Source organism: Pleurodeles waltl, chromosome 6, assembly GCF_031143425.1.
Source record: "Pleurodeles waltl isolate 20211129_DDA chromosome 6, aPleWal1.hap1.20221129, whole genome shotgun sequence".
NCBI classification, from domain to species: Eukaryota; Metazoa; Chordata; class Amphibia; order Caudata; family Salamandridae; genus Pleurodeles; species Pleurodeles waltl.
Genome location: NC_090445.1, coordinates 772,895,989 through 772,968,077, shown reverse-complemented (window position 1 = coordinate 772,968,077; position 72,089 = coordinate 772,895,989).

Here is a 72,089-nt window from a genome sequence, read left to right as displayed (position 1 = left end):
ATCCTGGGAAGTGCAAAGCCACAGTCTCACAAGTCTTTCCAGTGGGTGGTTTGCCCACTGCTGCATCCTGGGGAGTGCAAAGCCACAGTCTCACAAGTCCTTCCAGTGGGTGGTTTGCCCACTGCTGCATCCTGGGGAGTGCAAAGCCACAGTCTCACAAGTGGATAACAGCCTCCACTGGTTCTGGAGGGGTTTTGTGCCCAGTGTGCTTCATCCTGCCAAGGACTGAGGTAGTGGATGCCTTTCTCCACTGGTTCTGGAGGGGGCTTTGTGCCCAGAGTGCTTCATCCTGCCAAGGACTGGGGTAGTGGATTTATCTCTCCACTGGTTCTGGAGGGGGCTTTGTGCCCAGAGTGCTTCATCCTGCCAAGGACTAAAGTAGTGGATGTCTTTCTCCACTGACGGTGGGCCTACATATAAGCTGTCCAGCCCCCTGAAACTGACCACCAGCTTCGTACGACTGACCACTGGGGATGGCAGCCATGTCTGCAGTGGTGCCACTGGCACATGATGTGGCGTGGCCGCTAGCGGTGCTTGTGGCGCCTCAGAAGCGGCGGTGCTTGCGGCGCTCATTGGCCTGCGATGCTGGTGGGTGGCTCAGTGAGCGTGCTGGTGGCGGCGGTGTCCTGGGAAGCGGTGCTGGTGGCGGGGGTGTCCTTGGCAGCAGTGCTGGTGGTGGCGGTGTCCTTGGCAGCGGTGCTGGTGGCGGCCGTGTCCTAGGAAGCTTGGCAGCGGTGCTGGTGGCGGCGGTGTCCTGGGAAGCGGTGCTGGTGGCGGCGGTGTCCTGGGAAGCGGTGCTGGTGGCGGCGGTGTCCTTGGCAGCGGTGCTGGTGGCGGTCTTGTCCGTCATGCAGGTTGGCTGCGACTTCCCTTTCTTTCTCTGCCCCTTCCCCACCTTGGATGGTGGTGCAGCTGTCTTGCCACTCCCAACTGTAGTCCTGGGAGAGCCCTTGGTGGCAGGTGTTTTGCCCTTCTCCCTCTGGACTGTGGCCAACTTCTTATGTTTCTGAGGTGGGGGACTGTCCGTGGTCTGGGTCCTTGGCACACTGGCTGCCCTGCTGCTTGGTGCACTCCAGAAGCCGGTTACTGCTGGCATCACTGTTCCCGGTGATGTGGTGGCTGAGGTGCTGGGTTGGGACCTGGAAAGGCGGGCCCTAGGGGAAGGAAGGGGTGGGGGAGGTGTAGGGAAGAGGTCAACATTTAAGAGGAAAAGTTTTTTAGACACACTGGGATGGGTAGATGGAGGGGGTTTGGAAGTGGAGGAAGAGGTAGTGTTTGTAGGAGGTGTACGTTTGCTGACTTTGGGTGAATGTGCATGGGCTGGAGGCTGTTGTGAGGTGGATGGCTGTTGGGTGGGTGTGTGACTGAGTTTGTGTACTTTGGGAGTTGGGCTCACAGACACACTGCGAGAGGACACAGGGGATGTGCGAATGGTAGTGGGGGTGGTGAGTGCACGTGATCGGTGTATGGTGATGGGCGTGCTGGTGATGGATGTAGTGGCTGAAGATGTAGTGCATGCAGGTGTGAGTGGAGACGTGACAGGGAGGGAGGAGGGATACGAGGAGGAGGGGGACAAAGTGGAGGCAGTGGATGTTGGTATGTGTGCATGGGTATGATGCTTGTGTGAGTACCTGTAGGACGTGTGGTGCTTATGTTTGCCAGCGCTACCCTTGTGTGTTGAGGTGTGTGCATGCTGGTCTGATGGTGTGCTTGGGATAGGCTGAGGTACAGGGGATTGGGGCTGGGTGGAAGAAGTTGGAGAGGGGAGGCTGGACACAGGGACAATGGCTACCATCAGTGCTGAGGCCAGAGTCTGAAAAGCTCGCTGTTGGGCTGCCTGACCAGAATGAATGCCCTCCAGGTATGCATTTGTCTGGTGCAACTGCCTCTCTACACCCTGGATGGCATTCAGAATGGTAGACTGCCCAACAGTGAGGGATCTGAGGAGGTCAATGGTCTCCCCACTGAGGGCAGCAGGGCTGACAAGGGCAGGGGCTGAGGTGCCTGGGGCGAAGGAGATGCCCACCCTCCTGGGTTAGTGGCCACGGGGCACACGCTGAGGGGCTGCTGGGAGGGCGGTGCTGGTAGGGGGTGTGGCGGCTGTACCTGTAGATGCGGGGGTGCAGAGTGGCCTGCCACCGCAAGGGAGGTCGCATCAGAGGAGGAGTCCGTATCGCTGGTCTCAGCTCCTGTCCCCGCCATGGAGCTCCCCTCGCCCTCCGTCCCACTGGTGAATTCGGAGTCCGTAGTCTCGTCCTCCAGGGCCATGTGGGATGCAGCTCCCTCCTGCTCTGGTGCCACTGCTCCTCCACCTGATGATGCTATTGCACACAAGAACAGGGAGACCACATAAAGGGGGGGGGGAGACAGAAGAAAGACATGTTCAGTGCATGCAATACCGCTACCGTTGGCGAACACTACAGACACAGCAGCCCTCTGCACTACACCATGCACTTAGAGTTCCCTAATTAATCACAGGGACATGGGGTACAAGGCCTATGCCCGATTGCTGCACACATGGAAGTCACAGGAGCCTGACTAGGTGTAGTTGGCTCTTAACACGGGTGGGGTGCCACATGGCCTGCCTTACAAAGGGACCTTGCCTACAAAACTCCCCCTGGCCTAGGGGTACGCACAGCCCACCTACCCACCCAGACGCATCCAATGCGCGCTGATTCAGCTGAATGAGAGTGTACTCACCCCTTTTTGGCTGCTTTGATGCTCTCAATCCAATCTCATCCAACTCCGGGTACGCCACAGCCAGGATCCGGAACATCAGGGGCGTCATGGTGCGATGGGCACCCCTCCCACGTTGGAAGGCCATCCCCAGCTGGGCCTCCGCCGTCTTGCTCCAGCGGCGAATGTCCTCCCATCTTTTCCGGCAGTGGGTGCTTCATCTGTGGTGGATCCCCAGGGTCCGGACTTCGTTGGCGATGGCACGCCAAATATCCTTCTTCTGGTGGGCGCTGACCTACAGGAATAGTATAGGGGAAAAGGGGAAGATATAACCGTCCAGACCATCACAGTCATTGGCCCGCATTCCTACCCTTGCCATGACGCACATACACTCACCGTCATTTCATGCACGCCTCATTCTCCCCCGTATCTTACATCCACACCACTCCACACAGGCATTGCCCATACAGCATGCTCACAGTGTACTTACCTGTTTGTCTGAAGGACCGTAGAGTAGCGTGTACTGGGGGAGGACCCCATCCGCTAGTTTCTCCAACTCCTCCGTGGTGAAGGCAGGGGCCCTTTCCCCAGAAACATGAGCCATTGTCACTTCTAGACTGAGGTCATAGCAGCACTTGCAGTGTAGGTCCTCTCCTGTCGAAGATCAGGTATCAAGTGAGTGAACAGATAGAAAATGGAGGTCACGTCTGCAGCGGTGCGTACCGTCACCGCCGGCGTACATCGTCATTGGCTCCTGGGACCCATAGGGCCCAATGTTAACCAATGCAGGATTGCGCTGCGGTCTTCGACCGCCTACCGCGACGATGTCCAACCCCAACGCAGTTACCTCATATCCCATTGTCCCACCTTACAGGTCATCATCCGTCATTTCAGGGGGCCACATGGCATTATTTTTAAATGTGTCACACATATCTAGGCCTTGCATACATACTAAGACAGGCCAATAGCGGATTGAAAAATGTGTGCAATAAAGTTGTGTTTTCGTACCTCAGTGTTGGCTGACCCTCTGCTCGCTGTTCTCCTCCATAGAGCACGCCCGCTGGGGCAGGTGAGGAGATGGGGGCGTCCTCCGGTGGACAGACCGCTGGTGGACCTGTCAACAATGGAAGAGCGACATGAAATTGTCACCTACAGACTGGACCGTACCACAATCCATGAACTGTGTGCCCAGTTGGAGCCGGACCTGATGTCAGCTATCCGCCATCCCACAGAAATACGCCCTCTAGTGCAGGTGCTGTCAGTACTCCATTTCCTGGCAAGTGGGTCTTTTCAGACGACAGTGGCCATAGCATCAGGGATGTCCCAGCCTATGTTCTCCAACGTGTTGTCCAGAGTGTTGTCTGCCCTGCTGAAACCCATGCGCAGCTACATCGTGTTCCCTCAGGTGGAGGATTTGCCTACATTGAAAGGTGACTTTTATGCTTTGGGACATATCCCCAACATCATAGCTGCCATTGATGGGACACATGCGGCCTTGGTCCCCCCCGCAGGAGTGAACAGGTGTACAGAAACCGGAAGAGTTACCATTCTATGAATGTGTAGATGGTGTGTTTGGCTGACCAGTACATCTCCCATGTGAATGCCAAATTTCCTGGTTCAGTGCATGACTCTTACATTCTGAGGAATAGAAGCATCTCTTATGTGATGGGGCAACTCCAGAGGCACCTTGTGTGGCTATTAGGTGAGGGCATGGACCCTATACAGTGTGAATACTTGTCTGGGTCTGGGGTTGTCTCTAAGGGTTAGTGTGAGTCTAACAGTTGTCCCTCGACATTTGCAGATGACTCTGGCTACCCCACCCTGTCATGGCTACTGACCCCAGTGAGGAATCCCAGGACAAGTGCAGAGGAACGCTACAATGAGGCACATGGACGAACTAGGAGGGTTATAGAGAGGACCTTTGGCCTCGTGAAGGCCAGGTTCAGGTGCCTCCATATGACGGGTGTTTCTCTATTCTACTCACCAAAGAAGTTGTGCCAGATCATCATGGCCTGCTGTATGCTGCACAACTTTGCTTTGCAACGACAGGTACCTTTTCTGCAGGAGGATGGTCCTGAAGGAGGTGTTGTGGCCGCTGTGGAGCCTGTGGACAGTGAAGAAGAGGAATCAGAAGAAGAGGATATCGACAACAGAAACACCGTGATTCAACAATACTTCCAGTGAGACACAGGTAAGAAGACATCACTGCCTGCTACATCTGATACACTTGTTCTACCTCTCATCTGTCTGTCACATTCACCCAGTGTATGGACCCTGATTTGTCACTTTCCCTTTCGATTTCACAGATGTGGGTCACACTGTGTGACCACTGCTATGTTTCCTCATGGACTAGAGCTGTGTGACATAGGTATGTTGACAATACAATGGATATTGCTATTTTCCTCAGTTATTGTAAATACACATTTGTGAAAGCACAGACTGACTCCAGATAGTTTTGTGATTTAAGGGTGTTTATTTAAGTGCTAAATAGTGGAGGGGGTTGTAAAATGGGCAGGGGTGATGGTGGAGGAATGTCCATGGCAGAGTCCAGTCTATTTGTTTCACAGGTGCATTGTCCAAAGGGGCATAGGAAGTGGAGCTGGGGCAGTTGATGGATGGACAGGGTGACAAAGTGGGACAGAAGGATGACAATCAGGGTGGTCTCATTTCTTGGCGGGGGTCTTGGCATTGTTCTCTGTCTTTGTCCTGGATCTCAGGGACCGCTTGTGGGGTGGTTCTCCATCTGCAGGGGGTGGGGTGCTGGTGTCGTGGTCCTGTGGCGGTGCCTCCTGTCCACTAGCGCCGGCAGAGGTGGTGGGCAGTTCATCGTCCAGGCTAGTGTCAGGGGCCCCTTGTTGTGCCACAGTGTCCCCCCTGGTGTTCAAGAGTTCCTTCAGCACCCCTACAATGGTGCCCAGGGTGGTATTGATGGATTTGAGTTCCTCCCTGAACACCAAATACTGTTCCTCCTGCAGCCGCTGGGTCTCCTGAAAGTTGGCCAGTACCGTTGCCATTGTCTCCTGGGAATGGTGGTAGGTTCTTATGATGTTGGAGAGGGCCTCGTGGAGAGTGGGTTCCCTGGGCCTGTCCTCCCCCTGTCGCACAGCAGCCCTCCCAGTTCCCCTGTGTTCCTGGGCCTCTGTCCCCTGAACGGTGTGCCCACTGCCACTGCCCCCAGGTCCCTGGTGTTGTTGGGGTGGTGGGTTAGCCTGGGTTCCCTGTAGTGGTGGACACACTGCTGCTTGACGTGTCCTGGGGACAGAGGTATGGGCCCGCTGGGTGGGTGCTGTGCTGTGTTTCCAGAGGGGGGAGGCTCTGTTGTGGCTTGTGCCAGTGTGAGGGGAACTGACTGTCCCGAGGTCCCAGATGGGCCGGGCTGGTCATCTAGATCCAGGTGAATAGAGCTGCTGTCATCACTGTGGGCCTCTTCTGTGGGGGGAGTGGACATGTCTGGAACCTCCTGTCCGGTGACGTTGGGTAGGGGTGCTGCAGGGGTGTAAAGGCATAGTTTTAGTATCTGTGTGTGCCATGGTGTGCAATGGGTGGGTGACCCTGTACCCCAGTGCTTGCATTCCTGTGTAGGACCTTGTGTGCTAATTGTTTAGGGATCTGTGTGGGTATGTGCAGTGGACATGCATTGGTGATGGGTGTCTATGCCTTGTTGTTGCATGCAGGGCTTGGTGTTGGGATGTGGGGTTTGTGATAGTGGGATATATGTGAGGAGTTGGAGTGATGGGGGTGAGGGTGAGGGTGGGGTTATGTGTTAGCATGCAGGTAGGGTGGGGGATGTAATAGTTAAGATTTGACTTAACAGAGTCCATTCCTCCAGCTACTCCTGCGAGGCCCTCAGGATGCAGTATAGCCAAGATCTGCTCCTCCCATGTTGTTATTTGTGGGGGAGGAGGTGGGGGTCCGCCGCCAGTCCTCTGAACTGCAATCTGGTGTGTTGAGACCACGGAATGCACCTTCCCCCGTAGGTCGTTCCACCTCTCCCTGATGTCATCCCGTGTTCTTGGGTGCTGTCCCACTGCATTGACCCTGTCCACAATTCTGCGCCATAGCTCCATCTTCCTAGCTATGGTGGTGTGCTGCACCTGTGATCGGAATAGCTGTGGCTCTACCTGGATGATTTCCTCCACCATGATCCTGAACTCCTCCTCAGAAAACCTGGGGTGTCTTTGCGGTGCCATGGGGTGGTGTGAGTGATGTGTGAGGTGGTGTGTGTTGTGATGTGTGGGGTGATGTTTAGGGGTGTGTGGTGTTTTGTGCGTGGATGTGTATGAGTGATGGTGTTGTGTGCCTCTGTATGCTAGTGTTGTCTTTGCTGTGCTGTCTCTCTGGCCTTCGTCAATATTTTAGGTAGTAAGGGTTTGCGGGTGATGTGGGCGGGTATTTTATAGCGGTGTGGGTGTGTGGGAGTGGTGTGTGTATGTGTATCAGGTGTGTGTATTTGGAATTGTCCAATGTGGTTGTGTTTTGTAAGAGTGTGTGTATTTTGAGTGCAGCGGTGTGTACCGCCAATGGTTTACCGCGGTTGAAAGACCACCGCGTGGATTCGTGGGTCGTGATAGTGTGGGCGTATTCCTGTTGGCGTGACGGTGGAGGTTTAGTTTTCGCCAGCTTATCACTGACCTTTGGTGTGGCAGACTTGTGTGGGTGTCTAAAGTTTGGCGGACGTAATAGCTGTGGCGGAATTCTGCGGCTGCGGCGGTGTGTTGGTGGTCTTCTGCACAGCGGTAAGGGGCATTTACCACCAATGTTTAATGAGGGACAATATCTTTTCAGGCAGCTTTCTTTAGAAGCTGCTACAGTCAGGCACCACTTCTGAACATAGTGCAGATGCAGTTGGGTGCTGCTTGGACTTATGCAGAGGTAGCGGCACACATTCATTATTTAGGAGATTCTTTTGCTATGCAGAGCCCGCATTTAGGTAAAAGGGTGCTGTTACCCAAAGGTTATAAGCACAGTATGGACTTACCATATCCTGCTTAAACGTTGTTCCCAGGATAGCCCTTTCTGGATGGACTTACAGAATCACAGAGATTACACATTTTAAAGGTAAAGTTAAGGCTCCCATCTCTGTGCCTTATATCACAATCTTAAGGATTAGTCAATACAGTTGGGCGACAGAAGAGGTCGTAGAAAGATAATATATTCAGTCCTTCGGTGGGAGAAAAAGATGGCTCTTTCCTTCAACTTGCAAATCCTGCCCAACCATCTCCTGGAACCAGGCACAGTATGGATTGCTGGTTCTTGACATTTCCACTTTGATCCTTCTCCCTAGGATATTGCTGAAAAGGCTTGGACTGCTTATGGCTGTTGCCTCGATGGCTAACAAACATAACTGTAGCTTCTAACATATTAAGAATTTCTAGATGGACTCCCCACTTTAGAATGATGTCTTATAAAAGAATAGGAATGCCTTCTTCCCTTGAAAACCCTATAAAGTTTCACCTCCACAGATGAAGCAAACAATCTTTCACCCTCAAATAGCATCCTTAATACTATGGCATTTTGAGCCACATCTATATTCCAACCTTTCAGACACAAACTAGACGAGCCACTACTGAAGTCCCACAGGTTAGGGTAGATATTCCAACAGTATCAAAAGAAATGTCCGACAAATGTTTAAAAGTTAAAAATTGCTTTAAAATCCAACAATAATGATTGGGATGCATATCTATATACCACTGCTCTCAAAGCCAAATGAGCTCCTGAATGAACTTTTTTGAGAGCCCCATCATCTTTCTCCTTGGCTGGATGCTTTAGAATATTTTTCTCAGATATAGAAGATCTCCCCACCAGGTAGACCACCATAGAGTCAATATGAATAAAGTCTGGAAGAACCTCCTCCTTTTTGTAAAGTTTTGCCATGAACCTTGGCAAATTACTTTTGTCAGGATTCTTTCATTCACACAAAATTAGCTCTGTATCATAATCGTGTATTGACATGCCTACACAGGGAAGCTTCTCAAATTGCATCAAAACAGTATCTTTAGAAGAGACTCTTCTATAACACAAGCCATGTTTTCCTTAACATGATTTAAAATATCAGGAAATATATCCCTAGAAATGTATTTGCCTTTGAAATCAGGAGCTGAGGTAGAAAAGACATCCAAATCATCAGACACAGAAACATGAAAGTAAATGCCTTCGTCCAAAGAGGCTTTGATGTCACTCTTTTTAGCATCTTTATCCTTTCATCCTCCAAATCAAGTTTCCTAGATCTATTAGGGAATGAAGGACTTGCTCTTTTAGATGATTCAAGTGCAGAAGGGGAGGAAGAAGAAACATATCTCCTTTTCTCACAGTGCCTTTTGATTCTCATAAGCCAGCAGACACCAACACCACAACAGGAACTAATGTCCCTGAAAAGAATGTGCCTTAACTATAGAGCTCCTAAGAGTAAAAAAACAAAAAAAACAACACATATGTGCTGAAACGTGCTTGTGCATGCACTATTGGTAAATAAGCACAAGAGTGGGACCTCAATCAAAAGCAGTCCTGATCTACATAAGCAAACAATTATTTTCTCTTGATCACAACAAGAAATAGAGAGAGAACTCATGAATGTTTGGAGCACCTCTCATGCATGCTCAATTGCTAAACACAAAACCAGAGTGGGACCGTTAAAAAAAGCAGTCCCACTCCATGCATGTGTCATAGATGTGCAAAATCCCTCTCTCTCACCTAGGCAACAAAGAGAGAGAGAAAGAGAGCGACAGAGCTTATTTATGTATGAAGCTCAGCTCATGCATACCCAGAAATAATCCAAAAAACAGAGCTGGACCACGAAACAAGCAGACCAACTGAAAGCACACACCAAAATACATGTGACTGGAAGAACCTTGATCCTCAGAAGCAGTCCCGCTCAACATCCTCAAGTCATGCATCAAAAATCACCTGGACTGCTGTGGATTGGTAAGTCAATGCAGCAAAAGGGAAATTCATTCCTCCACTTCCCCCATTGACCTTTATGTAACTAGCCAGGTGTTCCTAAAGCCACACGAAGGAGAATCCTAATCCGCCATTAGAGGAGTCAACCCCACTAACCCTCATTCACTTGTTTCCATTTTTGACAAGAAAGAAAAACAGGGAGTCTTAGGTTTTTGCTAGAACTTTTATGACTTCCAGCCGGTGGGGAGAGGGAGTGTGGTTGAAGACTAGCATTTCTTGTTTCCTGTCCTGAGTAAAAGAGACCTCATTTGGTAATAACTGAGATGAGGAATGGGGGACGTAGAGGTAATATCTTCTCAGGGAGCCTTCTATAGAGGCTGCTGCAGTCAGGCACCACTTCTGTACGTAGTGCCTCCTTGGTCATATGGCACTGAATTCTTTGGTTTAAGCGGTTTCAGTTGGGTGTTGCTTGGACTTATGCAGAGGTAGCAGCCTGCATTCATTATTTGGGAGATTTGCTGTGCACAGCCTGCTTTTAGGTAAAAGGGTGTTGTCACCCAAAGGTTATAAGCACAACGGGGACTTACCACATCCAGTTACAATGTAGTTCCCAGGATAGCCCTTTTTTATTGGGTCTTACAGAATCACAGGGAGTACACATTTTAAAGGTAAAGTTAGGGCTCCTCTCTCTGTGCCTTATATAACATGTATAAGGATTGGTCACTGCAGATGGGGGACAGAAGAGGTGGTAGAAAGATGATATGTTCAGTCCTTCTGCTGTAGAAACTGAAGGATGTTTTCCTCAACATGCCAATCCTGCTCAACCATCTCCTGGAACCAGGTATAGTTAGAATTGCTGGTCCTTGATGTTCCCACTTTGATCATGCTTCCTAGGATATTTCTGAAAGGCTTGGATTGCTTATGGCTGTTGCTTTGGTGGCTGGCGAAAGGAATTTTTGCCTCTAACAAATTAATAATTTCCAGATGGACCACTCACATTAGAATGCTGTCTTCTAAAAGAATAGGAATGCTTTCTGTCCTTGAACAACCTATGTAGTTTCACCTCCAAACAATCTTTTACCTCAAACGGCATCTTTAATGCTGTGTCTTTTTGAGCTATGTCCATTTTCCAACCTTTCGGAAACAAATTACCATGAAGCCCCTCAAGCTACGGCAGATGCTCCAACAGTATCAAAAGAAGTGTCCAGCAAAAAATCAAGAGTTAAAAATCACTTTAAAATCCAAAAATAATGATTGGGATGCACATGCACTATATACTACTGCTCTCAACACCAAACAAGCTCCTGAATAAACCTTTTTGAGAGCCCCGTCAACTTTCTGCTCAGCTGGATGCTTTAAAATGTGTTTCTCAGACATAGAAGATCTCCCCACCAGATTGGTCTCCATAAAGTAAATATGAATATAGTCTTGAAGAACCTCCTCCATTTAGTCGTCAGAAAAAAGTCTTGCCATGAACCTTGGCAAATTATTTTTGTGAGGATCCTTCCTTTCTTACAAATCTAGCTCCATATCATAATCGTGAATTGACATGCCTACTTGGGGAAGCTTCTTGAGTTAACTCAAAACAATGGCCCTCAATACAACATTAATGGTAAATCCCGCTTACTGCTGTGCAGAAGACTGCCAAGACACTGCGGCTGCGGCGAAATTCCGCTACAGCTATTACGACCCACAGCCCAGATTCTGCCAAAATCCAGACACCCACCCGAGTCCACCACATCAAAGGTCAGTGATAAACTGGCGATAACAAAACCTACACTGTCACGCCAACAGGAATACGCCCACACTATCACGACCCACGAATTAACGCAGCGGGTTTTCAACCGCGGTATTCCATTGGCGGTACACACCGCTGTGCTCAAAATACACACACGTTTAAAAAATACAACCACACTGGATAATTCATAATACACACACCTGATACACATACACACACCACTCCCACACACCCAATACAATATAAAACACACACCCACATCACCCACAAACCCTTATGACCAAAATTGAGTAAGAAGCCCAGAGAGAGACACCACCAGAGACAACACTAGCATCCACAGGCACACAACACCATCACTCACACAACATCCACGCACCTCAGACAACACACACAAACACATCCCCTCACACATCACAACACACACCACCGCACACATCACCCAAACCACATCATGGCACCTCAATGACATCCCAGGTTCTCTGAGGAGGGGCTCAGGGTCATGGTGGAGGAAATCGTCCGGGTAGAGCTACAGCTATTCGGATCACAGGTGCAGCACACCTCCATAGCTAGGAAGATGGAGCTATGGCGCAGAATCGTAGACAGGGTCAACGCAGTGGGACAGCATCAAAGAACACAGGATGACATCAGGAAGAGGTGTAACGACCTACGGGGGAAGGGCGTTCCGTGGTCTCAAGACACCAGATTGCGGTACAGAGGACTGGCGGCAGACCCCCACCTCCTCCTCCACAACTAACAACATGGGAGGAGCAAGTCTTGGCAATACTGCATCCTGAGGGCCTCGCAGGAGTAGCAGGAGGAATGGAGTCTGGTAAGTCAAATCTTAACTACCTGCATGCATGCTGCATGCTGCATACCTATCCTACCTGCATGCTATCACATACCCCACCCTCACCCTCACCCCCATCACTCCAACACCTCACAAATGTCCTACTATCACAACCCACCCATCCCAACACCAAGCCCTGCATGCAACACCAAAGCATGGACACCCAGCACCAAAGCATGTCCACTACAGATACCCACACAGACCCCAAATCAAGTACCATACAAGGTCCTAGACAAGAATGCAAGCACTGGAATACAGGGTCACCCACCCATTGCACACGATGGCACACACAGATGCATTAATCATGCCTTTACACCCCTGCAGGACCTCTACCCAATGTCACCGGACAGGAGGTTCCAGACATGTCCACTCCCCCCACAGAAGAGGCCCACAGTGATGACAGCAGCTCTGTCCAACTGGTTCAAGATGACCAGCCTTGCCCATCCGGGACCTCAGGACAGTTGGTTCCCCTGACACTGGCACAGGTCACCACAGAGCCTCCCCCCTTAGGAAACACCAGCACAGCATCCACCCAGCGGGCCCATCCCTCTGTCCCCAGGAGACGTCAAGCAGCAGTGTGTCCACCACTACAGGGAACCCAGGCAAACCCACCACCCCAAGAAAATCAGGGACCTGGGGGCAGTGGCAGTGGGCACATGGTTCAGGGGACAGAGGAACTGGAAAACAGGGGAACTGGGAGGACTGCTGTGCGACAGGGGGAGGACAGGCCCAGGGAACCCACTCTCCACGAGGAACTCTCCAACATCATGGGAGCGTACCATCATTCCCAGGAGACGATGGCAACGGTACTGTACAAGTTTCAGGAGACCCAGGAGGAACAGTATCTGGGGATCAGGGAGGAACTCAAGTCCATCAACACCACCCTGGTCACCATTGTAGGGGTGCTGATGGACCTTGTTGACACCAGGAGGGACACTGTGTCACAACCAGGGGCCCCTGACACTAGCCTGGATGATGAACAGCCCACCACCTCCACCGGTGCTAGTGGACAGGAGGTGCCGCCACAGGACCACAACACCAGCACCCCACCCCCTGCAGATGGAGAACCACCCCGCAAACGGTCCCTGCGATCAAGGACAAAGACAGAGAACAATGCCAAGACCCTGCCAGGAAAAGAGACCCCCCCTTGAATGTCATCCTTCTGTCCCACTTCGTCACCCTGTCCATCCATCAACTGCCCTAGCTGCACTTCCCATGCCCCTTTGGACAATGCACCTGTGAAACAAAAAGACTGGACTCTGCCATGGACAATCCTCCACCATCACCCCTGCCCATTTTACAAACCCCTCCACTAATTTGCACTGAAATAAACACCGTTGAATCACAAAACAATCTGGAGTCAGTCTGTGCTTCCACAAATGTGTATTAGCAATAACTATGGAAAATAGCAATGTAGATTGTAATGTCAACATACCGATGTAACACAGCTCTAGTCCATGAGGAAATATAGCAGAGGTCACACAGTGGGACCCACATCTGTTTAAAAGGAAAGGCAAAATGACAAGTCAGGGTCCATATACTGGGTGAAAGTGACAGACATATGACAGGTCTAACAATTGTATGAGATGTGTGAGGCAGTAACATCTTCTTACCTGTGTCTCACTAGAAGTATTGCTGGATAACGTTGTTTCTGTTGTCGATATCCTCTTCTTCTGCCTCCTCTTCTTCACTGTCCACAGGCTCCACAGCTGCCACAAGACATCCTTCTGGACCATCCTCCTGCAGAAAAGGCACCTGTCGTCGCAAAGCCAGGTTGTGCAGCATACAGCAGGCCACGATGATCTGGCACACCTTCTTTGGTGAGTAGTAGAGAGAACCACCTGTCATATGGAGGCACCGGAACCTGGCCTTCAGGAGGTCCGAAGGTCCTTTCAATAACTCTCCTAGTTCACCCATGTGCCTCATTATAGCGTTCCTCTGCCCTTGTCCTGGGATTTCTCACTGGGGTCAGTAGCCATGACAGGTTGGGGTACCCAGAGTCACCTGCAAATGTCGAGGGACAACTGTTAGACACACACTAACCCTTAGGGACAACCCCAGACCCAGACAACTATTCACAGGGCATAGGGTCCTTGTCCTCACCTATTACCCACACATGGTGCCTCTGGATTTGCCCATAAGGGATGCTGCTGTTCCTCAGAATGTAAGCGTCATGCACTGAGCCAGGAAACTTGGCATTCACATGGGAGATGTACTGGTCCGCCAAGCACACCATCTGCACATTCATAGAATGGTAGCTCTTCCTGTTTCTGTACACGTGTTTACTCCTGCGGCGGGTACCAAGGCCACATGTGTCCCATCAATGGCACCTATGATGTTGGGGATATGTCCCAGGGCATAGAAGTCACCTTTCACTGTAGGCAAGTCCTCCACCTGAGGGATAACGATGTAGCTGCGCATGTGTTTCAGCAGGGCAGACAACACTCTGGACAACACGTTTGAGAATATAGGCTGGGACATCCCTGATGCAATGGCCATTGTAGTTTGAAAAGACCCACATGCCAGGAAATGGAGTACTGATAGGACCTGCACTAGAGGGGGGATTCCTGTGGGATGGCGGATTGCTGATATCAGGTCTGCCTCCAACTGGGCACACAGTTCATGGATTGTTGCACGATCCAGTCTGTAGGTGACTATAACGTGTCTCTCTTCCATTGTCGACAGGTCCACCAGCGGTCTGTACACTAGAGGATGCCGCCTTCTCCTCCCCTGCCCCAGCGGACGTGCCCTATGGACGAGAACAGCGAGCAGAGAGTCAGCCAACACTGAGGTATTGCAAAATGTTATTAGCAAACATTTGTAAATCCGCAATGTGCCTGTTACTGTGTGTATGCAAGGCCTCGATAGGTGTGACGCAGTTATTATTAATGCCATGTGGCCCCCTGAAGTGGCGACTGCCTGACCTGTAAGGTGGGACAAGGGGATATGAGGTAACTGCGCTGGCATTCTACACCATTGCGGTAGGCGGTCGGAGACCACAGCGCAATCCTGCATTGGTTAAAATTGGACCCTCTGGGTCCCGGGAGCCAATGACGATGTACGCCGGTGGTGACGGTACGCACCGCCGCAGACGTGACCGCCATTTTCTGTCTGTTCACTCACTTGATACCTGACCTTCAACAGGAGAGGACCTACACTGCAAGTGCTGCTGTGACCTCAGTCTGGAAGCGACGATGGCTCATGTGTCTGGGGAAAGAGCCCCTGCCTTCACTTCGGAGGAGTTGGAGAAGTTAGTGGATTGGGTCCTCCCCCAGTACACACTACTCTACGGACCTCCAGACAAACATGTGAGCACACTGTGAACATGCTGCATGGGCAATGCCTATTTGGAGTGGCGTGGATGGATGATACATTGGGGGGACTGAGCCCTGCATGAGCGGATGTTTAGTGTATGTGCGTCAGGGCAATGGTGGGAATGGGAGCCAATGACTGTGATGATCCAGACGGTTAAAGTTTTACCCATTCCCCCGTACTATTCCTGTAGGTCAGCGCCCACCAGAAGAAGGATATTTGGCGTGCCATCTCCAAGGACATCTGGACCCTGGGGGTCCACCACAGACGGAACACCCACTGCCGGAAAAGATGGGAGGACATTCGCCGCTGGAGCACCATGACCCCCCTGATGTTCCGGATCCTGGCAGTGGCGTATCCGGAGTTGGGTGAGGGCTTGAGGTCATCACAGAAGCCACAAGGTGGTGAGTACCGTCACATCTATCTGACTCTGCGCGCATTACGAGGTGTCTGGGTGGGGGAGGTGGGTTACCCTAGGCCAGGGCGAGCTTTGTAGGCAAGGACCCTTTGTGAGGCAGGCTATGTGGCACCCCAAACCCACCAATGGTAAGAGCCATCTACACCTAGTCAGGCTCCTGTGACTTCCATGTGTGCAGGAATTGGGCATAGGCCTTGTACCCCATGGGCATGTGATTAATCTAGGAACTATAAGTGTATGGCTTAGTGCAGAGGACTGCTGTGTCTGTAGTGTCCGTCAACGGTAGTGGTATTGCATGCACTGAACATGTCTTTCTTCTGTCTTCCCCCCCATTTTTGTGGTCTCCCTGTTCTTGTGTGCAATAGCATCAACAGGCGGAGGAGCTGTAGCACCGGAGAAGGAGGGAGCTGCATCCCACTTGGCCCTGGAGGGCGAGACAACGGAGTCTGAAGCCACAAGTGGGACGGAGGGCAAGGGGAGCTCCACGGCGGGGACAGGAGGTGACATCAGCGACAGTGACAGCGACACCTCCTCTGATGGGAGCTCCCTTGCAGTGGCGGGCCCCTCTGTGCCCCCGCATCAACAGGTACAGCCGCCACCCCCCCACCAGCACCGCCCTCCCAGCAGCCCCTCAGCGTGTGTCCCATGCCCGCTCACCCAGGAGGGTGGGCATCTCCTTCACCCCAGGCACCTCAGGCCCTGCCCCAGTCAGCCCTTCTGCCCTCATTGAGGAGGCTATTGACCTCCTGAGATCCCTCTCTGTTGGGCAATCTACCATTATGAATGCCATCCAGGGTGTCGAGAGGCATTTGCAACAAACAAATGCATTCCTGGAGGGCATTCATTCTGGCCAGGCAGCCAAACAGTGAGCATTTCAGGCTCTGGCCTCAGCACTGATGGCAGCCATTGTCCCTGTGTCCAGCCTCCCCCCTCCAACTTCCTCCACCCAGACCCAATCCCCTGTACTTCAGCCTATCCCAAGCACACCATCAGACCAGCATGCACACACCTCAACACACAAGGGTGGCTCTGGCAAATATAAGCACCACACATCACACAGGCACTCACACAAGCATCATACCCATGCACACATACCAACATCCACTGCCTCCACTGTGTCCCCCTCCTCCACGTCTCCCTCCTCCCTCCCTGTCTCATCTCTACTCACACCTGCATGCACTACATCTTCAGCCACTACCTCCATCACCAGCACGCCCATCACCACTAACGTGCACTCACCACCCCCATTACCATTCACACATCCCCTGTGTCCTCTACAGGTGTGTCTGTGAGCCCACTTCCCAAAGTACACAAACGCAGCCACACACCGATCCAACAGCCATCCACCTCACAACAGCCTCCAGCCCATGCACCTTCACCCAAATTCAGCAAACGTACACCTCCTACATCCACTACCTCTTCCTCCACTCCCAAACCTACTCCATCTACCCGTCCCAGTGTGTCGAAAAAACTTTTCCTAGCTAATATTGACCACTTCCCTACACCTCCCCCCCCCGTCCGTCCCCTAGGGCCAGGCTTTCAAGGTCCCAACCCAGCACCTCAGCCACCACATCACCGGGCACAGTGGTGCCAGGAACTGCGGGCTTTTGGAGTGCGCCAAGCATCAGGGCTGCCAGTGTGCCAAGGAGCGAGGGCAAGGACTTTCCGCTACCTGCAAAAGAAAAAAGTTGCCCACATCCCGGAGGGAGAAGGCGAAAACACCTCCCACCAAGGGCTCAGGCAAAACAAAAGGGGATATTGGCAAGACAGCTGCGCCACCATCCAAGGTGGGGAAGGGCCAGAAAATCAAGGGCAGGTCCACGTCGACGCCAACCTGTACGGCGGACAAGACCGCCACCAGAACCGCTACCTGCACCGCCACATGCACCGCCACCAGCACCGCAGTCACTGAGCCCGCCACCAGCACCGCTGTCACTGTGCCCGCCACCATCACCGCTGTCACTGTGCCCGCCACCACAGAGCCCGCCACAAGCATTGCCGCCACAGAGCCCGCCACAAGCACTGATGCCACAGAGTCCGCCACCAGCACCGATGCCACAGAGACCGCCGCAAGCACCGCTGCCACAGAGTCTGTCACCAGCACCGATGCCAAAGAGCCGCCGCAAGCACCGCTGCCACGGAGTCTGCCGCCAGCACCGATGCCACAGAGCCGCCGCAAGCACCGCTGCCACAGAGTCCGCCACCAGCACCAATGCCACAGAGCCCACCACAAGCACCGCTGCCACAGAGTCCGTCCGCCAGCACCGCTGCCACAGAGCCCGCAGCAAGCACCGTTGCCACAGAGTCCGCCGCAAGCACCGCTGCCACAGAGTCCGTCCGCCAGCACCGCTGCCACAGAGCCCACCGCAAGCACCACTGCCACAGAGTCCCCCGCCAGCACCGATGCCACAGAGCCCGCCGCAACTACGGCTGCCACAGAGTCTGCCGCCAGCACCGATGCCACAGAGCCCGCAGCAAGCACCGCCGCTACTGACACTGCCGCAAGCACCAGTGGAGTATCACATCCACTACCTCAGTCCTTGGCAGGATGAAGCACTCTGGGCACAAAGCCCCCTCCAGAACCAGTGGAGAAAGACATCCACTACGTCAGTCCTTGGCAGGATGAAGCACTCTGGGCACAAAGCCCCCTCCAGAACCAGTGGAGAAAGGCATCCTCTTGAGAGACTGTGGCTTTGCACTCCCCAGGATAGAGCAGTAGGCAAACCACCCACTGGAAAGACTTGTGAGATTGTGGCTTTGCACTCCCCAGGATAGAGCAGTGGGCAAACCACCCACTGGAAAGACTTGTGAGACTGTGGCTTTGCACTCCCCAGGATAGAGCAGTGGGCCAACTACCCACTGGAAAGACTTGAGAGACTGTGATTTTGCACTCCCCAGGATACAGCAGTGGGCAAACCACCCACTTGTGAGACTTGAGAGACTGTGGCTTTGCACTCCCCAGGATAAAGCAGTGGGCATGGAGCCCCCTCGTGGAGCAGTGGCATTGTGCACTCATCCGGCTGAGGTGCCCCCCTCTTCCCTTCCCCCTGAGGTGCCTGTTTCATTTCGATCTGATGCCCCTGCAGTGTTCTCTCCGTTTGAAGTCTGGTATCGAGTGTGGGCCTCGCCCATGCATTTTGGGCCCAGTGGTCCACGGACAATAATTTGTGCACTATCCGGACTTGTATAGTTGGTGTACACAATTGTATATACTGTATTTCGAGTTTTGACTACTGATTTTATCATGATTACAATCGTTCGACTCATTTCCTTTTGTCCTTGCATTCTTCCAAGGGGGTGGCAGGGGTGTAAATGTAATGTTGCTGCATGTATTTGTGTGTATGGTGTTGTGGGTGAGGGTGGGGGTGGGGGTATTGCGTGTTGCATGTGTGTGTCACTCTCTTTTCCCTCCCCCCTCCCCTGTGTTGTAGGTGCAGTACTCACCGTGGTCGTCGTCGCCGTCTTTGGTGCTCCTGATAGAGGAGCAGGAATACCATTGCAGGGAGTATTTGGAGTTCTGGCTCCATGGCGTCCTGGTTCCTCCTGGGGTGCAGAGTGGTGAGTGTTTTCCCTTCCAAGTCCTGTTTCCGCCATATTTTTGTTCGTGTTGGTTCCGCCCCGGAAAAGGTGGCGGATTGGCCTCTCATAATACTGTGGACGGTACATTGTCTTCCGCCTGTCTGTTTGTTCCGCCGTGGCGTTCGGAGTGTTAAAGTGACTGTCTATGTTGGCGGTTGCCGCCACGGTCGTAATCCCATTTTTTGTCTGCCGGCCTGTTGGCGGTATTACCGCAGCTTTAACACCCACTGCCAGGGTTGTAATGAGGGCCAATATCTTTAGAAGAGGCTCTTCTACAACACAACCCATGTTTTCCTTAACATGATTTAAAATGTCAGTTAATATCTCCCTAGAAATGTATTTGCCTTTCCAAAAGGGGAGCTGAAGTAGAAAAGACAGCCAAATCAACCGACACAGAAAACATTAAAGTAAATGCCCTTGTCCAAAGAGGCTTTAACATCACCCTTTTTAGCTTCTTTATCCTTTCATCCTCCAAATCCCTCTCTCTATATCTATTAGGGGATTGAGAACAAGCTCTTATAGATAATTCAAGTGCAGAAGGGGAGGAAGAAGGACTATGGCGGTCATTATGAACATGGCGGGGAAGACCGCCGACCGCTATGGCGGCAGTGAACAGAATTCCGCCGGCGGCGGCGAATGGAAACCCGCCATATAATGAACAAAAAACCCAACCCAATTCCCTGTCGGCGGGAATCCCGGCCCACCCCACCCTGCCACCGCCAAGCACACCCACATCCCGCACTCCAAATAATGATGCACAAATCACCTCGGCGGACAGTGGAGGCCGTAAGACCATTGGTGGCTGCGACCGCCACGGGCGGCAAGTGGGCCCAACAACAACCAGTGCACACATTGGCTAGGTTTAGCACCCACACACCTGACACACATCCCGAACACCATAAAACATCCCCAGACACACCCCACAATCCCTTGCAAGGAAACCAGGAACAGAAGATGGAGAGCACCCGAGCCAGACACCAGCAGACAGGACACGCATAGCGACCCACACAGGAGCATCCAAACACCGTCCCCAGTCCCGACACCATCCACCACCCTCACCATGTCCCCCCCAAAAATCCATGCTTCACCGAAAGGGAGCTAAGGACCATGGTGGACGAGATCCTAAAAGTGGAGAGACAAATACTCGGCTCTGAGGTGCAGCACACACGCATCTCCCGGAAAATGGAGCTGTGGCAGACCATTGTCAACAGGGTGAATGCAGTGGGACACCATCAATGCACCAGGGACGACATCTGCAAGAGATGGAATGACCTGCGGGGGAGGGTCCAGGCCATGGCATCCAGGCACCACATCGCACCCACACCACCCGACTACACCGACTGGGAGAAGAAGGTACTCACTGTACTGCACCTAGAGGGACTCACTGGACTCACTGGAGGAATGGACTCGGGTAAGTCATCTACATTTACCCCATATACACCATACCTGTAATGCATGTAATGCATGCACCAACCCACCCCACCCACACCCACCTAGACCCACACACTTCCCAGCCATTACCCACCACATCCACCACCCTGCATCACCGACAACGCACTACCAGGCCCACATCACTCCCGCTGTGCACAGCCACCCACCCCTGCACATACCCACAATGGAATAATAACCCCCACCACAATGTAACCCCACCAATGCCACTAAATGCAATGTCTAACTCACAAAGGCACCCCTGAAGGCCACTGAAAGGCACACAGGCACTAAATTGCACAGTACAGTCCACCTCTAACCCTCATGCATATGTAACAAACATTTCTATGTCCCCCAACAGGCACCACCAACCATGCAACCCTAATGGAGGGGACAAGGGGTGCAACAGCATTCCAGGGAGACAGAGGCACATCACAGGACATTGGTGAAGGATCCCTGGACACTGATGAGCAGGAAGGCCCCTCACACAGCCGTGGATGCTCACCATGCAGCAGCCCCACCCAGGAAAACACTGTCACCCCTAACACCCAGTCACGACCAGCAGGCCAGGGGAGGTGTGCCCACACCAGTGGACCCAGGGCACAAACAGGTGGAACACAGCAACAGAGGCCACAGTCTCCCACCCCCAACATGCAGGAAGACAAGGGCCCCAGTACTAGTGGCACGTCAAGACCTGCGCAGGGGACACAGGCACAGGGGGGCAGGGCAAGGTCAGGTGCCCCAGTGGGTCAGGGGGTAGGGCACCGGAGAGACGCAGCAGCCCAGGACATCATTGCAGAGGTATTGGGGGCATACCAACATACCCAAGACAGGTTGGCGTAGATTGTAACCACCCTGGAGCAAAGTCAGAGGATGCAGCTGGAACACCACCAACAGGCCATGGAGCAGTGGAAAGAACACAATGCCACAATGGCCACCATTGCTGGAGCACTGCTGCACTTGGTCAACAAACCCTCAGACACCCACACCGGACAAGAGGCCCCCACAACAGCCCTGGACAAGCAGCAACAGTTGTCCCAAGCAGCTGAAACAGCACAGGAAATACCCTCCCAGGAATCACAAGACCCAACCATGTCCCCCAAGTAGCTCCACAGCAGACGCCCAAACGTAGTCTCAGGCCAAGATATGGCACCGGAAACCCAGCTAAAAACAAGCCTCCTTCCAACAATTGACACTGCTACTACTGCCAAGCAACCATCCCACCCATTAACCAACTGCACTTAGCTGAGGGCTAAATAAAGTACTAAACTACAAATAGGATCCACCTATGATATCAAACAGGCCTGCCACCAAGTCGGTTTTGAGGACACCCAACCATTACGACTTCCATCACTGTACATAGCACATTTCACTGTATTCCACCAATAAACAACATATCTCACCTGTAACACTGTCCCCAGTCTTCAATGTTGAACAAAGTGGAGTAATGATGCAACAGGCAGGGATAAACTTTATTTTCAAATTGTGCATGGTGGTGGTACAGTGTGTTTCTAAATAGTCAAGAAGGGAATGCATATGTTGTCTGTCTGTACCATGCTGAAGAGGTCCATGACTCGCATATCATGACCAATTCCTCCTAGATGACATGGCACACTTACAGTATCAGTCACTAACCAAATATACAGGCTGAAGTCCCAGACAGTTATTGGAAGTAGAGTTGTATCAGTTGGTTTCTGGAATTGACATCTTCCCCTTCCTCATCCTCACCATCACTCTCCTCACCTCTCTGAGGTAACAGATCAGGACCTATAGCACCCTCCACCTCGAAAAGGGGGATTGAATGCCTCACTGCCACGTTGTGCAGCATGCAGCACACCGTGACTATCCTACACACCTTATCAGACCCATAGGCCAAGGAACCCCCAGAGATAAGTAGGCACCGGAATCTAGCCTTCAGGAGACCTATAGTACGCTCTATCTCCCTCCTAGTACGTCCATGGGCCTCATTGTGTTTCCTATCTGCATCCGTCCTGGGATTCCTTACTGGTGTCAGGAGCCAACACAAGTTTGGATAGCCAGAATCACCTAGAGAAAGAATCAATACAGAGTCGTCATTGGAATGTCCTTAGTCTGACAGGCTGTTTTTCTGCAATGTGTCAGTTAGTGACAGGCACACTTACCTATGATCCACCCTCTGTCCTCTTGGAGTTGTTCCATCTTTTGTGGCATACTACTGTTCCTCAAAACAAATGAATCATGGACTGAACCCGGAAACATGGCATTCACATGGGATATGTACTGGTCTGCAGTACATACCAATTGGATGTTCATGGAGTGAAAGTTCTTCCTGTTTCTGTACACCTGTTCACTCACTCTTGGGGGATGATTGGTTTATGGGTTCCATCGATGGCACCAATAACATGGGGAATGTTTGCAAAGGCATAGAAGTCTGAGTTGATGGCAGGGAGCTCAGCACTTTGGGGGAATCACACATAGGATTGCAGATGTTGTACAAAAGCATTCAGAAATCTTGTCAGTACCTGGCTGAACACTGGCTGTGAGAGATCAGCACCCATGCCCACTGTCACTTGAAAAGAGCCTGTTGCCAGGAAATGTAGTGCGGAGAGCACCTGCACCTCAGTTGGAATGGCATGCTGATTACGATTACCGGGCGTCAGTGCAGGATACAGTAATGCACATAGGTCCTGAATAGTTGCACGTGTGAGTCTATAAGTCATAATGATCTGATGCTCCACCATGGTCTCCATATCCACAAGTGGTCTGTACACAGATGGCGCCCTTCCTCGCCACAAGGGTCGGTACCTGTGAGGGGTAAGAACAAGGAGTCATGTGCACACATACACAGGCATATTTGCTAAACACATTCACTGCATTCTTCATAGTAGTGTCTGTACAATAACTGCAACCTGACAGATGTACACTGACATCACTAAGAGGGAACGGAGTAAATCATGTGTGAATATATACTCTATGGATAGAGACATAGGTGCTTCATATGGCTAGTAGGCCGAGCATTGTGAGTAATTAGAATTTCAAGATGAGTAAGGGATGGCAAAATGTCTGTCCAACGTAGTTCTGCCCCTTCGTTGTGGAAGTGACCAAAGACCGCTAGCGGTTGACGTCACAGCGTAAGGCGGTGTTGACCACTGTTTGCACCCTCATTGTCTAACATGGATACCAATGGGGAATCCTGGCGTATCATGATCGCCGCCGGCGCTGACAGTGTATTCCGCAGCAGAACATACGCGTGTTCGTAATCGTGTGAGGGGTAAGAACAAGGGGCCAGATGTAGCAAAGGTTTTTACCCATTCTGTGTCTATGGGAAAAAGTGTTCGTACATATGGCCCAAGGAGTCATGTGCACACATACACTGGCATATTTGCTAAACACATTCACTGCATTCTTCATAGTAGTGTCTGTACAATAACTGCAACCTGACAGATGTACACTGACATCACTAAGAGGGAACGGAGTAAATCATGTGTGAATATATACTCTATGGATAGAGACATAGGTGCTTCATATGGCTAGTAGGCCCAGCATTGTGAGTAATTAGAATTTCAAGATGCGTAAGGGATGGCAAAATGTCTGTCCACCGTAGTTCTGCCCCTTCGTTGTGGAAGTGACCAAAGACCGCTAGCGGTTGATGTCACAGCGTAAGGCGGTGTTGACCACTGTTTGCACCCTCATTGTCTAACATGGATACCAATGGGGAATCCTGGCGTATCATGATCGCCGCCGGCGGTGACAGTGCATTCCGCAGCAGAACATACGCGTGTTCGTAATCGTGTGATCATTTGACTCCCTGATCCTGTGCGGACAAGTACTGCACTCTATGTACTGCTGTGGCCTGCCTCTGGCTATGGATGTTCCACGTGGTGCAGGGGAAAGGGCCCTGGCCTTCACCCAGGAAGAACTGGAGAAACTGGTGGAAGGGGTCCTGCCCCTGCACGGCAGACTCTACGGCCGGCCAGAGGTACAGGTGAGTCCGGTTTTGGGGGCACTGTGTGTGTAATGGATGGAGTAGATTGCTCAGATGTCCGCTCCTGTGAGCCTGAATGGGGCTTGGTGCATAGAATGCTGCGTGCCACTGTCCTGCATGTCTGGGAGTACTGTCTGTCCTATGTCTAACAATCAGCCAGCTATTGCCATTGTGCAGGTGCCTGACCTCTGTATTTCTTCTCTGTGTGTCTCTACTAGGTCAGCACCCACCAGAAGAGTGCACATTGGCATGCCATCGCCAAAGAGGTACGGACCCTGGGGGTCTACAACCGGCGGAGCACCCACTGTCGTAAGAGGTGGGAGGACGTGCGGCGCTGGGCGCAGAAGATCAGTGAGGCCCAGCTGGGGAAGTCCTCCCAATGTGGTAGGGGTGCCCGTCGGGCACTGATCCCCCTCATGCAAAGGATCCTGGTGGTGGTGCACCCAGGCCTGGATGGGTGCTTGAAGGCTGCACCGCAGTCACAAGGGGGTGAGTACTCACAGCCATTACTTCAGCCTGGAAGGATGAGTGTGTATGCGATAGGGCTCGTGGTGCTTAGAGCAGGGTTTTTGACTGGTGTCCAGCTACTGTCTGCTCCCCAAAGGGTGTAGGGGTGTCCCTGTCAGGTTTCCCCTACCTCAGCTTCAATGCAATGACAGGATATGGGTGTATGTCAGTATACTGCTCTGTAGTCATGGTCATGGGCCTAGTGCACGGTGCTGCCTGTTGGGTGTGTCTGCTGGGTAGGTGTATGTTTGGCCATTGTGTATCAGCATGCAGCTACTTACAAGTGTCTCTCCTGTTTTGTCTCCCCATGCCTGTTCTCTTTTGTCTGGTACAGTCTGGTACAGCATCAACATCAGGCGAGGGAGCTGAAGCACTGGCTAGTGGGGAGACAGCTGCCCACGGATTCTCCGAGGCAGAGACAACGGACACCCAGGGGACCAGTGGGTGAGAGGGCGAGGGGACTTCCACGGGGGAGGCTACTTCCACAGGGGATAGTGACTCTGAAACCTCCTCCGATGGGGGTCCTCCAGCGGTGGCGGACACTAGTGGACAAATCATGACTGTGAGATCTTCCACCACAACCCATACCATCAGCGCCCTCCCTTCTGTTCCCCACTGAGTTGCCCGTGCCCGCCCACCCAGAAAGGTGGGTGTCTCATTCGCCCCAGGCACCTCTTCCCCTGCCCCAGTCAGCCCTGCTGCCCTCACAGAGGAGGCTATTGACCTCCTGAGAACCATCTCTGTAGGGCAGACAACCATTGTCAATGCCATCCAGGGGCTAGCATCAGAGGTGCAGCAGACTAATGCCTATCTGGATGGCATTCACGGTGCCGTGTCAGCCCTACAGAGATCATTTCAGGCTCTGGCCTCCTCTTGGATGGCAGCTAGTTTCCCTGGCCATTCCGTCCCCCATCCAACCTCCTCTACCCCTTTCAGCAACCCACTCCCTTCACCCGTTCAAGGCACACATTCAGACACGCAGTTAAGCACATCAACACACAAGAAACACAATTCCAAACACAAGCACCACACATCCCACCACAAGCATTCACACTGACAACAGACACCTGCACACACAACAACGTCCACTTCCCCCAGTGTGCCCGCCTCTTCCGCATCCCTGTCTGTCCCCTCGATATGCACACCCTCATGCACTGCACCTTCTCTCGCTGTTACTGCTCCTCTTCCTGCACTCACCACGATAGCAGACAGCCATACATGCACCCCATGCACCACACATGCACTTACCACCTCCACTGTAGTTGGTACATGCAGCACACTCACCCGACTTGCAGACACCCACCCAACATACATCCACACTAGCTGTCTGTCTTCTCCCACTGTGTTGACCCACCCACCTCCCAAAACACTCAAACGCACCAAGACACCCACCCATCAGACATCCACCACATCACAGCATACTGAGCAGTCACCGGCACCCACTGCACGCACACCTACACCCCATACATCAACTCCCTCTGCCTCCACTTCCACGCCCTCATCCACGCCCATCCCAATTGCTCCCCAAAAACTTTTCCTCTCCCGTGTAGACCTGTTCAAACCCACTGGCCCACCCCGTCTTGTCCCGAAACATGCCCACCTCCTTGCCCTTTCCGCTCCTTCCACATCGCAGCCCACCCCATTCCAGCCTTCCCATTCCTGTGCCCCTTCTCCAGTTAAGAAGAAGGCCCGCTCAGAGCCTAAGGCATCCTACTCCGCCCGAGCCAAACAGCCCGCACCCCCTTCAAAGGAGAAGCCCACCCCCCTCCATCCTCCTCACGCAAGTCAAAGTCCCACCCCCGAAATGAATGCCCATCCCCACCCCCCCTGCCCACATTCCGTGAGGTGACTGGATCCCCCTATGGTGCCCTGTTGAGTGGATTACCCAGCACTTGTGGGAGTCAGGTGTGGCCAGTTGTGGCCAAGGGCAATTGACTGTTTATGGACTGGCCATTGGCCCTGTTAGCATCATGTAGCTCACTGAGCTAGTGAATAAAGTTTCTGTGTGGCCTGTGTTTGGGCTGCACGCAGTTCCACCCTGGTGTTTGGTTAAATAATTTATGGCTGTGGTGCTATTGTATGTCCTATGGCCAAATTGCAGTAGCCTTCGGTCGGGTACGTCCCTCTTGGTGTGGGATGTCTGACTATTGCTGCTGGGAAGGGTTGGGAGGGGCTTTGTGGGCTGGGTGGAGTGGGTGGGTATGTAACTTTGCCCTTTCCTCCCTTGTTTTGTAGGTTGCGGTACTTACCGTCATCGTCTTCGTCGGCCATCTCAGTCTTGTAGATATATGGCATGGAGCAAGGCTGGCATGATCTGCAGCTCTCTGTCCATGGCTGCCACTGCACATTTTGTTGACCGCTTTGTTGAGGTGGGTGTTTCCTTCTATTTGTTTCTTTTCCACCTGGCTTTGTGTGGCGGTGGTTCCCGTCCCGGAACTGGCGGCGGAATGGTGGTTCATAATTTGATGGCCGGGTTGGGCCTTTCCGACGGCCTGTGGGCGGTCTCTGCCATCGTCAGGGGGACTCCTTTCCTGGCGGTGGGTGGTGCACAGGATGCGTGAGTTTCGTTTGGTTCATTATTTGGCGGTCCGGACCGCTCCTCTTGTTTTGCTTTCCTTACCTTTTGACCGAGCTGACAAAACTTCTCTGGAATGCACTTCTTAGTTTAAAGAAGACATTTATTATTACTTCACCACGAGGTTCCTGAGAGACGAGATAAGTAGGTTGGAAGCACACGTTTAAAAGTAGTCACAGCAATGAAAGCAAAATATATCAAATGACTTCTCAATTGCAATGTACACAGCAAATATATGTGATTATATTATAGCATAACTTCAAAGCAAAGAATAAAAAGTCAAAATTCATCACGGTAGGGCCTATCACAGCTCGTCATCTTTCTCATGCCTGCAGGTTGATGACTCCTGTTCAACTGCGAGAAAGAGATTTTCCACCCAAACGGGAGGTCAGGCAGCTGACGTCTGCTCCTGACTGAAGTCCTGGAAAATTCCCCTTGCTGCTGCCCAGGGACACCGTAAAAATCCTGCTAACAGGCCCCTTCCTCTCAGAGTTGGGAAATAAACAAGCCATTGGAGATTGGCCCAATCTCCTAAACCTCGCCTCTTCCCAAGGCTGAGTAGAAAGGAAAACACAAAATATACGCTCTCTTATCACGCTAGGGTTTGGTGTGAACACAATACAAAAAACACAGCTTGGTCTACCATGTGGAAAAACACAGCTCATCTGCAATGTCTCAACTGCAATGTCCAACTCCACGATAAAGCCAATAGGAAGCTAAACTGAATACAGAATGTAATGTCTAATGCCACGTTAAAGCCAATAGGCAGCTAACCTAAATACCAAATGTAATGTCTAATGCCACGTTAAAGTCAATAGGTAGCTAAACTGAACACAGAATGTAATGTCTAATGCCATGTTAAATCCAATATGCAGCTAAACTGAATACAACATGTAATGTGCTACTGATGAACATTGAACAACTAATATGCACAGTGGTGAAACACAAAATCATTGGCCAAACACAATTAATGGCATAACACCTCTGTTGGCGGTTTCTACCGCCACCGCCAGCGGTGCGGAACGGACCGCCATATTCATAATGAGGGCCTATGTCTCGTTTTCTCACAGTGTCTTCCCATTCTCAGAAGCCAGCAAACACCAACACCACCACAGGAACTAATGTCCCTGAAAAGAAGGTGCCTTATATACATAGAGCTCCTAACATAAAAAAGAAACAACATGCAATTGCTGAGCTTTGCTTGTGCATACACTGCTGGTAAATAAACACTAGAGTAAGACTATGATCAGAAGCAGTCCCACTCTACTTAAGCAAACAATTATTTTCTTTCTCTTGATCGCAACAAGAAATAGAGAGAGAGGTCATAAATGTGTGGAGCCTCTATCATGCATGCTCAATTGATAAACACAACACTAGAGTAGGACCGTTATAAAAGCAGTCCCTCTCCACGCATGCATCATAGATGTGCATAACCCCTCTCTCTCACCCAGGCAACAAGAAGAGAGAGAGAGAGAGAAATAGCTCTTCTATGTTTGAAGCCCAGCTCATGCACACCCAGAAATAATCACAAAAACAGAGCGGGACCACGGAACAAGCAGACCAACTGAAAGTACACACCAAAATACATGTGACTCAAAGACCCTCAATCCTCAAGTCATGCTTCAAAAATCACCTGGATTGGAGCGCCAATAATCAATTTCCAACCTCACTGTGCATTGGTAAGTCAATGCAGCAAAAATGCAATTATTTCCCCCAGTGTCCCTGTTCATCTTTACGTAGCAAGCTAGATGCTCCCAAAGCCATACAAATAAGAATCCTGACCCCCCTGTGGGAGGAGCCAGTCCCACTGACCCTTGTCCTCATCCAATTGTTTGCATCCCTGACCAGAAACAAAAAAAGGGAGTTTGCTAGACCTTTTTTGGCTTCCAGCCAGTAGGGGAGGGACAGTGGTTAAAGACTAGCATTTCTTATTTTTGTTTCCTGTCCTGAGTAGAAGAGACCTCAAATGGTGATGACTGGGATGAGGGTGAGGAACGTAGAGGTAATATCTTTTCAGACAGGTTTCTTTAGAGACTGCTGCAGTCAAGTGCCGCTTTGTACTCAGTGCCTCCTTGGTCATATGGCACTGAATTATTTGGTCTATGGGGATGCAGTTGGATGCTGCTTGATGCACAGGTAGTGGCCGACATTCATTATTTGAGAGATTCTTTTGCCATGCAGAGACCTCATTTAGGTAAAAGGATGCTGTTACCCAAGGGTATAAGCACAGTATGGACTTACCATATCCTGCTACAGCTTTGTTCCCAGGATATCCCTTCCTGGGTGGGTCCTACAGAATCACAGAGAGTACACATTTTAAAGGAGGAATTAAGGCTCCCATCTCTGTGCCTTCTATAACATGTATAAGGATTACTTAATGCAGTTGGGAGAAAGAAGAGGTGGTAGAAAGATAATATGTTTAGTCCTTCTGGTGGGGACTTTAAGGAACTATGGGCCAGATGTAGCACACAGTTTGCACGTCGCGAACAGTGATTTTCGCTGTTTGTGACGTGCAAACTGCCCTTGGCAATGCACAAAACCCCTTTTGCAATTCAGTAACCTGGTTACCGAATCGCAAAACGGGCTTGCGAGTCGCAATTAGGAAGGCGAGTCCCCTTCCTAATTGCAGGGCGCAGTGTAATGCCAGATTGCTTTGTGACCACGAACGCGGTCGCAAAACAATCACAGTTAGCACCCATTTCAAATGAGTGCTAACCCATTTGCAAAAGGGTAGGTGTCCCCATGGGACCCCTTCCCCTTTGTGAATGGCATTAAAAACATTTTTCCAGAGCTGCCTGCTCTGGACCACTGCCTGCTCTGAACAAATGAAACAAAAACGTTTCATTTTTTAGTTTTGTAATGCATCTCGTTTTCCTTTAAGGAAAACGGGCTGCATTACAAAAAAAAAACGGCTTTATTTAAAAGCAGTCACACCATCTCTGTGAGTGCCGCGAGTCTCAAGGGGGTCGCAAATTGCGACCCACCTCATTAATATTAATGAGGTGGGCCTTTGCGACCCCCTTGCGAGTCACAGATGGTGTCACGGACACCATCCTACATTCTGAATTGCGACTCGCAAATTGCGAGTCACTCTCACTCGCAATTTGCGAGTCGCAATTCAGAATCTACTTACATCTGGCCCAATATTCCCTATTCAGGTCAGGCAGGTTTGTGTGCATGCCTGGTTATCATTTGAGTGCCTTGTCCATGGCTTCAGTGGGTTCTGTTGCTGCTAGATTCCCCTTACATCTCAAGAACTGGAACACAGAGGCAGACCTTATGTATTATCTACTAAGGATGCCCTTTTTGTAGATTTACAGGAGTGGAGCTGGAGGAGGCACTGTTTAAGTCAACAGCAAATCCTGCCTTCTGTCACAGCAGATGTCATGGAAAAGGGGCAGAAAGATATTTAACTACTACAAGAAGAGATGTATGGAATTTTTCACCCAAAAGGAGCTAACAGGGCTCAGTCTGGAACATTGTCTTATTAGTTCGAGAGGTGCATTAGTTTGAAACACAATTCCTGACTATGCCAGGATTTCTTCTGGGCCAGTGGAACGACTTCTACACCTTTTCTGTCAGAAATAGAAAGAGACAATATCAGACCAGCAGGTCTTTGCTCAGGGCCTCTCCATGGACAATTACCCAGATTTTCTGTGACCAAATTTTGTTCAGACATCAGGTGGTGAGGACAAATTAAGAAGCACATTCCTGTAGGAGACTAATCCCTCACTGTGGGAGAAGAATGTCATTCTTCCTGTTTCTCTATAAGAGAGAGGTTGTGTATGTTACTTCAGAGTGTCTCTGGTCAGGAAGTCATCAGGCAAATTCAGGATGATTGTAAACCTGAGATTTCTAAACGATTTTATCCTAACAGTCAACTTCAAGATGAATATGCTTCAGCAGGTCATTCCTTTTATTTCCAGGGAGATCTCCTAAAAAAATCGATCTGCAACTTGCATACTTTCACATCCTAGGAGCACTCACCCATAAAATAAGTTCTCAGATATGCTGTTGGAAACTGGAACTGGCAATTCTGATTATCATTTTTTGGGCTAAAGAACTCTCCCAGGATTTTTACCAAAGTCTGGGCTTCTATGCTTGGTTTCTTCTCAAAGTCAAAGTCAAGTGAAGTTTATTAATGATTTAGAACTCCAACGAGGTCCACATTAAAATGATCACAATACATATATATCTATACAGCAAACAATTATCCAGACTCTAAGTACTAGAATTTACATACAATACATGAAAAATACAGCCATATTCAACCATTCAAGCTCATAAAATTGATTCTAAAAAATATATTAAAATTCATCCCTAGAGATGGCAATATCATACTTCACGAGAAGGTGCAATAAAGCGCAAACTCTGAGAAACCTATAACAAAACTTTACATGAAGCTCAAAACTCTATTAAATACCTCTGGAAAGAAATGCATCAATATTCAAACCTCAGTAATGCCTCACATTTCAAAATACAGAGCTTAATCATACAACATAGTAGGGTGATTATATTTCTTGCACAAAAAATATCACTAAATTAGTCCACATGATATACACCACATTCAGAATAATCCTAAAATAGTCGTAAAGTAATTAAAAATCCAAACACTTTTTTGGAGGATTAAACAGTAGAGCAAACACTACACTAGACCTTTGAAACCTAAGTTTAAAAAAAAGGGATCTAAACCCTCTTTTCCTCAAAGACAACATGGAGGGATAAACAAAAAGCACATGCTTAATATCTTGAAAATCAGTGTAAAGCGTCACAAACATTAGAGGAGCCATACCATTTGTGAGTAAGCGCCTTTAAAAGTACCATGTTCAATCTTAATAAACGAAAAAGCTGCCTCACTCCCTGCGGAAGATTCCAAGTCCAATAAGGCTGTTATATGCCTGGCATAACCGAGTTTATCAAAACCTCAAATCTTTTTGCCTGCTTACAGAGATCTTACTGGAAACGTTTACACATCGTAACAACCTTTAAACACATTTTGGAGCTGTGGGGGTGATAAAGCAAGAGTGGAGTCTAAATCTAACTCCAACATTTCCAAAGCATATTTAAAATTTCAAAAAAAAACTAGGATTTATATCTCAGTGTATTAAAAACCTTTTTATAGATCAAGTGCCTCATCAACTGTTCATCACTGTGGAATAAACAAAATGCCCTCTGAACCACCCTTGCAAGGCCTAATACATAAGTACTTTTGAGACCAAACTCTACTCTCAGAGCAGCAGTAGAGGCCAGGGGATCACACAAAGCCAGGCAACGTAAGATTTGCCCCTCAATTATGTGAAGCCCCAATCTGCAACATTTGTAATGCATATAGCAAAGTGACAGGTTTCTTTTCCTTATAGACGTATAAAAGATGTAAAAAATGTCACCCACCAACTGCCTTATAAAATGCCACCAATCCAAAGGCTTCAGAACGCCTTACCCAAATGTTTAGATATGTGCTCATGATCGCTAAGAGAAGAGGACATGGTTTTTCCCAAAAACCAATAGGATTTTACTTGCTTAAGCCTTTGGGAACTCTCCTATACAAAACTTATTTACCTGCATATTTTCTTTCCCCTAAGGCATACAATGTGCAATTTCTTATCATTTACCTTCAAAAGATGTTGATCTACATATCTATTAAGAGCTGACAAGTGATTATTCCACCCTTTCGGAGTGAGATCAACAATATCATCTGCATACAATAAACAAATCACCTGTTGACCACCCATATTAGGCGCAAAGCCTACACTTTTAGATAGGGCAGTTGGCAGGTCACAAATATACAGTGAGAATGGAAGTGGGGCCAGTAGGCAGTCCTCATTTAGGCCATTTTATGTTGGAATTTCAGCTGATAAACCATGTTCCCCGCCTAACAATACTTTGCACCAAGTTGAAGTGTTCAGTACTACAAACATATGTAACAGATTCGCTTGGATACCTAATTTAACTAACTTCTTCCATAGGGTCTGATGATCAACCCTGTTGAATACTGTAGAAAAGTCTATAAATGAAGAATAAACCACACACCCACTCATCAATACATATTTTTCATTCATCAATTTCAGCGCTGAGATGTTATCTAAGGTATTGTGACTTTTCCTCAAACCAGACTGATCGAAGGGGAGAATTGAATTATTATCCACCCATGTCTTTAGGTATTCTAGAAGGCTTTTCTCAAAAATCTTTTCTACAGCATCCAATAAAGCTATTTGCCAATAGTTCACAGGAGAGGATCTGTCTCCTTCCTTATGGAGGGGAACTATAAGACTCCCAACCCATGATAGCGGTACTTCACAGTTTGCATAACAGTAGTAAAATACAGGGTACAATAACTTTTTCTAGAGCGTTGGTTCCTGCTTAATCACTGAAATAGGAACCTCATCAGGACCCATTGTGCCAAAAGTGCGAATGGCCCAGATGTAAGCCTCCATCTCTGCCACTGAAGGAGGGCCAAAATCATTCAAAACACCCTTGCAATCAGGCTAAATAACTGCATCTAATTTTGAGCATACAGAGAGAGGATAGCCTCCACTATAAGGTGGAGGCAACTGAGGACTTTCGTGTTCAACAACCATTGGTTACAATATCCCAAATGTGCGAGAATTCTTTAACTGAGCGGCTCTCCTGAAAGCAATCCATTTCTGCTCAAAGTTTCTCTTTCTGATTCCTTCCCTCATCAGAACTCTCCACCACTTCAATATTTAAATCATTTTGCCTCTTCTTTACAAGGCTAAGACAAACAGAGGTCTCACCAACTATTCATCTCTTTACTCAACAGCCAAACTCACATATTCTCATGTGAGCGCACTTTGACTGGTTGTTTTTTTACCATTGCACCCAGAAACTCTGAAAAACAGTAAGGTGGATACCCACTACAGTTTTCATGAAGCAATATGTCCCTTTGAAGTCGATTTTTCAGAAACCATCTTTTTAAAGGGTGCCAACAAGTTCTACCTGTCTTCCTATCAAAACTAATCTTCGTGCCCGTAAGCTGCCAGTCCTCCACTGCGAATGCTCTCATCTTCAGTGAAAGAATGAGAATCTTATCATCACTCAGTGCATAGTCAAGAACAATCAGGTCCTCTACTGACTGAACTAAGGCATAAGAAGAAGCAAAATAATCAATTATAGAGCCACCGTTCTGTGATGTGTGCATCAGTAAGGCTGGTGAGTCCAAGTTAAATCTCCCATTTAGAATAAGGTAACCATACTCCTAAGACACTTTAAGAAGGAGTATCCCCTTTAATCAGTTCTACTATTTAAAGGAAAAGCTAAAGAAGATTTATTAAAAGCAGGTTCCCTTTCTAAATCACAAAAATGATTAATAGAGTGGTTAGACACTTTACAGTTTAAATCCCCCTCAAACAACACTTCACAGTCTGCATCATTTTGCTGAATCGAAGAAGCAAAGTTGAACACTTCAGATAACAATTTATCCTGATTCCTCTCTGGGAACATACACATTCACAACTAACATTGGAACTCTCCTGTTCCCTACTAAGTAAACCTTCACTACTTGAAAATGATTTGAGGGGGTGATAAAATGTTCATATTCCGATTTTAATTTATTACTCATAACATGTTGATTCACCTTTTTCACAACCTTTCTTTGAGTGCTGTGCTTTCTGACAGAGTACAATGTAACTGGGGCACATAAAATCTATCTTACACCAAGTCTCCTGTATGCAGATTACCTCAATATTTGAAGAACTTAGAAAATCAATTTTTTCAATGAAACTTACTAAACCAGATGCATTCAAGGAAGTTACTCTAAAATCATTGCTAATGGCCAGAATATGTTGCATTACCTATCACTGTGGAGCAATTTAGAGCTCCAGCTCAATTTCTCCCACTCAGTTGCACTCGGTGAAGAGAGGAAGAGCTATCACCCATCCCCACATATTTTACCATTCTCTCGCCATTTAAAATAGAAATATTCAGGTTTTTCAAATTGGTGATTACGGGATCACATTTGGGGTTCAGCCGACCCCCCTTTAGCCACCCAACGGGAACATTAAGGGCCAGATGTAGCAAAGGTTTTTACCCATTGTGTGTCTATGGGAAAAAGTGTTCTTACATATGGCCCCAAGACCATTAGGAGGGAAGCTTCCAGTTCCTACTGGGATTACATCAATACCTTTACTTTGTAAATGGTCACAGTTTTGTATAATTACATTTGCAATGATTTTAGAGCAGAACCAAACCTTTGACCTACGAGCTCCAGGGACTTGCAACAGCTGGACAAGAGACATATCTTTACTCTGTATCAACTTTAAAACATCAATATCTGAAAAACATGATAGTAAAAAGGAACGATTCAGAATTAAATCATATCACATAACCAACAGATTCAAATCTGAGCCCACGGCCCTAGGTATGGAAAAATCGGTAAAGAAGTCTGTATATTGGAGACTGGGATTTTTTTTTGGGCACCTCAGCATTTAGTGAATCAGAAGAGGAGGTAATCACAAAAATATCAGCCTTTGAATTTAATTGCACAGATGACAACTCTACAATGGAGAGCTCATCCCAAGAGAGTCTTGTCCTGCCTTGATCCAGCGATGTAGGTCGCACAGTATCAGTCTCAAAGAATGTTGACCCTGAGGTTCCCTTATCTTGGAATCTTTTCTTCCGTGGCCCTTTTTTTAAAATATCTTCTGTTTTACCCTTTTCCCAGATACACTTTCTCTATTAATGTTCTCCTTTTTACTGATATTTTAATTTACGCCTATGGCACCCCAGGGAGCATTTTCTGATGTGGAACAAACTGAAGGACTAAAAATGAAGAATGGAGACACTGCAGAGTTCCCAATAATAGACAAATAATCAACAGCAGAGGAGGGAGGAACACCAGAAAACAGCTTTTTTAAGGAACACACAGGACTACCCTGACCAGAAATGTTCTTATTAAGGGATACCCTTGGAAAAGCAAAATGCCAGCCTCAGACCCTCGATAACAGACAGAAGGTTGATTTTGTGAGGCTGGGGCAGAAGTGTTATCCAGGGGTTGCAAGTGGAGAATTGATTTTCAGTCATCTCAATTTTTTAGAGGCCTCACTAATAGCAGCATAAAGATTCCGTCCTAAAGTGAATCGCTCGTGCCTCCGTCCTATCAAAACATTCAAAAGGATCAATAAAATATCTTGCGTGTGATCAAAATTAGGCTCAGATGTTTCCAATAGGGACAGAATGGAGGATAAAATCCCTTCTGAACATCCTAATGTCTTAGACAATAGAGCTTGCTGATCCGGAAACTCAAAAGACAGTTTCCCAGGAATTACATGATCTGGTGTAGCAGATAACTGTGAAGCTAAAGACACTCGGTTGGAAGGAGTAGTACTAAAGAGTTTCAGCACCGAATTCTGCCCTAGCCCATCAGAGGACTTGGTTACCCCTCTGGTGGACAGGCTCCTTGCCTTAGCAATGACATCAATATCAATAGCTGGAAGAGTAAAATCCCCTATTAGAAGATCATCCGAGGTTTTATAGGTAAACGTTGTATTATTCTCCATTTCCACTTCTGTTGTAGATAACTTTGTAGGAGATGAAGCAGCAGCAGACAATATTAAAGTGCCATCAGGATCAAGAACTGTGGTTTCACCAAGGGTAGGTGCCGCCCCGACAGTTATTGCCTCAGGTGTGGCTGAAATATCTTTTTGAATAAAGGGGAGGATGGAATTTAGACACTTTGCATGGCTAACCCCCTTATTCCTAAGTGGATTTGATTTTATCTTTTCACATGCTCTAATAGAAACAACTCTACCCAAGCGGAGATGCCAGGTCATCATACTTAAACAATACGTGAAACAATTGTCACAAGTTGCCCTGAGATTTGTTAACTGAAAGTCACACACTGCAGAGGGGATGTTACACCAATACAAGGGGGGAAATGGAGACAGAAGCCCAGGCTAGAGGCATAAGTAGGGCACAAAAGGAAGTCTGCAATCGTCCCAGTCTTGGCTGGGCTGCTTCTGCAGGGAGTCTGGGCTCACTCTCTGAAAAGGTCAATTAAGGCTGCTGCACTCACCACACAGTTAGGCTAACAACTGCTCCTTTAATCCTTTAGTCTGGACTCTTTACTATTCCTGCACAACACATTGGGACTCAATCCACAGACCCCAAGTTGATCAATTCTTCCAGTGCTTTTGTCAGCCCTCTTGGAATGCTGAGCTCCACAGAGATGGAAAAGATGACATTTAACCAAGATGGGGGCAAGGGAGTGCCATACAAAGGTACAACATTTGGCTGCTAGAACTCCCCAAAATATGAGCCACCTTACCGGGGCTTAACAATTTCCAAACAAAAGGGCACGAGCCTCAAATTCTCCAGTGGTAAATGGTGCGTCCCCAACTCCGCTCTGTACTTGACATTTTCACCTCCACTCCAGCCACACTGCTCCTCTACTGCCCACCCACACTTCCACTAGTCTTGGATACCATGTGTTAAGCAGGTGGCCTATGGGCAGTATAGTGGTGCATTTGCTGATGATTTGCTGACTATTTGCTGGCAATTTTGCTGACAGGTCTCGGAGTTCCCATGAGGCGGTGGCACCCCACGTGGGTGTTACGGGACACTGCAGCCCCTTTTGGCAGTCACACAGGAGCGCAGATGCAGACCCCACAGGTCCAATGGGTGCCACAGCACACTTCCACGGCCCAAGGTACCAAAGGGCGCACACACCATGGAACTGCGGATACAAAGCTCTCCCGCTTCCTGCTTCTCCGCTGCCTCCCTACACGTTGCTGAGAACCGCAATCACTTAATCGCCCAGCAGCTCCGGCGTCCAGGGCAGCATCACACCTACCACGTCAGTAAGGAATCTTCTTGGTCAAGTGGTGATAGGCCACCCTTTCCTGGGTGATCTTCTAATCCTGTCTCCTGATTGGGACCACTCTATAGAGCCTTGACTCTCAGACTTTTCAAGCTTTTGAGATTCGGATCAACTGGCCGAAATCCCAGCCCAGACCATCTTAGAGATTAAAATATATAAGCGCTATGTTCAACACATCCCAGGGGCTAGATCAGACTCAGAGACCACTCACAAATGTTACTAGTGAAATCAGAAACCCCAGTGAAGTAAATGGTTTAAATTCAGGCAAATAGGGTAATTTCTGAGTGTTATCCCTTGTTGTTGGAAAGTGGATTATTAGCAACGGCAGGGAAGTACCTACACTTAGCAATAGGCCACTAACCTCCACTTAGGTCTAGTTAGGTCTCAATAAACTAAACCCAGCTCAACCCTTGGTAGCTTGGCAATGAGCGACAAGGGTTAAATAGAAGACAGGTGTGTAAAGCATTTAAAAATCACAAAACAGTAAATAAATAAAACACAAAACACAATAAAAATCCAACACTAACTTATGAGTATAGATTATATTTTTATCTTTAAAATGACACCAAAAATATTAAAATCGGATAAGGAGAACCGGCGATATGAATTTTTAAATATTGAAAGTACTTCTAGCGCCTAGAAGCAAATAGTGCTTAAAGGGTTAAAAAAGGTCACACTGGACAGTGACAAAGTTCAGAGTTCAGGCCACTCACGATGTAACACTGTTTCACTTACTTTCAGAAGTGTTTCTTGATACAGGAAAGTGGTCCACAGCACCAGCCAAGCGTTCAGAGGCTCTGGTTTGCCTCTTGGGGTCTGGAACTCCACCTCCAACAATGCACCTCTTCAGCTTATGGAGGGGTTTACAACAGTTGTTCCAAATATCTTGCAAACTTCTGGATCTTCTTCCAGAGGTCCTTTTTGGCTCCTTGAAGTGTCCACAACTTGATCCAAGGTTCCAGAACCTCTGAGTTGCTCCTTGGGATTTGGGACTACAATTCCCAGAATGCACCTGGCCAGAATCCTCAAATGGCCACTGGATGCTGGTTAGCTGGGCTCTTCTTCCAGGACTTGATGTAGGGAACTCTGGACAGCTCCTTTGTACCTGTAACTTAAAGGGGGCCCACTCCTGGATTTGCGGAAGCAAGGCAAAGTCCTTTTCTTGTTGAAGCCAAAGTGTGCAGCTGGTGCAGTCCTTGTGAGTGCAGTGTCCAGGTGCAGGTCAGGGGCCCAGCAGGGCAGTCTTCTTCTCCAGTATCTTCTTCCAGCAGGGATCTGAGGTGTGGGTGCAGCTCTGCCATATTTATCCTTGCTCCTGGGGTGAAAAGCAAGGGGTCCAATCACAGGCAAGCCACTTCCACCTTTGAAAAAATCAATCCCAGTGAGCCACATTCGTCAAAAGTACAACATGGCTGGATTTTTGGGGAGATTAGATCTGGCTGAGTCTACCCATTCTAAACATTCTACACACAGCCCTCTCCTGTCCTCTCCTAATCTAATCAAGAGGGAACCTAATTGCCTGGGGTTGGAGGGAATAGGAGAGGTCCTGAGCTATTTCAAATGTCCTTGCCTGCCTCTTAAGACCAGTTTGGCTGTTCTCTCCCATCCTGTTTCACCAACTGCTTAGGCAGTTCACCTCCCCCAGACACATCATTTGTGTTTAGCCCAGGCCACTTCACACCTCCTCCAGGCAGCCTAGCCAGGTTGCTAGAGGATGGCCAATCAGAGAAGGGCACTACAGAGCTGAATTTGGCAACTTTCAGGTAGAGTTTTAAAACTCTTTACCTGAACTAGTTATATTAAATCCAACAATGGCAAGTTGTGGGATTTATTATAACAATTAATTTGACACCAAAATCAAGGTATCTGGCTCTAAAATAAAGTCTCCCCATTTTTGCCTATGGAGGCCATTCTCTCCAGTGAGGGAAAAATGAATCTGGCTATTTTACCTCCCCAGGGCTTAATAAACAATTTTTCTAAGGTGCCTGCTTATAGTTGAATGGCACCCATACCTAGGTGCACTTAGGGCACACCTTAGGGGTGACTTATATGTAAAAATAAGGTAGTTTAAGACTTTGGAAGTACTTTTATTTCCAAAGTTGAATTTGCATATAACTTTAGTTTGAAAGCAGCCGGCAAGACAGGCCTGTCTTTAAAATGTCACTCTGTACCTCAGCAGTGCAGCTATGGGGGCACTACCTATGCTGGGGTCCCTAAACCTACATTCCTTACCATATCTTAGGGACGTGTAGGTAGGGGGACATACCCATTTATAATTAGCCTAAGTTGCATACTCATTTTACACAAAGCACAGGCCCTGGGACTGGTTAGCACTACCCAGGGCACCATCAGAATCAGGAAAACGCCAACAAAAAGTGAAAAATGGGGGCAAAAATGTAGGAGTCCTCTGCAATAAGCCCTGTTTTCTTACACTTGTTATATCTAGATTTTTCAGAAAATGGGAAGATATTCATTTCCTACTAATGTTTTTTTAATTCTAGGTGGCAACTCTGAACATTGGTCCTAGGACTTGTCTCTGCTTGGAGCAGGTGGTGAATCACTGAAGAGAATTGTAAAAAATCAATTACTGCCACTTCCTAAGGCCAAGAGAGCCTTTCCAGGTAGATGATGCCTCTATCCTTGGACAGAAGATTTTTTTTGCTTACCCCAGTCTAATCTAGCAGGTCTAATCACAGCTGCCAGCAGCACAGGGTTGGGAGTAGTTCTACACAACTAGACTACACGGGGTCTTTGGTGGAGATCAGAGTAGAACACGTTATCCAGCTGGAGAGAGGTATGGCTATTGAAAGAGCAATACAGTTTTTGCAGATCTGCTAATGGGGAGGGTCTTTGTGGTAAGCACAGACAACACACTAACAATGTATTTTTAAACCATCAGTAAGGGACAGGGTCCAGGTATCCAAATTACTTAACTCACCAGATATGTGTCTCGGTAGAGCAAGGTCTCCTAACTCTTAGGTCTGTTTACATAGGAGGAGTTCTACATGCCCATGCAGGCTATCCCAGCAAGCTTTTTCATTCTCTGAGGGTGTAGCTGTCAGCCTTTTGACATTTCAAGATATATACCAGAAGTGGGGAGTCCGTTTTAGATTTATTTGTGACACATCAGAACTCCCAGATTCCACAATTTCTTTCAAGGTATCATGATCAGCAAAAGATGTGGGTATAGATGGCTTGAACAGTTCTTGGCCAGACAGGCTTCTCTATATATTGCCTCTCATACCTCCACTTCCAAGAGGCCGGAGGGAATCATGGTCTTTCTATTCTGAAAGAGGAGGCCCTGGTTTCCCCTCCCAAAGCTTCGAACAGTTGACCAGGAATGGATTCTACACATATCTCCATCTCCTTTGTGTGATCTCTTCTACCTCTAAATAACCTAGTTCTATTAAGACAACGGTTTGGAGGTTGAGAGGGAGGGTTTCTTAAGTAGGTGTCTTTCTATATCTGCCTATAGATCTTTGCAAGCCTCCGGAAGGAAGTCCACAAATAAGGTGTATCGCCATCATTCAGCTTCTTGTGATGCTTAGTCTAGGGAAAGATTGTTATATCCAAAGATGGCTTCAACATTTGACATTCTTCAGATCTTGCAGGACGGCTTTGATAAGGAGTTATCCCTATCCACTTTTAGATTGTAGTAGTCTACAATTAAGATATTTAGGTCCCCTTGGAATTACGTATCCCCAACAGAACCTCTAGTGTCAAAGAGAGTACCACATCTAGAATATTAGATAAATGGTGTGTGCTGGTTTTATTAAAGCTGTTGATGGCCTTTGAGCTATTGAAACAAAGAGTTTGAGATAATTTTCCAGTTTGGAATCTACCTCTAGTTACACCTTTCCTGTAAAAGGATCCCTTTGAACTTTTGAAGGTGGTTTTTGGAAGATTTCTCACTCTTAATGTAATATTTCTTGTCACAATAACCATGTCAAGAAGGAGGTGAGAACTAGGTGCCCTTGTATGTCCACTCTCTTAATTAAGAATTTTTGAGGATTGAGTGGTACTTCCTCTGGATTCAAGATTCCTTCCAAAGATTATTTCTAATTTTTACAGAGGTCAAGAGGTCCTACTCCTGGTAAAGGTGTTGCATGCCCTTCATGTTTGGGGTATTTTCAGCAATGTGCAGAATGTGGATTCATTTTTTATTTTACATGTGCACATAGACATGGTACTATTGAATTTGAAAGGAATTTACTTATAAAGGTGTGTTTATCGGGCTTGTGATTACTAGGCCTCGATTTAGAACTTGATGCCATCTTGTTCAAAATGTCTCATCCTGCATATTCACAGTCAAGCAGAGTCATATCTGTTTTTTCCATTGATTATGTTATTGCCATTCTTAAAGAAAACCTTCCAACACAGACACAGTAATGTTACACTTTTGCAAGACCCTTCCGTTATTACACTGTTTTACATTCATTCATAATAGCTTGTTGTGGTCCTCATAATTAATTTATCCTACCATCTCCAGGTGACATAAGCATAGATTAGGTAAAATCAATATTCATGAATTAGGATAGTGCTTGGAGGCTAAAACAACATGGTGTTTCATAAAACCCTGCTCTGATTTCCTGAGAGTATAATTTGTTGCTCATATTATAATTATTATGCAGAAGTAATGACTTACTGTATAGGAAAATAATATATAAACCACAGATTTCCTTAGAAAGCCAGAAGACTTTTCAATGCCACTGGGGATGCTGTCCAATATTTTATTGATTTTGCTGCTCACTTGTGTGCCTACTCTTAACATTTTTAAAGAAAACCTTTCATTTTTCTTTTTTAAATGTGTCCCATTTTACTTTTAGGAAAACGGGCTGCATTTAAAAAAAAAAGATTGCTTTATTTAAAAGTAATCACATCTATGGCGGTCTGCTGAGCCCAGCAGGCCATCATCTTTGTGATTATAGCCATTCACAATGGTTCGCAAATTGCGACCTATCTCTTGAATATTAATGAGGTAGGTCGATTTGTGATCCATTGGGAATCGCTAAATGAGGTTCATGGAGTTTCATACATACAAATAGCGATTATCTAATTGCAATTTGCAAAAAATTAGGTCATCGCTATTGGGAAAATTGATACATCTGGCCCTATATTCTGATATGCTGTAAGGTGCTTTATCTGAGGCACACATTGCCTCATAAAACTGAGGTTTAACACCATCTCTGATCCATCCACCTATGGGACGCAGTTGAGGTAATATTTTGAGGTATATTTTATTTATTTATTTATTTATTTGTTTAGTTATTCACTTCATCACATATGTTAACATTACTGTAAACATATCCCAGGACAATGCATCACACTACAAAAAAAGGAGTGATCATATAATCAGAGGAATAATGTAGAGACAACATCAATCTTAGTTGAATACAGACACCAATTCAGAACAGAGCCATGAAGTATCACAAATGGTTTCTGTTCATATACTCATCAGCACAACCAATAACAGTGACCGTCTAGCGCAGTCAGTGTATCAGCCTGTATTTGTATACAGTAACATAATGTTGATCAGTCTAGCCTCAGCATGGCATCTGGTCTATCCTTGGACACAGGTGCATCATATGCTAGAAGATAAGCTTGCATCCCATCAGGGCCAATTTTGGGGATGATGTCACTGATAGACCAATCATTTCAGACAGAGTTTTCAATATCTGTACCCAGCAGTTAGCCAGTTGTAGGCACAGCCAGGCACAATGAATAAAATCAGCATCTGGTGCTCCGCAGCAGGAACATTTGGAATCTGCCTTTAGTTATGGGGTATACAGGGCAAGAGAAGTGTGGTACACCCGATGCATAAACTTAAAATGTATGAGATGGAGCTGTCCATTAGGGCAGAGGATGCCACTCTATATGCAACGATATGTCCATTCCTTGGCTGTCACCACCTCTCCAATATCTGCCTTTCATGCACCCCAGATAGCGGATGTTACTTTTGGGGCTCTAGACTACGTCGCAGCATACAACTTAGTGTTTGCCAAAACCATTCGTCATTAGGGTGGTCATTGCCTGGCATTCAGGGACTGCTTTTGGGAATGATTGGTAGTGTTCCTTGCAGAGTGCATGCACCCACAGTTAGAGGAAAGTGTCAAGGACGGAGGCCTCCTCTTGCTCACTCATCATGGAATCTGCCACGAACTCGCCTTTTGGGATAAGGTCAGCTATTGTTTGCACCCTCATCCCAATGCAGCCAGTCTAGCCAGCGCATTTGAACTGCGAGTTCTTGGCAATAACGGGTAGTGAGTCAGATGTTGATATGGTGAATAAAGTATGGTGCAGCTGTCCCACTTGTGCAGACCCTCCCATGCAATTTGTGTGCTAGCCACTGTGTGGAGCTCAGCTAGCCTATGTTTCAGTATCTGTCCTATTAGTGTTTTTAGAGATGCTGGGTAGGCTACAACATGTTCTGTAGCCAGGTATGCCAGATGGGCTGAAGGAATCAGCCAATACTATGAGTAATGGGCTTGCATGCAATGGTGATATATTTCAAAGTCAGGTGCTGCTAGCCCTCCTTGCTTATATGATAATGAGAGAGTTTCCCAGCTGACATGGGACTGCCTATCTGCCCAAGCGGGTTCAACCATGTGGAACTTGAATGTGATTGAGGGATCAGTATACTAAATAGCAAAGACAGCAGTTTGCATAATTTTAATTAAGGCTATTTCACCATGCAAGGTTATGTGTAGTCTAATCCACATAGCAACGTGGTCTTTTAGACGTTTTTATGGTAGTGCCATGTTTCTCCTCGGGTTAAAGAAGAATACTTGTATTTCGATTTCTTTTCTGTTCTTGTTTAAATAGGAAACAAAGGAAAAAAGGGAAGTGAGAATGGAAAATATGTGTTTCCTTTTATCTGATAAAGGAGTTTTAGCCTGGGTACACGTTGTAGAGTAAGGAATGGGGTGAAGAAGGAAAAGATGAGGGAATCACCTATAATCTTCATTACTCCATTGCTTCCTTACTCTCCTTATTACTTCCATCATCACCCTTCCTTCAGGGGCTTGGTATGAACAGGTAGAGATCAGGAGAGAGTAAGGATGTATGAAAAGGTTCCCTGTTCAATTGATAAAAAGAGAAAACTGTTTGGGAAGTGGTGAGCAGGGAGCAGTAAATGGGCATTTTTACTTTTAGAGTAATTGGACAAGTAATGAAGATTACCAATAAATAATCTGGGCATTTCTGTACAAGACCAATGATCCAATCAGTCCTGCGACCAGCCAGAATCACAAGTATCTGCATTTGGAAAGATTGCATTTTGTGATTAAATAAATAGCTCTTAAATGACCCTGAGTTAGAGGCGGTGAGGGTCTCCTGTTCAGAGGAGATGGTGGCACACTGCTTACGGGAAATGGTCAGATAATGTTCGCTGTAAGATTGGTATGAGCGGCTTGATGGCAGAACAAGAAGCTAATCAAAAATATTGCTTTCGTTCTTTCCATATTCATAAATAGACATAGTCGGAGAATATGCAGCTTGCTATGCTCAGCTACGTGTAAAATAAGTGAAAACTAAAAGCTGGCAGAAATAATGATAAAGTAACAATTGATAGCATTGGTTCAATACTAAAGCTGTTCTATGCGGCTCTGAGGCTATGTGCTGATTTTGTGCGTGGTTTTATTCAGACGTTCCCTTCAGCAACAGAGCTTTTTTTGAATTAATCAATTGTGTCAGGCTAAGCAAAATGTCGCGGAAAATACATGTCTAATTTATCAAGTTGAAATAAACACAAGTCAGGTCTGGAAGAAGTCTTATTTCCTTTTTCTTGCGGTTCCAAGCATTCAGTACATAGCACGACAGCCACAGTACCCCTCTGGGAACTAATCTGTATAAAACAATTCCGGAATGTGATTCTAATAATGGATATTGCATGGCAGGAGGCAAGGTTATCTGCCTCGGCCTGGGAAATGGGATAAAAGCTTGATTGTTGACTGGTGTTCAGAACTTTATTTGGCTACTTTAACGAACCACGCTAAGGGATGAAACAGTGGGACACGTTAAAGTGATGCTACATGTAGGCGTGTATACTAGTCAACTGAGAGCAAACAAGGGGCCAGATGTAGCAAACGTTTGCGACTCGCAAACGGGCAGAATCGCAATTTGCGACAGTGCAAAATCGGAAATGGGATGCAAAAAGCCCATTTCCGACTCGCAAAAAGCGATGGAACCCGTTTGCGAGTCGCATCCGGTGCGACCCCATTTTGCGACCCGCAAATAGCAAGTCGCAATTTGCGAGTCGCAAACCTTATGCAATTGCAACTCGCAAATTGCGACTAGTCGCAAAAAGCCCAGTTTGCATGTCCCATTTACCACTAACTCAGAGCAGGTGGTAACCATTACCAAAGTATAAAAGGGGACCCAGAAGCCATCTGGGTTACTCAAGATGGCGGAGATATACCTGATAGCAGTGAGGAGGAGAGTCTACGCAGCCCAGCAGAGGAGGAGGAGGGGCCACAGACAGGAGAAGATATATAGAACCAGGCAGACTCTTTTTCAGCAAACTGAAGAGGAGATCTATGACAAATACCGCCTTAGCAGCGCAGCCATCCTAGAATTAATTGATTTACTGAAACCACAGCTAGAACACCAGACTCTGCGTGGCTGTGCCATTCCTACGCATGTGCAAGTACTATGCTCACTGCACCTCTTGGCCTCAGGGAGCTATCAGGGGGTCATTGCTGTGGCAGGTGGGTTATCCCAAAGTGCAGTGTCAAGGTTCCTCAGGGCCTTCCTAGATGCCTTAGTCACGCACATGTCTCACTTCATATACTTACCAAGGAATGAGGCAGAAATCAACAGCACCAAGCTGGACTTTTACCGCATTGCCCACTTTCCCCATGTCATAGGGTGTGTAGATGGGACACACATTCAAATATGCCCCCCTGCTAATCTGGAACACATTTTCCGCAACAGAAAGTGTACCCACTCACTCAACATACAGGTCGTTTGTGATGCCCATTATGTCATCACGGACATCGCAGCTAAGTTTCCAGGCAGTACCCATGACTCATACATTTTTAGGCATAGTGGGATACATCAACGCCTGGAACGTGGGGAATTCGGAGACGGTTACCTCCTAAGTAGAGCCACAGACACTTGCAGACATACACACAGGTCACTGTGCACGACAATCTGGACTTCCTAACAGTGTACTTTTTGTGCCCAACAGGTGACAGTGCATATGCACTTAGGCCTTGGATCATGACTCCGTTTTTGACACCCAGAACTGAATCTGAGAGGCAATACAACAGTGTGCATAAGAGGACCAGGAACCTGATAGAGCGCACCTTCGGACTCCTGAAGGCAAGATTCAGATGCCTCCACCGCAGTGGAGGTGCACTCCAATACACCCCCATTACCGCATTCAAAATTGTGGTCGCATGCGCCATCCTCCACAACATAGCCACCCGACGTGGGCTACCTCTCACCCCTGCAGACCCAGATCCTGATGATGAAGAGCAAGAACAACCACATCGCCATCATGGGGATAGGAGTCTAGCTAATCAAGGCAGACTGAGACGGGAACACATTGCAACACAATATTTTGGACGGTACGTGTCAACTCCCACCATACTCACCTATTAACCAAAAACTCCATTTGTTAAGTGGAACAAAAATAACTGTTTTATTACTGTAATTGAGAAACTATATACAAGTTGAAATTGTCCATGGGCAGGGAAATGCCAACCAGTCATGTGGCACATTAACACCAAATGCCACATTTATTGGTCCTGGGTGTCATCTATGTTCTCCTGCCCCTCCTGCCAGCCTGGCTGGTCCCTGCTGCGTCCGTGGTGCTGTGCCTACCACTCCTCAGCACCCTGCTGTCAGTGTCAGATACACTGCTCACTGTTGAGCCCTCCTCACTGTCTTGGGGTGTTTCCCCGGTGGCCCTTGACATTTCCTGTGTCTCCATAAGTTCAATTATGTGGGTGAGACGTCCCAGGCTCCTGGCAACATCCCCAGCAAAATGGCCCATCTCTATTTGCAGGCCATCTGTCCTCCTCGACAGGCCTGTTGTATTAATGGCTAGCCTGCCGATCGATGTGGCCATCCTGTCCAGTCGTTGCATTGTCTGGCGATCTCTGCGCCGCCCAGCCTCTGCCTGGCCCAGCAGTCCGCCCGCCAGTTCCCTAATGGCAAGGGCAATGTCCCCAGTGTTCTGGCACATCATGTCCATGCGTCTGTTGAGGTGCTGCATGCTTGCATGGTTGTGTCTAACAAAGCGGTGCAGCACACCACTAATCCTGCCCAATATTCTGTTCTGCAGGCGCTGACCCCGCAGCAGATGTGCCTCACTGCTGGTTGGAGGAAGTATCCCGGATCCAGATGGTCTTGCCCTGCGATACCTGCGCAGCGGTGGCTGCCCTGTGCTCCCACCTGTATCCTCCCTGCCTGTTGCTGGGGCAGCTTCTGGCGTGATTGTTGCAGCAGGCGTTACTAATGCAGGAATGCTGCTGACTGTGCAGGTGAGGGTGCTGGCGGGTCCTGGGGTGTCCTCCTGGGCCTGGGTGGTTGGGGTGTTGGGGGTGTCTTGCTGGAGACCTGTGGGACATGGGGAACACACTGTCAGTGTCTAGTATCTATTGCACAATTCCTAATAAACATTTGCCTATGAACTGCCTATTTGACTACATTTCCCATAATGCATCATTCAGGCTTTTTTTACCCTGTAATGGAGCTATCTTGGTTGTGCATGCACCTGTGTACATGGTGGGTGGGGTATGACATTGATAGGGGTACAGGCTTATCACATGGTACTCACCGGTTGATGTACTGGGCTCTGAGGTGTCCAGGTCCCCAAATCCACACACTGCCTCCTGCTCCAATGTTTCCTCCACCCTTTCTTCCAGGGGTGTGGGTGGTGGCACAGATGATGGTCCCCCTCCAGTGCCTCTCATCTCCCAGAGCCTTTCTGCCACCCTCTCCTTGGTCCGGGAGCGGAGGTCATACCACCTCTTCTTTATGTCCTCAATTGTCCTGTGGCTCACACCCAGGGAATTAATTTTTTCTTGAATGTCCTGCCAGAGTTTCTTTTTGGTGGCCTCAGGAACAGTGAGGGCTGCTCTCCCAAAAAGCTCATCATGGTGCTGACAGCATTCCTCTGTCAGCACCTCCAGCTCCCTCTCAGAAAATTTGAGTTTTCTTCTTCGTGGGGTTCCCTCCATGGCTGCTGCTGCTTGTTCAGTGTGAAGACTGGCAGTTATAAAAGGGTGTGGTCCAGCCTCCTCCCAGGTGTATTTGTTAACTTCCTGGCTGTGATGTCATCATCATGTGCCAGGAAGTGTTTACAGAGTGTTCTGGTGTGCTTTCTGGAGTGTTCTGCTGCACCTGTAAGCAATTTTGAAGGTAGTCGCAATTTGCGACACCTACTCGCTAATTGCGAGTTCGTTTTTTGCACACTCGCAAACAGCGACCTCGCAATCTGCGGACTCGCACACAGCGTTGCGAGTCCGGCTGCGAGTTGCAAAATCGGATCGTTTTTTTTTCTGGCATTCCAAATTGCGACTCGCATTTTGCGAGTCGCATCAACTCGCAAAATGCGAGTCGCAATTTTTATTTTTGCTACATCTGGCCCAAGGTGAGCTGAGTCATCGCAACATTGTTAAAAGCAAATGAGCTCAATCTAAATAACATTTCAATCTGTGAGATCGAAAGATTGTCTCCCGCTCAATGGAAAGAAGGAATCCCTTGCTTGTCGACTGGAAAACGTGGGCCGTTCCACACAAAGTTGTACCGAAGAAAATTTCTAGAGCCCCAAAACAGCCTAGGCTTACTCTAGCTATTTTATTTACCAGGGCCTAATTGGTGCCCAGGTTTGCAGGAGATGGACCCCTGCAGTCACTTTTTGGAACTTATTTTTGATCATTCTACATTGACCCAGTGCAAAAGGCAGAAAGGGAGAAAAGAGAGAAAGGGGGAAAAACAAATTAGGAAAGTGGTAAATAAGGGAGAGAGCAGGAATGAAAAAGAAATGACACGAGGGCAAAAGAGATAGGAAGAAAGAGGCATTAGGGTGAAGCAAGACTAGGCAGCCTTTGTATATTCAGAAACTTCATATTTCTGCATCACTAGGAACAGATTCCAAGGAAAAAGGTTTGGGACTGCACAAATATTGTTTTCATTATTATTATTATTATTATTATTATTATTATTATTATTATTATTGTTCTTCTTATTATTACTAATATTATTATTATTATTATTACCTTTTGCAGGGGGCCACAGGGTATGCAGGGGTTTCTGGGTCCAACCGTGGTGGTTGAGACCTTTTACTCCTGATGTCCCAGGGCCGAACAACTATGGATCCTGGACAACTGGGCCAAGAACTCCTTCTGCCCTTGCCTCTCAGAGTTAAGCTGTGAACAACAGTCAAAGGCTCACTCTGGGAAAGGTGTGGATACAGATTAGTAAACAATACTCATAGCTCAAATTGCGCACAGCAGTATCAACAAATCCATGTCCATTCAAAAACATATTTTTATTTTAAAAATAAGTATTTTATTTCCAACTCTACACATTCAAAGGCAGGTTACGACATGTATAGACAACTACACATTTCCCATTTGAGGTTGGGGCTCTAGTGTTTCACATGTAGATCCTTCTCCCACCCACTCCTCGCAATGTGGTTGGGGTTATTCCCCATTCACTGGTGGCAGCATCCAGGGAATGCTCACTTGTAGGCTGTAACTCAAGAGTCCACTCTGACTCTTAGGAAATAGTCAAAAGTGTCTTAGTGTCTCAAAGCTCTTACCAGCAAGTCCCCCGGGGCCCAGTAGGCTTGTTACGTGTCATATTTGCGCCAACGGAGAGGAAGCATGCAGTGTCTTAGCAAGATCCCCATCTGCGGGCACTGACAAAGCTTCGGTCCTGTTCAGTGATTTCACTGCATGCGAAAGGTGTGGCAGCACTCATCAAGCTCAGGCTGTCCTCTGAGCCTAGGTGGTTGGCTCTGGCAGTGATAGGAGGTGTTACCGTACTGCTCCTATGCAGTAATTGCTGCACTTCCTACATGGGTTGGGGTTGATTCCGATGCTCCTGGTCTGGGTCCCAGCAATGTGGTGATGTGTCCACGGCATCCTGACTCAATCCATGGGGTTGGGTCAGGTGCAGTCCTCAAAGCTCTTTATGACCTTAGGGTCATCACGGCTTCACAGTTCTTGGGCTTTGGAATGATCTTCACAGCACGATAATTTCTGAGAGCAGCTCCTGGAATACAGGGTTGCTGCACCACTGCCACCCAAAGTGCTGTCCCTCACCACACGGCAGTCTGTACCACAGTGACTCCTCCTTTCACACAGGGTTTCTGCAAAGTTCCCATACAGGCTTCAACCCTCATAATCTGCCAGTATACTCCAGGGTGACCCATGCTGGCATACAGGTTCACCAAAATGGTGCTGCCCTTTTTTTTCTCTCAGCCCACTTTCCCAGGCGATCTTCACATTGGTCTTCTGCACATGGACAACAACCTGATCCACGCAACAGCCGTCTTCTCCCACCTCACACTTTGATAGTGCTTCAGACAGGACCTTGCTCCCTCCAGTGCTCTGCTCTTCCTCACAGGGCAACTGGTCTTGGCAATCAGGCACTGGTGCTCCAGGCTCCAGAGCAGGTGGTCTTGGTTTCCCTCACCGAGCAGAGAGACTAGCTGGCCTTGGCCCCCAGTCCTGGTCACAGGCAGAGGTCCTGCAGAGCTTCCCCTCCTAACACAGCCTGTCTGGCTGTGTGGCAGATGACAAGTTTTAGAGTCTCAACCTTTCCTTCTTATAGTCCATTTCCTGACACCGAATGGGATTTAGGTTCTGAGTCTTTGAACTTTCATGTTGTGGTTCTTCTTCTTTTGAAGTAAATACTTCTCCTCTCCCTCTTCTTGAAAGGCCATCTGTCACAGCAGGAGAGCCTCCAAAACAGATAGTCCCACAACACAGGCCAACGGAGAGACTAAAGTTCATACCCTCATGTCAGAAACAATTAATTTTGCATCAAACAATTAATCCCTGGGGCCCAGACTGACTTTTTATGATTCCCTTTCAACCCCACCTCCTTCGTGAGATGTGGCTAGGTCCCTTCCTTGTGAACTCTCACTGAAGAACACCCTTTGAAATGTACAGGAGGAGTCTCTCTCTCTCTCTCTTCTCCGGTGTGTCCCACCCAGCTCACAGGAATGCAGCAATACACAAATCTGTCAGGGGGGGTTCCTCTACCTCCTCAAGGCTTCACCAGGAAAGCCTGGGATTCTCAAAATGGAACCAAGGGTTCTCCATGTAATGTACCATTACAGGCACACTAGCACTCATTGTATGTACCCAGTACACACTCTTGTCCGACATTACTGTTATCTCCATGTACTGTGCCACCACAGACACACATAAACTTGCACACACATTCACTCCCAGTGCACTGCTCAGTATTGTAGCCCTTTCTGGGTTGCTTTTTGCAAACATTTATGGAGCCAGCACACATGTTAACTCCTGTTGATAGCAGTAACTTTCCACCACTATGAGGGTAGTGCTTTGTGTGCTCCTTCCGGTGAAACATGCCTAGAATCCATGAGACAGGCATATGTCATGGCATGCACACATGATCCCAGTTTGCTTATGACAATATGACAAAAAAAGTCATTGTTAACATTTCCAGATAATAGTACAGTTGGGCACTCTGGGCAGGAGTACATGTCCATTACCAAGCAGAAGACTTTTCTGCAGTAATAATAATAATAATAATAATAATAATATTAATAGTAATAATAATAATAATAATAATTATTATTATTATTTTACAAACATCTGAAAAGAAGCATATTTAAAAGATGCTGGTAACACCTTTAGAATCTGTCAAATAGTCATTTTCAATCTTAGAGATAGCTTCACAATTGCTCTATGGTCAACTTTTAGAATATAAGAAAGGATGACTGCAAAGATGCCCCACCTTCTCCTACTTTATGAGCTCTTCATGAATAAGGCACTTTAGGTTTCATAGATAAAGGATCATGTTCCCCCATGGATAAATTTTCTCTGAAAGTAACACATTTTAAAGTATTTTTTTCTTGTGTTAGACTTGGCATCTTTTGGCGTGTTTTCTCAGCATTTTTGCCTTCTGACCTCCTGTTTTTATGGTTTTTGCTGGTTTATTGCCTCTGCGCACTTTACCACTGCTGATCAGTGCTAAAGTGCAAGTGCTCCCTATGTAAATGATATTGGTGATTAGTTTTCCATGATTGGCATATTTGTTTTACTGATAAGTTCCTAGTACAGTGCACCATGTGTGCCCAGGGTCTGTAAATCAATTGCTACTAGTGGGCCTCCAGCACTCAATCAATCAATCAATCATGAGATTTATAGAGCGCACTACTCACCAGTTAGGGTCTCAGGGTGCTGGGGGGGGAAGCTACTGGTCGAAGAGCCATGTCTTGAGGCGTTTCCTGAATGTCAGGAGGTCCTGGGTCTGGCGTAGGTGGAGCGGTAGGGAGTTCCAGGTCTTGCTGGCGAGGTGAGAAAAGGATCTTCCTCCGGCAGTGGTGCAATGGATGCGGGGGACGGAGGCGAGGGGGAGGCTGGTGGAGCGAAGATGGTGGGTGGGAGTGTGGAAGGTGAATCTGTCGTTGAGGTAGGCTGGGCCTGTGTTGTGGAGAGCTTTGTGTGCGTGGGTGAGGAGTTTGAAGGTGATCCTCTTCGATACGGGTAGCCAGTGTAGGTCTCTGAGGTGAGGTGAGATGTGGTTGCAGCATGGGTCGTCCAGAATGAGGCGGCGGATGCGTTATGGATTCGTTGCTGCTTCGTCTGGAGTTTGGTCTTTGTTCCAGCATATAGTGCATTTCTGTAGTCCAAACGGCTGCTGACCAGGGCTTGTGTGACCGTTATCCTGGTTTCAACGGGAATCCACTTGAAGATCTTGTGGAGCATGCGAAGAGTGTTGTAGCAGGAGGAGGAGATTGCGTTGACCTGCTGAGTCGTGGTGAGTGTAGAGTCCAAGATGAATCCAAGGTTGCGTGCGTGGGTGGTGGGTGAGGGTGCGGTTCCTAGGGAGGTGGGCCACCAGGAGTCGTTCCATGCTGAGGGGTCGTGCCGCAGATGAGGATCTCTGTTTTATCTGTGTTTAACTTGAGGCGGCTTGATTACATCCAGCTGGCGATGGCGTGAAGTCCATAGTGGAGGTTGATTTTGGCAGTTGTGGGGTCTTTCGTGAGGGAGAGGATCAGCTGGGTGTTGTCTGCATAGGATACTATGTTGATGTGGTGGGTTCGTGCGATGTTGGTGAGTGGGGCCATGTAGACGTTGAACAGCGTTGGGCTGAGGGAGGATTCTTGGGGGATGCCACAGATGATCTTGGAGGCTTCGGACAAGAACGGTGGAAGGCGGATTCTCTGTGTTCTGCCGGCGAGAAATGACGAGATCCAGTTGAGAGCCTTGTTGCGGATTCCGGCGTTGTGAAGGCATGTGCGGAGGGTGTGATGACAAACGGTGTCGAAGGCTGCGGAGAGGTCCAGGAGGATTAGTGCTGCGGTTTCGCCTTCGTCGAGCATGGTCCTGATGTCATCTGTGGCAGCGATGAGTGTGGTCTCGGTGCTGTGGTTTTTGCAGAATCCGGATTGTGAGGTGTAGAGTGCCTTGCTGTCTTCCAGGAAGCGGGATAGTTGGCCGTTCATGATTTTTTGTATGACCTTGGCTAGGAAGGGGAGGAGGGAGATCGGCCGGTAGTTCTTGGGGTCATCTGGGTCTGCCTTGGGTTTCTTCAGCAGGGCGTTGACTTCTGCGTGTTTCCAGCTTTCCGGGAAGGTGGCAGATTTGAAGGAGCTGTTGATGATGTCGCAGAGGTGGGGAGCGAGGATGTTGCTTGCTTTATTGAAGATATGGTGTGGGCAGGGGTCCGATGGGGAGCCGGAGTGAATGGAGGCCATGGCGTTGGCGGTGTCTTCTTTGCTGACGAGGGTTCAGGAGTGAAGGAGGTTGGTGTTGCTTGGGGCGTTGGGTTCGTGGGTGTCTGTAGTCTGCTGGTTGGTCTGAGGATTGAAGCTGTTGTGGATTTCTTCTATCTTTCGACGGAAATGGGTGGCGAGGGAGTTGCAGAACTCCTGTGATGGAGGGGTTTCGTTGGAGCAGTGCCTTGGGTTGGAGAGCTCCTTGATAATGCCGAAGAGCTCTTTATTGTTGTGGGCGTTGGGGTCTATGCGGTTTTTTAAGTGGGTCCTTTTGGTGGTCCGGATCAGCTGGTGAAGCTTGCAGATGGTAGTCTTGAGTGCGATGTGGTTGGATTCGGTAGGCTCAAGGCACCAGGTTTTCTCCATTCTGTGGCACTTCCGTTTGGAATCCTGTAAGTCTGGGGTGAATCAGCTGGCCTTGGTGCTGTGGAGGGCGTTTGAGGGTTTTTTGAGTGGCACAAGGGTGTTGGTGCTGTCTTCTATCCATCGATGCAGGTTGTTGGCGGCTGTGTTGGGGTCCGGCGGTTCCAAGGGGTGGGGCCTGGGCGAGGGTGGAGATCAGCTGCTCTGTTGAGATTTTGCTCCAGTTGCGTCGGGGGGATTGTGTGCGGTGGTGGTGAGTGACTGGTTTCTGGTAGGAGAAGTGGATGCAGCGATGGTCTGTCCATCTGAGTTTGGTGGTGTGGCTGAAGGAGACGTAGCGGCTGGCTGAGAAGATGGGGTTGAGAGAGTGGCCTGCAGTGTTAGTGGGCGATGTGATGAGTTATTGGAGGCCGAGGTTGGCGAGGTTGTCCAGCAGGTTGGTGGTGTTGATGTCGTTGTTGTTTTCTAGGTGGAAGTTCAGATCGCCGAGGAGGATGTAATCAGTTGAGGCGAGGGCCTGGGTGCTGACGATGTCAGAGATGGCATCGCAGAATTGAGGTCGGGGCCCGGGGGTCTGTAGATCAGAGTTCCTTTGAGGGTGGTGTGGGTGCTAGTCAAGACTTTGATGGAGCTTTTGTGGACTATGACGATTCCTCCTCCTGGTTTGTTGGTGCGGTCTCTTCTGCTGATTTTGTAGCCTTCAGGGATCGCTATGGCTAAGTCAGGTTCCGAGGCCGAGTTTGTCCAGGTTTCGGTGAGGAAGGCGATGTCCGGTGATGTTGAGGTCAGTAGGTCCCAGAGTTCGATTGCATGTTTGGGTTGTTCCACCCACATAGGTAGCCCTGTCAACCTGTCTCAGTCCTGCCACTGCAGTGTCTGTGTGCAGTTTTAAACTGCCAATTCAACCTGGCAAGTGTACCCACTTGCCAGTCCCAAACCTTCCTTTTTACTATGTGTAAGGCACCCCTAAGGAAGGTCCTAGGTAGCCCCATGGGCAGGGTGCAGTGTATTTAAAAGGTAGGACATGTACTGGTAGTGAAATACTGCTGAATTCATTTTTCACTATCGTAAGGCCTGTCTCTCCTATAGATTAACATAGGGACTGCCATTAAATAACTTTTAAGTATAGTTTCACATTGGGAGCAGATAGAGATTGGAGTTTGGGGTCTCTAAACTCACAATTTGAAAGTAAATCTTTTGGTAGAATTGGTTTTTAGATTGTCTATTTGAAAATATGCCACTTTGAGAAAGTGGGCATTTTCTTGTTCTAACCATGCCTTGCCTCTGCCTGCTTGTGGAATACATGGCTTGGTCAGACTGACAGTTGGGCTATTTGTGAATTCCCTCTAGACAGTGACACAAAGGGAGCTAGGGTATAGCCTACATATCCTGATGAGTCTCCTAGTCTAGAGTGCGGAGGGAGGGGCAGACACCTGCACATGAAATGGCTGTGCCTGCCCGCACACAATGCTGTCTCCGGCCCTCTGGAGTGTGTCTAAAGCCAGGCCTGGACAAGCAAAGACTCTCCTTTGAAGTTTGCCTACTTCAAAGGCCAGCACTGGTATAAGTAGTGGACACAAAATCTGCCAAGGAGAGGAGCTGAAGAGCTGGAGGAGGAGTACTGCCCCTTTGCTGTGTGTGCTTTGCTGGGTTGGCATGCAGTTGCTGCTTCTGCCTTAAAGAGGACAAAGATTGGACTTTGCTGTGTATCCTGTTTGTGAAGGAACTGAAGCAGAGCTTGCCTCTTGTTGGAAGTCTCAGGGATATCAAAGACTTCAACTTCATCTGCCTACAGTTTGGGAACTGTGTGTTTTGTGCTGCAACAGGAAACAACCCACCACAATGCCGTCAATGCGCCACTAACTGCACCGTAACCTGACGTCGCCGCACAGAGCTGTGTCCCACGTCGCACCACAACCCTAGCCTCACCGACACCGCCAGCTGATGCTGTCACCAAGCCACTGCTTACACTGTCACCTGTGGACCATGCACTCTGCATCACCTTGCTCACACTGCAGCCTTGGCATGGCGCCACTCCACGTTGACACCAATGCCACTGCCTGCACCATGGCATGAGGACACTGCTCGTGAGGTACACAAATCACTCTCCAGTCCTGCACTTCAGCCCCGGCCGACCGACCCCTGCACCATCAACTCCAGCATCGTCAACAGATGCCCCTGTCTGCACCACAACCCATGGGTGGCGCCCGGAGCCCACGCCAAGCCACCACCTTTAGCCTACCAACGGCAGAGCTTAAGCAAAGATGATGATGCTACCTGCACTGTGACCTGGAGACACCGCACATCACACTTCCCCACTTCATACCACAGCTCTGGTCTTACTGATGCCACAGGACACTGTCACGAGCTGATGCCTGCACTGTGACATGTGGGCACCATATGTAACATCGTCCCGCTTTGCATCGCAGCCCCGACACCATCAGCGCTAGTGCACCTGATTTCGTCATCAGCTAGGAGTTCAATCAACGCGTGTGACTTCAAGGGCCAGATGACCCCCACACCGACCTCTGAGTCTGATGTCTGTGATGCCAGCAAAACCACACTCTGAATCTCATTGCGAGTACCACGACTCCCTGCCTTGCCAAGGGACTGTTTGCAGGTCTTCCCGACACCGTAGCTGGCCCACTACCCTGCGGCAGACCTGAACTGTTGGATGTGTTGTTCATGACATTGTGATAGCCCCAGATGGAGCTATTGACTTCAAGGAACTGCATTTTTAAGTTCATTCTTGCAAAATGAATATCTTTATTACTGTATGTTGTATTTTCCTAATTTTGGTCTTTTTTACACAGATAAGTATTGGCTATTTTTCTAAAACTGGTGTGGTGTCCTTTTGTAGTGTTTTCACTGTGTTACTGTGTGTTATGTGCAAATGCTTTACACACTGCTTCTGAGATAAGCCTAGCTGCTTGTGGCAAGCTACCTAGGGGGTGAGCAGAGGTTATCTGAGCTAGGTATGTCCCTTATCCTGACTAGAGTGCTGGTCCCTACTTGGACAGGGTGCAAACCAGCTGCCAACAAGAGACCCCATTTCTAACACCTTGCATTTATCTGAAATAATGAAAACCAAACTGTGAAGTTTCTGTAAATTATTACTACTTCGCTTTAAGTTATACTTTGGCATTCTATTGGATATGATGTGATGGTACTTCTAATGAAAACATTTAGCTATGACATATCATTTTCAGCAATTGTTTGGCTGATTTCTCAAAGTGTCTCAAATTATGCCATTAAGTCTGAAATGAATAGTAATGGAATGTTAACTTAAGGAACCCAAAGTTGCCACAGAATTAAAGATCAGATTCTCAGGCTGAAATTTGTAGTATGTAAAGCTACAGAAGTCCTTCTGATTCAGTACAATTCACAAAACTATTTTGGAACTTCTGCCTTGCTTCTTCTATCATTTTCTGTGTAGAGATCTCTCCCACAGTGATGGTGATCTCTGTGCATGTGGGTGTATATTTTAGTAGTTAATGTGGGAGGGACCTGGATGAATTGTGGGAAAATGGGGAACATCTACTACTGAATCTATGAGGCTTAGAGAAATTTAGGGAGCAAATGATGAATAAAAAATCCAAAAAGAGTAAAACGATTGCTATTGAAAAACTACTCTTCTAAAATTACTACAGCTCTAAAGGCATCAAAAGAGATGTAAATATACCCAGCTCAATCTATTGAGTAAGTCAAGCACCACAGATGGCCAACCACTAACCACTGGTAACGTATGGAGGTAGAGAAATAATGCTATATATATGGAGGCAACTTCAGAACGGCAGTACCTCCCCGCACCAGACTGCCAGTGGTGCTCGCATGGATGTATGTCACTCTGTGTAAATTTCAACTCTTCTCCTCTTACAAAGAAGATGGGTATTCCATGGAGTGAGTGTTAAAACTTTATTGTGCATGGTAAAACACACAGAGGGAGGATTCCATTTAGCACTTGCTGCATTTCTCCCAGGGAGGGTGCAGTCTCCAAGGCTGCAGGGGGGCAGCATGCCTCCCCTTTATTATGATTAAAGCCCTGGGTAGACTCCTCCACAATCATTTTGTTTAAAGCCCTGGGGATGTGGCAGTCCCAGGGGCTGTGGGGGGCCATAGGGCCTCCCCCACATCAAATTAGTATTTGTCCCCGGGGAGGTGGTGGTCCCCAGGGTGCGGGGACTGCGTGGCCACCCCAAATTTCACATTGTGATTGCCTGATGGAGGTGGTGGTCCCTGAGGCTTATAAAAGCCCTAGGAGGGGGGCCCAAGCTCCTCCCCTCATTTCTAAAGCCTCGATTGCCTCTGGGACCTAGCCCACCGGGGGGCTAATAAAAAGAAAAGGGAGAGAGACCACAATTTTTTTTTTACCTCAATATAATCCGCAGATCCAGATCCACCGATTTATCCAATGTTTTGAAAAAAAATGCTTTTTAGCCCTGGATGGATCCCTCTGGGACCCCAACACCAGAGCTAAGGGGTCAAGGTGTCCTCACCCTGGCCCCTTTTCTATTTTTTTACTTTTCTTCTGAAGCCGAGTCACAAGATGTTCGAAATTAACCTGTTATAGTTAGAATTATCTCAAGTAACTATTACTCGTGCCTTAAGGTAACTATAACTCACGCCCTTGCCATGCACAATTTGTGGCTAAATTATTTTACAGGAAATGTTACATTGATATTAACAATGATGTTATCAAAGATGTCAGGAGTTATGTATTATATGGGGTAATTAGCAGTGCATGTCCAGGGCGTGAGTTATAGTTACATTAGTGAAGATTCGTCAAGCAGCGCCAAAGAAATAGGCAAGGAAAAAACTGCTTTTTCTATAGAAACTAGTACCTAACTATAGCTACCTAGTGGTGACCAACACTAGGATATGTAAAATATATATATTACCTTGTGGCGGTTACCACTTGGTAGTTATAGTTAGGACCTTGTTTCTATAGAAAAAGCAATTTTTGTTTTGCTAATAACTTTGGTGCCATTTGATTCATGTTCACAAAATTTTCCAAGGTAATATGACTTTCACTTAAGCATCTGTCTAACAAGTTTTAGGGTGATAAGTGAAGCAGCGGCTGATAAAAAGTGGGTGGGGGTTCCCAAAACGCTTTTTTCCATTCAAAGGTAGCTCTTAGGCCAAAAAAACACCCTTTTTGTGATTTGGTGTAAATCCGCTCAGTAATTTTAGAGTAATTAAAGAAAATCTAAATTTGAATATGTAGGGAAGCAAAGGATTGAGGACCCCTCTCCATCTCGTGCTGAGATCCGATTGGCTGTCAACTCTTCAACAATGAAGTTTTGCAGACCATCTTGGGATTTGGCTTCAGCCGAATCCCAGAAACAAGGTTAAAAATAAAGAAAAGGGGCCAGGGTATGGACACCCTGACCCCTTAGATCTGGTGGTGGGGCCCTAGAGGGACCCCTCACCCCAGGGCTAAAGAGCAATAAAAAAAAAATTGACGCAAATTTGTGACGAGGTATATGCACCAACATGACACACAAGCAAAGCGGCTCTGCTTTTCTGGCTTGATTCTTATAAATACAAATCATGAAAACACCTCATGCGCACAATGGAATCTTAAGATCTAATAACATTAATATTGTTGAGGCAGAAACGGTTGTGGATGAAGGCAATGGTGATGCAAATCAAGTCTGCCCCATCAGCAGATATGCAAGGTCTGCAAGGAATTGTGAACGTAGGAGGAATGCAGGGAACATGGCAGCAAAAAAATATGGTGCCTCAATGTAGAGGTAGAGGTCGTGGTATTAGAGTAGATGCAAATGCAAATGTGGCTAATATTCAGAACATGAAGAAAATGCTTCCTTGTCATGCATGCAGCAACATCAGACATTGGAAATGAAAAAGTCAATTTTGTCACGTAAATAATTTGGTGCAAAGTGGTGGTGTTACACAGTTGGTTGACAACAGTCATTTTCAAAATCAGAGCGTTCAAATGCCCCGATATCAAATCATGAATGCTCCTACTGGAGCAGTACAAATGTAGGTTCCCCAGCAACAAGTGCAATTTCCCCAACACCAAATCCAAGACCCAGAGCAAATGCAGAGCTCCGATGGCAGAGCAATAGGTTATGGTTCCTCAGCAGAACGTGAACCAAAGAACACATCCAAATGTAAATCAGTTAATCACACAATATCTATTGATTGACTTCAGTGTTGATAAAATGAGTGCAGAATACATGAGTGGGAGTTCAGAAGAGGAAGAATGTGTGCTGGCTGCCTCAATGGAGGCAGATCAGCGTGGTCCTTATTTGACTACGAGTGTTATGGGCCATGATGTTTCATTCCTGGTTGACACTGGTGCAACTCATTCCATTGCCAGATCTGCAGAAGTCCCAAATGTGCCCCTTTCAGAAAGAATAGTTTAGGTTGTAGGAGTAGCAAATCAGCATTTGGTAAACCCCATTACAAAGCCCATTCCGTTTAATATAGGAACACTTGAAGGTCAGCACCAATTTGAAGTTTGTGATTCAAGTTCTGTGAGTCTGTTAGGTAGAGACTAATGCAAATTAAATGCTCCATCACTTGTACATACCAAGGGATAGCAATTCAGACCAGTAGCGATGATGAAACTTCCAGTCAACCTGACAAAATGTATCCTCTCATTACATTGTTTCCTACCATGACAATTAAGGGCTTGAATGATGAATTAAAAGTAGACAGTAAAGCTGAGAGTTTGAGATCTCTCTGGGGAAATATATTGAACTTCTCAGGTGTTGAACCAGTGAAAGTGACTGGGGAGCCAAATGAAGTTTTCCCCAGAATGGAACAGTATCACATGACCCCAGAATTGATTGAAGGGATTACTCAGTAGTTGCAGATTTTGTTGAACAGGGAGTGTTAAATGAAGTGATGAGCAGCCCATCTAATTAATGAATTATGGGACTGTGAAAGCCATGTGGGAAATTTCGCAAATTTCAGGATTTGAGAAAGGTGAAAGAAATTGTGGTATCCTGTGTCCCGTAGTACCAAACCCAGCAGTGATTTTATTTCAGATTCCATGTGAAGTAGAATGATTCTTGGTTATCTATTTGTCACAGGCATTTTTTTCATTGCCCTTGCGTGAGCATAGTCAATTCCTCTTTTCTTTCCGATTCGGCAATTGTGTATTCATGGTGTTGCACTTCACAGGAGTTTTTGGAATCTCCATCCATTTTTAATCAGATCCTGAAGAAGAACTTAGAGTCTTTGAACATGCCATTTCAGTATGCTTAGTGCAGTACATTTATTATCCGATGGTTGCATCCAATACGCTTGAAGCTTGCAGACAAGATACAATAGCGTTATTGAATCATTTGGGTGAAAACTGATGCAAGGTTTCCCCTGCTAAGTTACATTATCCCCAGAAAGAAGTAAAATTATTTGGGTCACCAAATTAAGAAAGGTGTAAGGAAAGTACCTCTGGAAAGAGTTGCAGCAATTATGCAAATGAATCCCCCAGTTCCTCAGTAAGATGTCAGAATGTTTTTTGTTGTGGAGAGTTACTGATGCCAATGGATCCTGAATTTTTCAGTAATTTCCAAACCATTACGGAATTTGACACACTAAGAAGTCACAGACCCAGTCCCCTTCGATGAAGAGTGCGTGAAAGCTTTCACTGAGTTGAGAGAGAGTTTGTGCACCACTCCAGCTTTGGGAATGTCTGATTATACTAAAGGTTTTGCACTGTTTTGTCATGAACGTGATGGTTGTGCTCTTTCTGTTTTGATGCAGTCACATGAAGGAACAAACAGGCCAGTGGCGTATTTTTCTGCCACATTGGGTTCTGTCGCTGCTGCTTTGCCCGACTGTTTAAAGGCATTGCCTGCCACTGGAGTAAATATAGGCCAATGCGAAGGCATTGTGACAGAACACCCTTTAACTGTTTATTTCCCACGTTCAGATGGAGTTCTTTTGAACCGGTCTAAGACCCAATATTTGACCAATGCCCGTCTTACCCGTTATGAGTTATTGATCCTTGGATCTGTCAATGTAACTGTCAAGAGGTGTGCGGTCTTAAACTCCGCCACATTAGTGCCTATAAATGTTGATGATTCAAATGATGTTAGTGAAATGGAACATGACTGCCTCGATGTCACTGAACTGTGCACCAAACGCAGACCTGATATTCAAAATGCTCCTTTAAAGGAGAATGACCAAGTTGTATCTATTGATGGCTCCTATTTAAGAGAGATTGAAGGTACTCTGAGAGCAGTTTATGCAGTTTGCACCATGTCAGGAGTGTTTGAAGCCTCATGGCTTCAAGGAGTCATTTCTGCCAAAGTAGCCAAATCGGTTGCTCTTACAAGAGCATGCAGCATGTCAGAGCAGCTCAAAGTGACAGTAGTCACCGATAGTCAATACGGATTTGGTGTTGTGCATGACTTTGTGCAGTTATGGCACCAGCGATGTTTTATGACCTCGTCAGGATCAATCATTCAAAATGGTGAAAGAATTCATAACTTGTTGAATGCCTTAAAGTTACCTGAGAAGATTGCCATTGTGAACTGAGTAGCCAATCAGAGATCAAATGCTTCTGTATCGTCGGGCAATGCCTACGCTGATCAAATTGTCAGATATTGTGCACTCCATTGCGTCACCTTCTATGAAGAGTGAAGTAGTGAAAGTGACACCAATGAGACAAACCAAAATTTCTTGCTGTCAGAGGTTGATACTTGGGATGAGATCAAGAGGGTGCAGGATGAAGCAACAGAGGAAGAACACAGAGGTTGGATAATAGCAGGTTGTGTTCAAAGAGAGAGAAATTATGTCTAGATTTCAAATGAGGGGAAATTTGAGTTGCCAGATTGTTTGTTGAACTTGATAGCTAGGTATTGTCCTGTTCAGGTTCATCTTGGCAGAGATGCAATTATTCACACATTCAAATAGATTTCGCATTCTGTTCCCCACCCAACAGAAGCAGGAAGCCAGAGATGAAGAAGAGCAGACGAGTGCCGGCGAGCAGACGAACTGCCGTGCTGCTAGTCTGCCATCAGCGTCTGCTGTTGGCGCCTGCCGCGGGCCACAAAAAAGAAAGCTATTTATTTCCAGTGTCCTCTGGAGTCCTCCTGCAGTGCCTCGACCTACCCCGGCCCCCTTCTTTCGAATATGGAAGCAAGATAGGAGGAGGCAGGTGTAGGAGGGGGGAGGTATGCAGGAGCACGGAGGCCCAGGAAGTAGGTCAGGCAGGCTAATAAGGATAGCACAACACAGGACAAGGACAGTGCGAGTGTGGCAGTCATAGGTGACTGCCACCAAGGGAGAGTCCAGGCCTGCCACAGAAGCGGCCCAGCTAGGTCTGGGTGCAGCTTGTGGGGGAGCCAGTGTGACCCACTCACCGTACTTATGTGCCAAATCACCAAATTACTAAATTGCCAAGTACCCAAGCAGCAATACTCTTGGGGGGGTACCTCGTAAAGGGAGTCCAAGGCCAAGACCAAGTCAGGTGCGGGCCCCCTGATTTATTTACAAAGAGCGATGACAAGGCCCCATTAAGTCTAACAGGCCCAACAGGTCCCAGCCTGCCCCAGTGGATCCCCTCAGGGCCGATCAGCGGGCTCTAGCGGGCTCAGCAGGATCCAGCAGGAGATCTGCGGAGGACTGTGTGTGCTCGTGCCCCTTAGCCATTGAGGTGAGGTGGCACATTTATAAAACCGGTGAGCAGGGGAAATTTTGAGGCCGGTGAAGATGCAATCTGGGAAAGAAAGGACTTTTCAGCCGCAAACTAAAAGGAATAAGAAGAATAACAAACCCTCCTCTCCGCCTCCAGTACTAAAATGGAAAGCAAAACTTTTTTTCCTCTCCTATATCCCCTATTTTTCAAAGGTTTGAGAAATCGGTGAACATTCCCCACAAATTTGACTTTTTGGAGGAGCCTGTAGATGCGTTTTTTTCTATACCTAAAGGCTCAGTGGTTCTACCCCATCCTATCTCCCACATAAAAAGTGAAAGCAGTTTGCAATGCGATCATGGCATAATAAGTGAGCTCAGGAAGGAGGGGGAGACTGTAAAATCTGTTTTTGGTAATATTACTAAAATTAACGGACGACAAATCTAAAGAAAATGCCTGGGGCCCTATCAGTGATTTAGAACTATTGACCCTCAGGTCATCATCGCCGTCCCCAGTTGCCTCCACATGTCCATCTTTGAAAATCTTAACTGACCATCGACAATTATGTATCCAACCTTCTCTTGAGGTAAATGTAATTATTAAAAGAGGTATGAATTCCACGCCACGACTATCCACTCTGGGGCCTCAGGAGGCTGCCTCAATGCAGAAGGAGAATCACACTTTAGAAATCATTCATACTTTGGACAATATTAATAAATGAGGCCCACTAAACCTTAACTCTCGCTCTCTTTCTCACACACAATTGGATTTGTGCTCCACTATGCACGTCTCTAAAACTCCTCTCACTAAAGATATGGGGGACGATCTACAAGAAGTGCAGGCCTTTGCCTCAGATATCCATCAAGATACCTCTGTTTTTGATTATAGATCCCCAAATGCTTCTGTCACATCAAAAGCACAAACAAATGAATTTGTAGGTAAGGAGGCCTTAATGAGAATTCACTGCCTTCACGAAATACTCCAAACAAACTGGATCAAAATAGCCACATTAGCTTCATCTTTTTTTTACGCTAATGTGAGCCAAAGAGGCCAAAATCACCGAGCCAAATTTACAAAGTGGTGCAATGCATGTATTGTGCCACTTTGCAACCCTTTGTGCTACATTATGCCTGTGCTAGGCATAATGTATGCAAAGGGGCCGTTTCCCTGTTAGGGGGGCTGAAAAAATAGTGCGAAGAAATCTAAGAGATTTATTTAGGTCATTTTTTGGACACTTTTAATGCCTGCTCAGAGTAAGCATTAAAAGGAGGCACACCTCATTGGCCTCAATGGGCTTTGCAGGATTAGTATGAACATTTTTCACCCTTGTTCTGCAAAGCTCTGAACAAGCGTCATAAGTTTTGATGCTAGTTTCCCTCATTACCTCCATGGTGTGCTGTATATTAGATACGGCGCACACATGGTGATGTTAGGGTGGTGCTAAGGGGCACAAGAAAAGTGACATTCAACTGGGTGCAGCACAACTTTCCTTAATCAGGCCCTAAGTGTATGCGTATTAAGGCTTTTTAGCTTGACTAGGCCTGAAAGATTCATTTTGCAGCAATATTGGAACATTACTTGTTCATTCTGTTCCCTCTGATCTAAATTCTTTTTCTAGGATGTTAGTGTGATGTTGAATGTCCTATTGTATTGAATGCAAGAAACATGTTTCAGAATTAACAATGTTGCATTATTTGTTCTAGCTGTCGAATAAAACAGGAAACTCATGATTTCTATATGAAACAGGATTAGTTTTGTCAGAGAAAACTCTCAAGTAACAAATAACTAGAGAATGTAATATTTTGTTGGAACTGTTTGAGAACATTGAATGACAATGCACTTTAGCTAAGAAGATTTGGAATAGTTAGAGATTTGATGGTATTATCAAAAGCCATTGGATATCGAACTTGATGTCCGAAGTGAGACAATCTGAAGCGGCAATGAATGGATCATGCATATTCCTAATTAGCGAGATACTTTGAAACTTTGAGTTAGTTCTTGTGGAAGTTTGATCCTGTTTGTCTTCTCATGCCTCAACACTGTTGCGAACCCTGTTTGAGTCTGCTGTCACCCTCTGTTTCTTAAGTCACCAGATGAATTTTCTCCTCTTAGTCTTAATTGCCATATTCTGTTATGTGGTTCACTACTGATATGGCCAACTATTCTGAACTGCTGATATGTCCTATGTGTAGCCTGTGTTCTACACTGTCCTGATGCTACTGTCAATTAACTCCAGAAGAATTGACCACTCTTGCTGATAAAACACTACTATCTGTCCGATGAGGACAGGTATAACTAAATGTGGTTTCTTGTGTCCTTTTCGGTAAGATAGTTACACCAGCGTATATTTATAGTGAGTTGTCCTAGTTAGATGTTTGTTTTCAAATTATTTGTGTCTCGCCTTTATTTTTGCTTTTGCCCACATGTGTTAGTTCGTGCTGTCTAGATTAATGCTAGTGATGGGAATGGCCCAGCTCTGAAACCTTAAATGTGAAATTGATTGTGAAGGCTATTTTGATTAATTACTGATGTCACTATCATCTGCTTTGAATTCTAATAATAATGTGCATATTGTGCTGTTGCAAATCTATATTATTTTTTGGGAGTGTTTAACAGTATTGATGTTTAGTAGGTGAAATCTTTTCAGATGTTTCAGTCAGCCTATGGTTTTCATGTATGTTTGTAATGTAGTTTTGCACATCATTTACGTGGCACTGTTTTAGGATTGTAATGTAACTTTGAAAAATTATTCACTTTGGAGTTTGTTTGAGTGTTAATTTGTTTATGGCGTCTAGTATTGTTTATGGTTTATGTCATTGATTTGTGATTGAATGATTCTGACTACTACACTCTTCACCAAGTCCAAAGATCTAGACAACCTCAATAGGTGAGACTAGTGATGGTCTTTGTGATGGTCTGGTGATGGGGTTAAAATGTGGTTCATTAATGTAGTTGGTTACAGATACAAGTTCAAATTCTGTGTAAGGAGGCTAACCTCACAAATTCACCAATATTGGAGTTCAGAAATGGTGAAGCATGCACACTTCCCAGAAGGGGGCAGCAGTACAAAGAGGGGAGAGCCCAACTGGGCACTATGTAGGAATGATTAAGAAAGTATGTTTTAACAGCTAGGGTTAAATTCACCAGTAAAACACTTAGCTGTCTTTTGCATGCTGCACAACTTACAATGGAATACCTCCATGCTACGAAAAACACATCTACTCAGGAAACACTGGCAACACTTTAAACCCTAATGGTTCCCAAACAATTCTTCTCCTCAGGTCTGGTGAAGGAAAGGGTAAAGGGCCATCCTGGTCACCAACACATTTCAATACAAACTTTGCAGGGTCATGACAGACCCAGTTAGCAAGTATTTATCTCTATTGGTCTGATCTAATCAGGTCCCATTACGTTGACAACCATTTACACCCTCAATAGCAGCCAGAAACAGTACTTCTAATACAGAAATATTATGGATGTGGAAATAACGTAGGAAGGGTATTAGCCTGTAGGTGAACATAGCCACAAAAAATAAAGTGAAAGAGACCACTTGGCGGACCATACTATAAAAAGGCTGCCATAGCATAAGTGTTTGTAAAGTACCATTAGGGCAGTTACAGAGTTCAGGATGTCTTCCGTCCTGCATCTTGATGTTCCTTAGTGACTTCAATTTATGACTCCTCATAATGGAATAAGCTGATTTCCTGGTCCAGCCCAATAAAATAAAAGAGGTAATCTCACACATAGCCAAACTGAAACCTAGGAAATCTCTGGGCCCACGTTATTTTCACCTACTGTTCTATAAGACATTTTGGCAGAGCTTAGTCCCAACACTAACGCACATGTACATCACTTTCTTAGACATGGTGTTTCTGATAAGTGCTATGCTGAAAGACTACGTCTCATTCATGCTTACAGAGGGTAAAAATCCAATAAACTGTGTCTCCCAAGGGCTGATCCCACTCTTGAACATAGAGCCAAGAATTTTCTCATGACTAATGGTGGTCCAGCTGTGTCTGTTTTACCGATCTAGATTCACCCAGACCATGCTGGGCTCATTCCTTAGAGGATCTTTGGTGTTGTCAGCATAATGTGTACGGCTACTCATAGACAGTATAAGAAATTGTCAGAAAGGTGCCTTGTTACTGCCTCTGGATGTGGAAAAGGAGTTCAACAGTGTAAACTGGGGACTTCCTATGCACACCCTGGAATGTGTTTCATCACAAGAACATTTAGAATGTGGGTAAAATGTAGGTACACACATCCATCAGCCCAAATCCGACTTAATGCAGGTACATTACCAAATAATTAGGCAATGGGGAACTAGACAAGGGTAGTTCATTTCATCTTCACCTATTTGTTAGAAATGGGGTCTTTGGTTGGCAATCAGATTACCCCCTGTCCAAGCAAGGACCCTCACTCTAGTCAGGGTAAGTCACACAGAATCCAAATTATCCTGTGCCCACCCTCTGGTAGCTTGGCACTCAGCAGTCAGGCTTAACTTAGAAGGCAATGTGTAAAGTATTTGTGCAATAAAACATACAATAACACAATATAGCACCACAGAAATACACCACACAGTGTTTAGAAAAATATATAATATTTAACTGGATATTTGCAGGTCAAAACGATAAAAGAGCCATTAAGAAAATGTAAACATATCACTGGAAAGTGATATAAAGGGGGTGATTCTGACCCCGGCGGTCTTAGACCGCCGGGGCCAGGGTCAGCGGGAGCACCGCCGACAGGCCGGCGGTGCCCCGCAGGGCATTCTGACCGCGGCGGTAAAGCCGCGGTCAGACCGGCAACACTGGCGGGCTCCCGCCAGTGTACCGCTGCCCTGTTGAATCCTCCAAGGCGGCGCAGCTAGCTGCGCCGCCGAGGGGATTCCGACCCCCCCTACCGCCATCCAGTGGAACCGGGAACCGGATGGCGGTAGGGGGGGTCGCGGGGCCCCTGGGGCCCCTGCAGTGCCCATGCCACTGGCATTGGCACTGCAGGGGCCCCCGTAAGAGGGCCCCTACAAGTATTTCACTGTCTGCTTGGCAGACAGTGAAATACGCGACGGGTGCAAATGCACCCGTCGCACCTTCCCACTCCGCCGGCTCGATTACGAGCCGGCATCCTCGTGGGAAGGTCGTTTTCCCCTGGGCTGGCGGGCGGCCTTTTGGCGGCCGCCCGCCAGCCCAGGGGAAAACTTGAAATACCCGCCGCAGTCTTTTGACCGCGGCGCGGTATTTTGGAGGGCGGAATTCTGGCGGGCGGCCTCCGCCGCCCGCCAGAATCAGAATCACCCCCAAAGTGTCTTAAGTCTTTTAAAAGCAAGCAAAGTCCCTTTCAAGCACAAAGTACCAGGTTTGAGTGAAAAATCTCCACAAAGGGCCGCAGAGGAGGAGAGGCGTGGAAAATGGTGTGTGCGTCGGTTTCGCCCTCTCTCACACGGACTTGCGTTGTTATTTTCCACGCGGGAAGACGTTGCGTCAATTTCCGGCGCGCGGACGGGTCTCCTCTTCGGGTTGCGGTGTTTTCAGACGCCCCGGGGTCTGTGCGTCGAATCCTGGGCTTGTTGACCAGCTCTGCGTCGTTCCGGTGGGCGATGCGGGGAAATTTCTCCCTCACGGCAGGCGCTGCGTCGATTTCCCCTCTGGAAGTCGGGCGTCATCGTCCCAGGTGGGCCGTGCGTCAAAGTTCCGGTCGCACCGCAGGCGCCGCGTCCATCTTTTCCTTGCGAAGTCGAGCAGCGTCATCCCGGTTCAGCGTGCAGTGAATTTTTCACTGCGGAACAAGCGGGCGTCAAATTTTTCGCCGCACAAGGAGTCCAGTTGCAAGAGAGAAGTCTTTTTTGTCCTTAGACTTCAGTGAACAAGAGGCAAGCTCTATCCAGGCCCTTGTAGAGCACTTCTGCAGCAAAGCAAGAGAGCAGCAAGACAGCAGGGCAACAGCAAGGCAGCTGTCTTATGCAGAAAGCAGTCTGGTGAGTCCTTTAGGCAGCCAGGCAGTTCTTCTTGTCAGGGTGCAGGTTCTGGTTCAGGTTTCTTCTCCAGGAAGTGTCTGAGGTGGTAGGGCAGAGGCCCTGTTTTATACCCAAATGTGCCTTTGAAGTGGGGGAGACTTCAAAGAGTGGCTTAGAAGTGCACCAGGTCCCCTTTCAGTTCAATCCTGTCTGCCAGGGTCCCAGTAGGGGGTGTGGCAGTCCTTTGTGTGAGGGCAGGCCCTCCACCCTCCCAGCCCAGGAAGACCCATTAAAAATACAGATGTATGCAAGTGAGGCTGAGTACCCTGTGTTTGGGGTGTGTCTGAGTGAATGCACAAGGAGCTGTCAACTAAACTCAGCCAGACGTGGATTGTAAGGCACAGAAAGATTTAAGTGCAGAGAAATGCTCACTTTCTAAAAGTGGCATTTCT